Below are 72,089 nucleotides of genomic sequence, written 5' to 3'. Positions count from 1 at the left end.
CACTCCTACTATGAGTAGCGTTGCCACAATTAATACAAATGTCTGTTTGTTGAAAAAAAAACTCTTTTTTCCTGCCTCGAGTATCTGAAACCAAATGTACTGGATTAACTGCTTCCACTACTTTTCCATCAAATTCTTTTATAGATTTTTGTGCAGTTTCTATACTTTTGGAAACTCATACATTATTCCAGAAAAGGGGTTCCTTAAAGACAACAACTTCTGCGGTTTGGTTCTGTAGGAACAATGGCTAATGAATTGAGTATGCACCAATTGGTAACTAAACTTTTGAAAATCACACTTTGCCATTAACTTCCTTAACGCAGTTATGTAGGGGTCCACGTCTTCTTCAACCCTCTGGACTCTTTTTGACGTAACACAATCAGGCTAGGTTGGATGTCAGACCTTCTTGCAATTTTGTTTATGATTTCCTGGTATTCATCCAACTCTCCCCATCGCCCAATACAAGATCTGGTGGATTTTTAAATGTTGCCCTTTCTTCAAGCCCAAGTGAATGCAGTAAAAGGTACTTTTTCCTTTCCAGTCTAAATCTATGAGCACCAATTACCCCAAGGTATGTTTCAAAAGTGTATAGCCACTGACGCCAGAAAATTGAGGGTACTCCTGGTGAATCCAAGAATGGCATTTCTGCCTGCATTGCCATATGAGTAAAATTTCATAATGCTAAAAAGTGGAACCAGTTGTATGTATCTATGCACAACAAACACATTTTTTTTTGACCATACAAAAAGTATAAACACTCCAATATCAATATAAGGAAAATACATGATCTTTTTTATTTCAAGTTATGCTTCTAGGTGTGCGCATCACCACGTTGTCAATGTTTATCAATAAAGGTTACAACTTAGCTGTCTGCAGTCCATAAGAAATGCAGTGTCAATTGGTGTACACGTGATTATAGAAATCCTTGTAAAAGAATTACAAAGTTATGTTCTTTTTGGTGTGCGCATCACCATGCTGTCACTGTTTGTGATGTAGGGTTACCCCTGAGTTGTCTACAGACCACAAGAAAAGTCAATGGGAGTGTGCGTCACCGTGCATGTTTAAATAAAGTATAATGATGACAGTACTCACAAAACCTTTCGCAACATCAAATCGTTGAAAAGCTTTTCAAAGGGCCGCAAGCAACTGACTGAGCCTGGGCGGAGTTACCTCATTGACAGACACCTGTAGCAAGTTTGTTGGAGTTTGAACTCAGCCAGGATATTTCTGTCTGAACAGCCCACAACATGCACTACGCAGCCGAGGCAAAACTCTATCAGAAACCAAATGCCAGCAGGAAACAACCGCCCACAAGGTGCATTGTGCAGCTGTGATCCAGGTGCTTCCAGTAGCAAAACACCAGCATGAGACGTTTGTCACGCTTCAACCGCATCCGCTGAACTCCGACCACATCGGCTACTTCTTGACTGACGGAGACTTGGGCAAATATGATGATCTTCACTACAGGATACCTTCTGCTTCGGATATCCCTCCAGACCTTCCACATGATTTCCGTATGGGATGATGACGCCATGTTTTTTATGTAGACATCACATGAAACAGTGTCCATCTTCATACATGGTTCATTGAGTCATCATGTAAAAGCATCATCCTACAGACTTTAAGCCAAAGTCACCAAGCCACTGTGCCACTGACTCACGACCGTCAAGGGTCTCCCCCATGGTCCATGGCACAAGCCATGGCATCACACGATGCCCACGCGGGGGTTGCCCATGTGGGCAAGGTACTACACAGTACTTTCATGATGACCTCACTCATAGAATGTAGTCTATACTAGGGTACCAGGCTCTATGGACTATAGCCATCAAGGCAATGGGCCTGGATGTAAAGGAGTCAGTACAAAACTAAAATAGTTGGTCAGCCTTCGATAGGCCACATTGTTTTCTCTGCTGTCTGTCATGATGTTAGTGGGCTGCCATAGTCAGTGTGGGACATGATCAGATATGAGGATAGTCAGACTATTGATACAAAGGTGTGTATCCATGTACTACTGTTGCTCAACATGTAAAAACTATGGAAGTTGTGTGTTAACCTTTGAGTAATGAGTGTGCTAGATGTTTCTGCAATGCATCACATCACAACTGATATACGAAAAGTTCAATTTACATTCTTGTTTTTCCTCTCCTATATCCATACAGGTCAACGCCCATCAGAAGCGGCACATATGGAAGGGCATCGCCAGGAAGATGTGGAGCCTGAGAGTCTACAAGTGGTGTAGCATCCTTCCAATGCAGGTGGGGCATGTGCTGCACCCTGACCCCGCTAGTGGCCCACATACTGGTGGTGGCCTATCCTGAGTTGGATGGAACAGCAGCTACAAAGGGTTAAGTCCTGACTTGAAATCTACATGTTACATTGTCATCCTCTTTGGTAACAGGAAGCAATTTCCCCATCAATATTGAGGGTGGTTGATGTACAACACACTAGATGAGTTGTTGAATGTGTATGTCTGGTAGTAGGTGCATGATGATGTGCTTCGCCGATTGTCCTTATAACCTAGAACACAGCAGAGTCAAGTCCACTACTAATTTACTGTCTTGAGCAGACGTATGGCAGGGTAAAGTAATGAATCACCTCATGTTCTATGATGTTCTGGGTGACAGTTGTACCAGGCCACTTGTCTATATCACATTTGGACAGGTAGTGTACGCTATGTTACTCACTAAAGAGATGTTTTCTCGCTTTTTCAAGAAGGTTAATTAGTCTTTTCCCTTCCATTATAGCGGCATTTTCAAATGCGTAGATCCTGTCTTCTCATCAGTCACTTCTAAATAATACAGTTTTTCTGGACAAGGAGCCGTTGGGCTCTTACTTATGCCTACCATTTGTGGACCAGTAACTGAGTCCAGCTAATGCACCACTTGAGGACAGTGGATGGGTATATATTTTGTCCTTTACAGCTAGAGAGAGAGGTGGTATTCTTTTAAATGTGTTTTAAGTTGTATATGCACTTTGTCATTTTTTCAGGTTGCCCTCCCTTTTCTCTGTTTTTTCGTACTGCCAAAGACCCACATGAAAAGTCTTAATCTACCCAACATTGTACTTGGGCTGAAATGTCAACATACCTTTACAGGCCTGGATTGAATACCAAGATCATTACAAAGGTGTGCGCTGATTTAACAGTCATTTTGTAATGTATGGAGATTCCTTGAACGCCTTTTGAAGTATTTCTGACAGGCTTACTACAGCAGCTTGATTCTGCTGCTTTGTTAATCTTGGTATTGATTATTCTTTTTTCTCTATCAGCACTTTACTCTCGAGCACCTCTACGAGCACCTTTTCATGCTCCTTACGGAGCAACCATGTTACATTTTATTGAATGTATGCACCATTGATAAAAATATAAACTGAATTGATTTAATATTTCTTTGAGTAGTGGATTGTTTTTTTCTTTCTCTTTCTCATTAGTCAATTCATGTTGATTTAAATATGGGTTGTGATATCGTATTTTGGTTAATTTTGTCTTTTCCAATAGGACCATTTATGACAGCACCTTGGCACAAGAAGCCAAAACAAACAAAGCTGTGGAATGATGGCATAATGCCTTAGATGCACATTTGACAGAACTCAACCTACGTTATACAAATTTATCAAAACATTGCAATAAGAACAAAGTTACAAAAACTAATAATATAACAACCGGTTACCCAAATTGACCCTTAATTAAGAAAACAACCTAAAAGAATGTTGAACTTGCTACAATTTAAATCCAAACTCTACCTAAATAACAAAGGACTATATTACTTAGAAATTATAGTCAAAAGCATATTACAAATTGAAAATAAACCTACTAAAAACCTCAAAAGCTACAACAAGCTATAATCCAACAAATACAATAATTGTTTTATTTTTTCAAATATTAACAAAAATATGTTATTACATCAGTGAAGCAATTATATACAATCACTGAGATATTGAACAGTGATGTAATAATATATATAATAAGATTTTTTTAAATATAACAAAAATCCACCAACCAACATAAACAAATTTAATACATATATCAAATAAATACAACATGTATTCAAAACAATTGCACTTAATATTAACGTATGTAGAGCATAAGCAATATAATTTCACATTTCCCATGCACACAAAAAAGTAAGGCATAAAAGTTCCTGTTTTGTAGCTGCAGATCTTTCTCCATCCTCACATATTAAAGAATAGGAATCCACAAACAAGATCCAAATCCAAAAGTTAAAAGCCACCAAAAAATGGAAACAAAAACAATCCAATTAAAATCCCTCAAAACAATCCAAAATCTCTAGGTTTTGTAAAAAAAAAACATTATAAAAAAACAACTGATCCAGGAAACCTGATAAAAGGAAATCTATGTAAAAACCATTGGTTTATAATAAACCAAAACACATTTCCTAAAAAAAAAAACATTAACTCCAAACTCCTATAGAAATGGTTTCTGTATAACAAACATTAATGCCACACCCTCATAATAGATTATAGTCCCAAATATACACACACTTAATCACCAAGTATAAATAAGATCACCTAATTTAACATCAAATATTCATACATTTATATTGCATTTAAAAAAAATCAAAATTACAAAACAGTAAAAAACACTAATTATACAATAAAAACTCAAACAATACTATATCCACCTTTTAAACATGCATCATAAATCCCCCCTACCCTTAAAACCCTTCAAAATAATTGAAAAAGATGTACCTGTTCCATCGAACAGCAGCACCTAATTGAGATTTGGTTCCTGGAAAAATTAGCCAAAATAACACAAATAGTTTACAAAATAGAGGGTAGCAGAAGCAAATAGCTGCCAAATGAAACTAAAAAAATAGAAATCAATAGGAAATATAGTAACTAATAATACTCAATAATTTGTAAAATGGTCAAACAATGTTGTCAAAATTTAAAAGAAAATTGTGAAGTATAAACTAACAGTAATAGTATACAATATATGCAATTATTTAACATATCCTATTCATATATGTATTATAAAGTAATACATTTTTTAAAATGTTAAACTTGTCAAACAATGTTAAACAAATTGTAAAGTATATATTAAATAAGAGATGAACATACATAAAATCTGCTAATACATACTAATAAAGCAAATGTTACTATAATGAGATAGAAAACAAATTAAAAAAGTTACGAAATACATAGAAATTGTGAGTAATGAAAAATAACTGAAAATGTACATGATGCAAATATATTAAATATGATGCACTTCTGTTTATTTACAGTTAAAATGAACAAGAAGTATTTTCTTACGTCCCTTTGTAATTACTTTTATTTTTAATTACAATTATATATTTGTTAAAATGTAAAACTGCACAATAAACTGAAAATTATAAGGAATAAAAACTGTAAAATATGTGTGACATTTTTGACAAAACTAAATTTAAGAAAAAACTAAATTCTAAACTAACGGGGTAACATTTCCTAATCCCACTCCAATCTAAACCAATTTTGGGAAAGCTTTGGACAATAAAGGAGTGATATTTACTATTCCCAATCCACACTAAACCAATTGGGGACAGTGTTCAACACAAAAGGGTTAACATCTACTATTCCCTAGGTGTTGGACAATAAAGGAGTGACATTTACTATTCCCACCCCAATCTAAACCAACTTGGGAGAAGTGGTGGGCATGACAGCGGTGACATTTACTATTCCCATTACAATCTAAAACAATTTAGGGAATGTATTGGACACTAAAGGGGTGCCATTTACAATTCCCACTCCAATGTAAAACAATTTGGGGACAGTGCTGGACCCTAAAGGGTTAACATCTATTATTCCCACACAAATCTTAACTAACTGAAAAAGTGTTGAACACTAAAGGGGTGACATTCATTATTGCCCCTCCAATCTAAACCATCTTATGAAAACTGTTGAACACTAAAGGGGTGAAATGTACTCTTTCTAACAACAAAGAATAGCGGTGGGTCAAAAAAACTGAAAATGACTAACTAAGCAATTGACAACATGTACTACTGTGCAGTATTTAGTGACATAACTTCACTAAAATCTATAGGGTACTTCATTCGTATGAGAAGAAAATACCCATCAGTAGTCGACCTGTACCGCCCTTTTCATCATCTGGGTTCCTTCATACCACGAAGGAAAGTAGTTTCCACCAATACTTAGAGTATTAGACTAAAAAGGAGCCCAGTGACATATCAACAATTTGTATAGGCGGTAGGAGACAACTGTTAAGCAGTGCATGAGCGATGAGTGATGAATGAAAAAGTGAACAAGTGTTATTTGAGGCTAAAATTAGATAGACAGGAGGAAAAGTATTTTAATCAAGACCTCTCTGCTTCTAAGTCAATAAAAAAGTAGTGCGAATCTAGTAGTTTTAACTAATAGCTACTCTTGAATTCTAAACTGGTCGACATGTTTCTGCAGATTTGGAGGACCCCAGTGGTATCCACTGCTTTCTTCAGGACCGGTGACGCTACTGCTTAAAAACAAAGTGAAAAAGTGTAGAAATTATAATGAAAATTTATCACCTGGGTATTGTGAACGAATCATTCTCCCAGCTGGTTTTCCACATTCCAGACGAATAGGACACACATAAACAGTTGCAAAGAAAGACAAACACATAGTTAGCACAGACTTGGTGTTCAGTATATCACATTATTTGATACATCAAGTCCACATTAGGAAAACGATATGCCATTCGTTTCACCTGTATTCTATCAATATCAATTTAACAGAGATACCTCATTCTGGTATCTACACTCTCACTTACCAAATTGAGCAGGAGAGTAAAGCCCCACCTCACCTGGCTACGGCGCAGGTAGTTGAAGCACCGCTCTAGTGGGGAGAAAGTAGGAAAGTACTCTTCCTACTCCAACAGCGGTGTCATTTACTATTCCCACTACAATCTAAAGCAATTTAGGGAATGTATTGGACACTAAAGGGGTGCCATTTACCATTCCCACTCCAATCTAAAACAACTTGGGGACAGTCCTGGACACTAAAGGGTTAACATCTACTATTCCCACTAAAATCTTAACTAACTTGAAAAAGTGTTGGACACTAAAGGGGTGACATTCATTATTACCCTCCAATCTAAACCATTTTATAGAAGCTGTTGAACACTTGAGGGGTGAAATGTACTCGTCCTACTCCAATTTAAACAAACTCAATGAAAGTGATTGGCGCAAAAGGGGTGACATTTTCTATTCCAAATCCAATCTAAACCACTTCGAGGAATGTGTTGGACACTAAACGGGTGACATGTACTATTCCCACTACAATTTTAACAAACTCAAGTAGAATGTTGGACACTAAAGGGGTAACATTTACTATTCCCACTCCACACTAAAGACACTAAAGGAGTAGCATTTACTCTTTCCACTATATCAATATGGGAAAAGACATTGGACACTAAAATCTTCAAATATTATAAATCCAATTCACATTAAACCTTATGTAAAGAAAATATTCTATATTTAAATTTAAAAATACCAAATAGCTTCTAGATATTCTAACATTTCAGTAAATCAAAAACAACAACATTTTAAAACACACAATAATAAACTACTTACCTTGATATATAAAAAATGTTTACTTAAAAATGTAATCTATATATTATACATTTGATGTCAAATCTCAGTGCTTTGGTTACACTTTAGAAAAATATAATTTCATGAATTTCAAAAAACGAAATTATCAATACAGTTAGTATGTATAAACATAATTTTTCTATATATTAAAATATTTGTATAAATACAGAGAGCGATCACAAAGAATGGGCCTGGGTACATCTCAGGAAGGAGATGGAGTTGACGAGGGATTCATCAAGAGTAGGACTGAGGCCCTCGGCCAACCTTTTGATGCACATATCACTATAGGTAAGGTGTGAACTTCCGTGGCCTGTGTTGTGGGGCTATCATCTTTATGGTTTAAATCTTTTAGTGATTTTCATAATAATCAGACAAACAAAACCGATGAGCGGAGCCTGTCCGTGGGAGACAAATAATAAAGGGGAAAAAATCAAAACGAACAACTTGAGTCCAATATTACCTCCCCCCACCTCCACCTCCCCCTCTTCCACCAGAGAAAGGTAAAAGGGATAATCTAGGAATCAAAGTGATCTCGTGTGCTGCCGTGAAGGATCACCATGTGGTAGCTGTGTTTCAGAGAAGTAAAGGAGTCTAAGGTATTGGGGACACGTAAGTTCTCGAAACACAGAGTCAGGCGGTGCCACCAGAGCTCTGGGAAGTCAGACCCCTTGCCAGCTAACGTGAGAGTCAGTTTCTCCATACCCAACACCAGCGAAAGTCGTTGTAGCCATCCGGAAAATAGTGGGGGCTGAGCCGTGCGCCAGTGCATCAGGATGTTCTGTGTGGCCGCGCCTAATGCAATGGCAATCAGTTGGCCCCGCCGGGACTTGAACGGGTATATTATGGGATTGGGGATACCCAGGAGAATGTATGCAGGAAATCTCGGGAGCTGTGTTTCGAAGTGGGTATCTATTTCGTTGAGCACCTGAGACCAGTATGATTGGATACGGTCACAGCCCCAAAGGAGATGTACTAGAGTACCCACCTCCCGCAACCCCTCCAACAAAGGGCGCTTTGTCGTGAATCAAATCGGTGCAAGAGTTCCGGCGTGTATACCAGTATGTGGCTATTTTAGTCAGTGTCCCAGTGAGACCCATGTGATATGCTGAGTGCTGAGCCCTGTGGTATATGCCTTTCAATCCTTGTGGCTAAGCGTCCTTCCTTGGTCCAGCTCCCAACGTGCTCGACTGGCGTTGTATGTGTGCTTAGTGGATGTCAATAGGATTTTATATAGGTCAGAGATGATTTTTTTATCGGACGTGCGGGTGATGTGCCACTTTTTGTAAGGGGTCAGAAGGTGTTGAGCTTTGGGTTTTATGTGTGGGTGAAGTGCCCAGTGTCGGAGCTGTAGGTAGGGCAGGCATTCTGTTTATGGAAGGCCTTAATCCGCTTCAAGTTGTGGGAATGGAATAATTTAATTTAATTGTGGGTTTGTATAGCGCTAGGAATCGACTCCCGGAGGAGTATCTCCACGCTTCGACCGCTGGGGAACCCGTCCTGGCTCACCCTGAGAGATGGTCCCTGATGGGTATCTCTAAGGTGCGACCAAGCATCCCCGGCGGTCTGGGGGGGCCGTTGTGAAGATGAGGCAAGCTGATGCCCAGAGTTGCCGAGTGTGGTTTCTGTCTAGAGTAGGCACCGAGGCGAGAATTATCGAGTCCGCTGACCCTGGTCCACGACCCTGCCGCGTCGGGAATTGAACCCTGGACCCGGGCCGTTCTCTGCTTACGGGTCTGCCGCCTCTAACCAGTGAGCCACACTTCTCCAAATAAAAGAGGGGGCCCAGGGACTGGCATGGGGTGCTGTGCCAGGCGGGAAAGGCCTTGGTACCCATACCAGGCCGGAACTCCGGATTATCGAACAATGGTGTGAGGGGGAAGGGTAGGTAGTCAGGTTATGAGCCGTGTTAGTGTGATCCCACGCCTCCATGATTGTGCTTGTAATGTATGATGCGTAGAGATTGGGTGGTCTATGCGATTTATGGATGAAGGGAATGCCCTGCAGCGGCAGGGCCGCCACTGCCTGGTCCTGGATCAACCAGTGCTTCTCCGATTATAGGCGGTGCCATTCAACTAAATATATAGAAATAAAGTTGGAGATCAGGAACTCCCACACCTCCCTTCTCTGGTGGAAGAATTGCTATTGCATGTTTAAACCAAGGCTTGCGGCCCTGCCATATAAAGTGTGCCAGGTCTGCTTGAGTCTGTTGAATCCAGCCTGTGGGGGGGCAGAGGGGTAGGGTCTGGAAGAGGTCCAATATCTGGGGGAGGATGGTCATCTTAGTAGCTGATGTCCTACCTAGCCATGGTAGAAAATAGTATTTACACTGGCCTAGTTCCTTATGTATGTGCGAGCAAAGCATTGAATAGTTGGTGTCAGCTGTTACCTGAATGGAGGGAGCTAGTTGGATTCCCAGGTACAGAATCGAGGAATCTGACCATTGTATGGGGTGTTCTTCCTGTAAGTGAACTAGAGTATAGAGAGAGATATTGTGTTCGATCACTTACCCATGTTAATTTTAAACCCCGAAGCCTCAGCAAAGCAATGCAGAGGGATCGCAGCGCTGGGATCAGACTTGAGAGGGAGAGCAGGATGTCATCCGCGTACAAACATATAGTGTCTACATCTCCTCCAAACTTGATCCCAGAGACGAGGTGATGGTGTCTAATCCGCGAAGAGAAGGATTGCCTCTAGAGTGCGAATAAAAGGGATGAAAGAGGGCACCCGTGCCTGGTGCCTCTTCCAATGGGGAAGCGGGAGGACATATGGCCATTGACCCGAACTGTTGTCTTGGGGGAGCGGTAGCAGTTGAGCATCCGGGTACACAGTTTCTCACCGAGGCCGACGTGTGTCAGGACTTGCTCCAGGTAGGGCCAATGTACCCTCTTGGAGGGTACATTGCTGAACACAATTGTCACTTGCGTCGCCACCTTTGTGTCACCTGCACATGCTTAACACCAAGTGCAATTTGGGTTGTATTGTTATTTATTTACTTACAGTGCTGCTCCAACTGTACCTCTTTATTTTTGTTCTTGTACTTTAATTATATGATGCCATGAGCACGCCTGAAAAAAATCATTGAGTCTCCTTGTTTTCCGTTTCTGTAATGCTTTATGCATACATGCTTAATTGTCTTTTTATAAGTCCAGTTTGGATATTGTTTGTTTATTCTGGCTGCCAGAGAGTCGGCGCTAAGGTGAGCGTCAAGCTGCTAGTTGCTTCCGTTCTATGCACAATTGGCGCCAGGCCCGGGAATGTCAGTCCGCTGGTGCATATGTTCCAGCTCTGCAACTCGCTGGGAGAGCTCAGCCTGTTTGTGACTTCGTTCAAGGTTGTTAGCTGTGGATATAGTAATAAATTCCCATCGTATAACTGCCTTTAGAGCCGCCCACTGTGTCGCTAAGGAGGTGTCTGAGTTGGCATTAAGGGTAAGATAGTTTGTGATGGCTTTCTGGATCTGTTCTACTACTGATGTTTGATGAAGCAGAGTGTCGCGCAAGCGCCAATGTCAGATGGGCTGTCGCGTTGGCGGGAGCTTAAAGGTGGCAATAACTGGGGAGTGGTCTGATAGGCCGTTAGGATCTCGGTGTCAGTCGCAAGCGCATGTAATGAGGAAGAACTAAAGAAAGGAGATAGCCCAGCCTAGCATATGTTTTGTGCGCTGCTGATTAAAAGGTGTAGGTTTGACTACGGGGTGGTAGTGGCCCCAAAGATCTATGAGCCCCAGGTCCTGGAGACAGGTCCTCTCAGCCGGGGAGAGAGAGCAAGTCTGGCCCGACCTCTGGCTGGAACTTTCGCTAATGTTGTAAAAAACAAGATTCTGGCCCCCACCCAACAGTGGGCATCTTTCCATAGTAACAGTCTCCTCAGTGAGTGCGTTGTGAAAGAACTTTTCTTGCCCCTCATTGGGTGCATATATAGACCCCACTGTAAGAGTCACCCCTTCCACCAGGAACTGATACGTGAGCAGTCGGCCTCTGATCTCCACTTCCTTCTGTAGCACTCTATCCTGAAAGGATCAGGAAACTAATATGGCAACTCCAACAGATTTGGCGGATTTAGAGGAGAACTTCTGTCTAGGGAAGAAGTGGGATTTCAGCCTATGGTGATCTTTGGGGAGGAGGTGGGTCTCCTGTAGGAGGCCTATATCGGCTTTGGAGTGCTCCAAATAGTGAAGGATGGCTCTATGCTTAATCTGATTATGCAAACCTCGCACATTGAGGGTAAGAATTTGAGAGAGGTGTGCCACATCTAAGTTTGCGAGATGATAAATGCTATTACGTGGACAACACTACCCGGTGGGTGGGGAGGTGTAGAGAGAGGAGGGCCATAGTCCGAATTGGCACAAGCTCCATGGTGCAGCGAGGGGGGTGGACGAGGGGTCCCAAACCCCAAAAAATTGAAAAACCTCTAAAAACAAAAATCCTATATGAAACTAGAACAATAACGTGTAGAACAAATAGAGTCAGAAAAAAAGTCCGTCATCTTGGGATGACCAGCAGAGCAACAAAATGGGGTCCATAGTGTGACCGAGCAGGCGGTTGCATCCCCGCTTGCCACCTGCTGCCTGCCCAGCATCAAAGGGAGAACATGCAAAGAACTTAATAACCCCTGTCTCTTCACTTGTTGCCAGGGCATCCGACAAGGAGGTGAGGGCCGCTTTTTGGCTCCTGGCTATTTTAGTCTTGTTTGGTTTCTGGATGCCCCTCCGCTGGCCCTCTCGCTGCCACCCCAATGGGGAGATCTCGGGCCCCGAACTGGTGCTACGTTCGTCTTCATTACATGGTACTGCGAGGCCAAGGAGCCGGCAAGAATCCACGAGTGAGCGGAGTTGGTGGAGTTTGCCATTGTGACGAAATATAAGTCGAAAGGGATGGCCCCAGGAGTATGGAATTCCTTGCTGTCGAAGGTGCTCTGTCACAGGGCGGAATTGCCGGCGGCACTGAAGCATGACCAGGGCCAGATCTTGGAAGAGCACCAGAGAGTGACCCTGGAAGGAGATGGGGTGAAGGTGATCTCGCCCTGGTGAGGATGGCCTCTTTGGTTCTAAAGTCTTGAACGCACACAAGGATGTCAGCTGGGGGAGCATTTTTCATCCGGGGTGGTCCGACCCTGTGCACTCGGTCGAGTATAATGTCAACTTCGTGGGAGTCGCATAGTATATGGTGGAAAAGGCTATTGGCAAATACAAACAAGTCTCTGGTGTCTTCTGTCGCCTTTACTCCCCCGATCCAGATGTGTCTGCAAGACCTATTTTCTAAATCTTCCAGGTGAGTTTGGATGTCAATATGTTGATCTTGTAGTCGAACCACCTCCAGCTGGAGCATAGTTGCCTCTGTAACTGCGGTGTGTCTCTTCTCCTCCTTCATGGCAGCCACCCGATCTCCAACGTCAATCACATCCCTGCGGATCTCTTTGATCTTGGCAGTGAGATTGTTTTTTACTGTTTGCAGGTCTGTTCTGAGAGCTAGGAAGAGCTACTCCAGGAATGCCTTCATGATGGGCTCATCGCTTGCGCAATCTGACTGTGCCCGAACTGAGGCGTCGGGGGCAGCCGCCATGTTGGGGATAGATTGCGAGCATCCATAAATATCTTTCAAGGGCTTCACCTTCTTAGTCCTGGAAGAGGACATGCTCAGTTGGCACCCCTAGGTGAGTCGTTAGGTGGGTTATGGGCACTGAGGAAATCGCGGCAAGCTGGGGGGTGCGCTGGGTCACTGCTGGAACCAGGTGAATCGCATGCGCCATCGTACCACTGCTGGGACCAGTATGGAGCTCCACTGCTAATCGCCGCTGTGGCTTCGTTAGGACAAAGGCAGGAGGGCGCAGCCGATCCTGTGTTGGGGTATTCCAGGTAACACCGCTGTTCCCAGTCGCAGCGTGGGGTCTGTCACTTGCATGTGCTGCAGCTGCTGGTAGTGTGAGGTTAGAGTCCAGGATCTCTACCGCCAGGCTGGAACTCCAGACAATGTCTCCTTAGGCCAGGGTCTCCAACATGGGCCACTGTGCACCTGTGTCCCTCCCGGCGCTTGAAGGCTGCAACCCCCAGCCACAGCGTGTTCAGTGATCTCCAGGTGGCAGGTGTAGTCCTATCACCGGTAGCGTTGGCTCCTCCCCAGCACAGCTTCAGGAAGTGTACTCTTACCGGACATCCACAGGTTTATGGGTCTCTCAAGTGTAGGCCTGCCTCCGCATGTGCCGTGAGGCCTAGGCATTGATGGAGCTCGATCCGGTCTGGTGAATTGTTCAGTAGTGGGGGCAGGGCCACTGGCAGCCCCCACCCCTGGGCACAAAGACAGAGTGCTGGTCAGTCCCCTTAGTGGCGGGAGATCCGAGGGCCCATCCGCTCCTCCACCCCCGACTCCGTGCACCAGGCAGGCGACCTCAAAATCGAGGCTGGGGATCCTCACAGCCATAGGTGTTGCTAGGCCTCTCTGTCGTGCAGCCATCCAGGTTCCCAGGCATGAGGATAACCGGCGTAGATCCCAGTGTTTACTCCGGCAGAGGCGAAAGGCAGTAAAGTGTGTCCCAGTGAACCCCGGTCTCTTGCACCAGCAACCCAAAAATCCAGGTCTGGGATGCGCTCAGGCCCTCGGCCCAAGGCGATTCAGGGCCGGCAATCTCGGGCAGGTGGGTACGGAGCTGGGCAATCCATGGGGACTTGGGCTGTCTGGCAGGTGGACAAACTCGAAACTGCTGGCCTCGAACGTCCGGATGCCAGACCACTGCGTTGTTGCGGCCGCCTCGTGCCCCGGCGAGGGAGAAATTTGATTGTCTCCCTCACGGTCCCCATGAGGGACCTGCGTATGGCGTCTGTGCTAGAGTCTCAGGGCAGCAGTGGGCAGACACCCCCTAGGGAGGCTTTCTGATGTGGCCCAGTGCTATGCCTGTGCCCCGCGGGGACCAATATACACCAAATGGGGCAGACGGCGGGCAGGAGCTCCGAGTAATGTGCCCTACCATGCCGCCATCTTGGCCACGCCCCCGGTCTATCATCTTTAGAGTCATTCATGCTGTGACAGACTGCTTTCATGAGGATGAGAGGGCAGAGGAGGGGCCACTTCAAAACTAAGCAGACCCCAACATAGACTTCAAATACAGTTGTGAATTGTCAAGCAGCCAGTCGGGCTGCACAAGGAGGAGAAGCTTTGCAAGACTTCTGCCTATGACCCAAAGACTGCTAGTCTCCCTGCTGGGTGAGGGGGCATCACCCAGGGAATCCAAGACCACCTGCCCTGAAACCTAGAGTACCAGACCCTGCATGCTTGCCAAGACCAGTGTGCCCTATGAGGAAGAGGAGAGAATTGATTGGAGAGATTGAGGTTGGTTGGGGAACCCTGTCGAATGGATTCCCTGTGCAAGGTATGAGGAATGGATGGTGAACTGTTCTGGTCATTGAACATTTACAGGCTGAAGTCAGCCACAATCTGATGCCAGGAAAGGGCCGCTGTCAAATGAGCCATGGTTATCGCTTTGCCCATCAGGCCAGATCATGTGTTCAATGAGGGTTAGTTACCCACATGTCATGAGTGGGATGTAGCCCTAGAGCAGTGAGGAACCAGTAACCCCTTAAGCCTGGAGGGCCTCTGCACAGGCACCTGCTTTACCAAATGGGCCATGCCCATGTATAGCAGAGGTGTGGTGACCCTGTATTCCAGAGGAGGGTCAACTGAATTTGTAAGAAGTGCGACCTGACCAAGAGCATCGCTGGAGGAGTGAGGCCATAGTGAGGTCCCCATGCACCTACATCATGATGCAGGACAAAATGACAGGAATCATACATCTCCTTCTATCCATCAAGAGAAGGACGGAAAGACTTACCCTGTCTGGAGGAACCATGCAGGACCCTCCAGACACTGCAGGAGAGCAACTGCATGTGAGGAAATCAGGGATGACTGATAGCAGCCTATCAAGGCCATGTGCAGTGAACTTACCTGAAGCAGCTAGTGCAGCTCTGGCACGAGCAAAGGAGGTGCACTCAGGGACTCAAGACGATTCAATCCTGCAGGTGTGGCTAAGACTGGATGTGGGCCAAGTCAGCCCCAGGGGAATCTGCTTTCTATTTAGTGATTTTGGAATGGAATACTTTTGACTTTACTATAGAGGTGGAGTAGACTCCTGAGACTGGGACAAATAGTGGGGCTTACACTGAATGTTACCAACATGAATGGGTGGAGGTTGTTAGAAATAGGGATTCTGGCTGGCTAAAGTGTATGCTCAAGCCAGGCAGAACCCACCACTCTAGTCAGGGTAAGCTAGTTATACACCTCGGATAACCTGTGCTCACCTTCTCGTAGCTTGGTGCAAAGTAGGCATGTTTATCAAAAGAGTCAATGTGTAAAGTATTTTTGCAGGAAACACACACAGTTAACCGATGAATACATCACAAGAGACTCCACACAGGTTTGAAGAAACAAGCTTACTATATGCTGAACAAAATAAGATCAAAACAATAAAAATCCAATAAGTGCATTAAATGCATTGATTCTTGCAGTAAATGCACAATTTAATCACAGTGATTCATTTGTACTTGAGATCATAAGGTTAATTGCTGTTATGGTATCGGTATCGGTTGAAGGAATCTCGATAGCTGTTCCTGTGTCGTGTTGGGACATAAACAGACTCCACAAAGCACTCAGGGAACATTTTGTGCTGGTCCTGGGAATCAGTTTGCAAAAAGAATCCCAGTCACTTAGGAGCATGCAGGGTTTCTACGGGGACCCTCCAGTCTGGATTTCATACCACAGTATTTCCTCTTTGAAACACCAGACTGCTCGGCGATCCACCTCCTGGAGATTCAAAGTGGCGCCAGTGACCTCCTGATGTTGGCGTGCCATGTGGCCTCGTTTACAAGGGCAATGCCTCATGCGTTCCCACTGGAAGATTGTTGTTGCTATGGCAACAGAGGGGCTGCACTGAAAGGTATTCCCTCGACATTTTGGTGTCCTTTCTCATGGCCGACTAAACACAGCTTCTAAAACAATATGGCAAGGCGGCAGATCTCTCTACAGGGCAAAGGCACGATATAGCACCAACGGGTAGTCAGACCCCAAATGAAGTGCAGGAAGGCATCCGGTCTCTCTCCTGCTCAAGTTCTTGATAGTGTACAGCACAAGCTGGTGAGCAGGCACAATCAGCTAGGGACAACTGGGAGATGTCGGACACCTAGTGGCAGAGTCCCAAGACAGTGTAGAGAAAGTTTTCCTCGATGTCCCTGAGACCTCAAAAACAGGAGCTAAGTAAACAAGTCAAACACAGCCAAAAGTAGCAGGAGGCAGGCAGGTAGCAAAGTGTCAGTCCCTCCTGCAGCTTCAACGAGCAGTAGGCCAACACAGCAGAGCAGTTAGCAGAGTAGCAGTTCTTACTGGCAGCACAGCAGCTCTTTCTGGCAATGTACAGAAGTATATCCATTGATTTCTGGCCACATGTCCAAAAAGTGTCTAATTTTGTGGGGCCAGAATCCCAGTCCTTATACCCAAAAGTGCCATTGATGTAGGGGTAACTTCAAAAGTACTCTCTGAAGTGCACAAGGTTCCATTCCAGCCCTTTCCTGTCTGCCAGGCTAACCAAGTGGGTAAATCAGTGCTTTGCATGGGGACAGAACGCAACCTATCCTGATGTAAAGGTGAGACATCTCTCTCCCTTTCTGCCCAGGAAGGCTATCAGAATGCAGATGAATGAAGGCGAGTGTTCAAAATGCAGATGAGCCTCACCTTCCTGTGTTTGTGTCTGGCTACAGGGAATGCAGAAAGTGTAGCTGTCACCCAGCCCAGACGTGTATTGGTGACAGGCTGTCAGGTAGGAAGAGCAGTAAGTACAAAGAAATGTCTACTTTCTAAAAGTATGATGAAAATGCAATTGTCAGTGCTGATTATCATTTTACACATTTTATTTAAATCTTCATGATCACGGAAATGAATTCCTGCGATCACTATTTATTTTCTTTATATTCAAGATACATTAAATAATGTTATCTTAACACAATCATAGACAGTTTACCAACAACCATGGAAATCATTACATGAAATTCTTCAACGTTGGCGACCCACAAACAGACTCATGGCCTGGCTCTGAATTTGATCACCCACTGTGAGCTAAAGAAATTTTATAACACCATTTAGCTAGCTCCTGCCTGTAGGGGTTGACCCAGAGGTGCTAGCAGAACTCACTATTGACAGGAATGTGTATTTTACGCCGTTCTTTATCCTTATTCCTTGTGTGCCAGGTATGTCCCTAAAATATAATCTCTGATGTTTAAACCCTGTCGACGTGTTTCAAACCCAATGTGGTTTGAGCATTCTCAGACCGGCTGGATACTATAAAAGAAAAAAAAGGGCATGTTTTAGGCTTTGTGAATATATTTATATATGAGGGTTGGAAATCAATTAACCTTCAACCTTCACGTGTTTTTCTAGATGTGAACTCTTGACTGTATCACCGGTTCTTGCAATTGTCCTCTGTGCGTATAAATTCTGAGAGAATCTAGAGAAACAAATGTAGACCCCAATTACTAAATGTCTGTAATGGGTCAGCTCCCAAAACTGAGGCAACCTTTTTTTGTATTATTGTATGAAAAAAGGTAGTATGAACTTACTCATTCCACTCCAAACAGCTACCTTTCTGTATTGAATAGTCTTTTTCCGTAAACCAGGAAGGTAACGATGTGTGAATAGTTGAGAATTTGCGAGTATATGGACAAATTTATAATGCTTTTGTGTGAACTGTAGTGAACACATTTCTGTCACAATATTTGGGCAGGATACTTTCATGACAACGGTCTTCTACCACGTACATGTGGACTGTGAAGAGCATGGTTTGTCGCAATTCAAAATGTAGGCAACAGTGTCATCACAGCTCACAATCTTCCAGGCTGACATTGATTATGTGAAGCAATTGGCAACATAGTTTTCCCTCCCTTCCTGCTCAGTAAGAGCCATAAAAATGCAGATGAGTGCTCAGACACACCTAACCTTCCTGTGTTTGTGGCAGTCAGGAGAAAGTGCACAAAGTGTACCTGTTCCCACCCAGGGCTTGCATTGGAGGCAAGCTGCACGCAGTAAGAACAGAGAAATGTCCTCTTTCTAAAAGTGGCATTTTTAAAACATTAATGTTAAATCCAACTTCACCAGTTAGGAGGATTTATCATTAATATTACAAACATACCAAATATGAAAAACCTACTCCTCTCTGATCAGGAATTGCTGCTTAGAAGTATATTAAGGAATTTCTAATGCTGTCCTTTGAGAGGGGTAGACCTCAGAGTAGTAAAAAGTTAAATAAGTTGTTTGGCACTACCAAGACATGTAAAATATAAAGGTACATGTCCTACCTTGTGCTTACATAGCACCCAGCCTTTAGGGTTACTTAGGGCCTACTTTAGGGATGACTTGTATGTAATAAAAGGGGAATTTACAGCTTGGCAAGTATTTTAAATGCAAGGTCAAAGTAGCAGCAAACTGCACACACAGGCACTGCAGTGGCAGCCTGAGACAGGGTTGGAAGGCTACTTATGTTAGTGACACAATGAGTGCTGACAGTAGCATATGAAGTGCAGGTTCTGGTATATGATATACCACTTTACAAGGGACTTGCCAACATAACAAATGTGCCAATCAGGTATAAACCAATGTTGTCGATTTTAGGAGAGAAGTAAGCATGGGCTGAAAATTCGTTCAGCTCGCGGAATTTGCAGATTTTTGGCAATTTCACGGTCCGCGAATCGCACGAAATTGGCAAACAATCCGCAATTCGCAAGTTCGCAATTTTTTTTGCTTGTTCCTGCTTCAAAAATACAATCTCGCGTGCGCAGCGTTGACTTACCTTGATTCTGAGTTTGCCGAGTTGTTTTCCTCCCGCGAACAAGATGGTCGCGCTCATATAAGACCGCATGGGTAAGTTCACGGTAGTCGCGGTGAAAAAAATCCCGCGAACTCGCAAAAAATGTAAAAAATCCCGCAATCTCGCAAAAGTTCGCGGATTTTGCAGACCGCGAGTACGATTTCGCACAAATTTGCGTACCGCGAATTCGCAAAATTCGCCCATCCTTAGAGAGAAGCACATGCACTTTAGCACTGGTTAAAAGTGATCAGAGTCCTAAGGCCATCAAAAAGAATCAGCAAAAAAGGAGAGGCAAGAGGTAAAAGGTCTGGGGAAACACCACCCTAAGGATGACAGGTGTAACAGAGTGGGACTCAGGGAACTGCATATGAAACACTAGGGTCTTGACTTCAGGCTGAATGTTGTCTTTACCTATGTATTAGTAGCGCTAAAAATGAAATATTTCACTTTTTCATGAATGTGAGTTTTTGAGTGGACAGTAATTTATTGCTGCTGCTCCTGTGCGTAATTTCAGGTGTGAGCCTGTGTTGAGTCCATATATCCTCCCCCCACAAAGCCTTGGACTGCTCAGACCATACCACTGCTGAAAGGGTACTTTGCCTAGTTGTTTGAAATGCATAGTAGGACCAGTCCAGGGTAAACGGGCTCACTTCCTACAGTTGGGCGCAATAAACCCTGCTTGCCCTATGGCCCTCTAAAAGGGGCTCTGACATACTCAAAGGTTCTATTGTCTAAAACCACAAAGGGCCTGATCATGAATCTGGCAGTCCACGGATCATGAGACTCACTGTAGCTTGGCAGTGCCGGACTGGCCACAGTCGCATTGGTGGTCCAACAGCCTTATTACAACAATTGCAATAGCAGTGTTGCCTACAAAGCTACCTGCTAGTAAGCTTTAGAACTGGTCAAAGACATGTTCCATTATCATGCTTATAAGGTAGTCTTCTAAGCCACTTTAACACAATTGAAAGAGGAGCAGGGCTACTAAAAAGTTTAACCAAGAAGATAGGACTCACTAGAGCATGGACCTTACTGCCCTTTGTGTGACTTTGGAAGAAACATTCCAGAACTGGATTCTATGTCCTGCATTTAGTTTGAGTTGTACTAATAGTGGTGGACTGTCTCAGGGATTAAAAGAAAAAGTTAATTTGGTTTACAGACAAGATGGGGGCATTTGCGCTCACAGCCCAGGTCATTATTCTAAGGTCTCCTGAGAAGCCCACTCAAGAAATCTTAAAACAAGCAGCAGTCTGTTATATTTCCAATTGTTATTTTCCAACCGTTATTTCTAATCTCAAAAACTAATGCCTGTTTGTGATAGTAGGTGGATTATTGGTAACAAATCAGGGACTCTACAAGTGCAACAATTAAGGGAATCGATGTCTCCCCTCACATGTTCGCAACAAAGTGGAAGCTCGAAGAAGAACAACATTAGGGTACCCTAAGTTGAATTTATTGCATGTCAGATTGGAGCAGGATGCCACGTAGAAGCACCTGGTACACACTCTTCCCAAACCATTTCTTCATGGAGAGTGACTACTGTACTACAAGTCTAACCAGAACTCAAAGGATGGCTTCTAGGGTTTCTGTTGCATCACAAGTTTAGATTTTGTTTGAATACCTTTTAAGAAGGAACCTCAGCGGCAGTCTGTGCTGGTAAGCGCAGTGGGGCAGGGAGAACGGGAGAGGGGGAAGTGGAAGACGATGGAATAGGGAAAATTAAATAAATAAATTGTATTCTGTCATCTGTTGACATCCCCCGCCCCGCCCCACCACGCTTACCTGCACGGACTGCTCCTGCATTGTTTATTTCCATGGTCTGTTTCCAGACTGACAGGTGATGCAAGCCTTTAATGTGCATTCGCAGAACACAAATAATCTATTGACTATTTTCAGTGATAAATACACCGTTTTAAAATGTGGGGAAAAACCTCATTTTTCCCTTCTAGTCTCTGAGCATCAGTTATAAACAGTATATTGTGGTGATCAAAGATGGTACTTTTTGGTAACTAGTTGCTTCTTCCTCCCACTTTATCATTTAGATAGAAACATGTGTCGATATAATATATTTGAGAAATTCCGATTTATTTTTTATTCAGCAATTTAATAAAGTTTCAAGTTGATGGGCAACCCCAACTGGTTAGAAAACTCAAAAACTGCTGCAAGATTTTGCATATCTGGGAGGATATAAGCGCTTGATCACCAAAGGAGCAGACTGGCCGTATCTAGGAAGAATACGTTTTTACCTGACACAGAAAACCTAGAGTCACACTACAGAGGTATGATTATATATACATACTTTTTAAAGACCTTTCATGCACCCTGTTTTTGGAGACCTCTGCTGCAAAATACGACCCCTTGCCTCGTCATGAAGCAATGGCAACAAGGTTGAGACTATCAAAATATCAAATGTGATCACCAACAAGAACTTTCCCTGTGCTTTGCCTTCATGCCAGCCACAAGCATCTCAGCTTAATCTTCTCCCTTCTACAGAGCTAAGGAGAGTATGTAAAGTTCTTTTATCTGATATCAATAGGCTTTTAAACTGCATACAAAGTAAGCAGCTGAAGTGAACAGGTTAAGGCAAACATATAACCTTTTGATTAAAGTCTCGGCCTTTAATTCCAGTTTATCCTTAAATGATAACCCTTTGGTCATAGAGAAATGAACAGCCAAACATACCTGCACCGGATCCTGCGTGAAGGAATGAAGGAGATTGAAATTGCCTTTTTACAAAGAATACTATTGAAAGTAAGTGAAAGTCTACACTTTTAGGATTTTTTCAATGTCTGAATATCAGCTTTATTATTCATTATTTTCTGGTAACCTTAGTGTAGTTAGGAAATTACACTTATGGCACCCCCCCATACCGGGTACAGGGTAAGGAATGCAAAACATAAGAAAGTTCTGATCGCCTGAGGAAGTGTCCTTGCTTCAGGATCCAGCACCAGTTCACGTTCCTTGTCATATTGTTGGAAAGGACATGAAGAATAGGAGAAGAATTTCTTCTTTGCCCTTGCTTTTGAATGTATTGTGAATATCCTTCCTGTTAGAAATGGGATCTCTGGTTGGCTAAGGCTTGAGCCAAAGCCAGTCAGAGACCACCACTCTAGTCAGAGCAAGGGAGTTACACGCCAAAGATAACCCCTGCTCACCCACTTGGTAGCTTGGCACGAACAGTCATGCTTATCCCGGTGGCGATGTGGAAAGTATTTGCGCAACACACACAGCAACAACATACTCCATAAAAATAACCTTTGTATTATCATAAACACATTAGATGGTAATCACACAATATACACTGTGCCAATTGGCATTGGGCAATATTTACAGGGGATTATTTACACATGACAGGGCCACGTGGGCCACTGTCAGAATCACCACTTGGTAAAAATAGTAAAAGTAAGAACATATCATAAACGTAGACCACAACCAGTAATAACTGGCAAACACTATACTCTGCATCATCCTGTAACATAAATCATATCATGTACAGTATCATATCAGGTGAGAAATACATTCTGCGCCAACCTCATAAACCTAAACATAGTAGATCATAACCTCCTAAACATAACTCGCATTAGGAAATAAACGTACTAACATAAACCGCAGTGGTAATAACTCACACCTAAACTACAGTAGATAATAAACTAAAACATAACACAGGTTGTAAAACCTCATAATCATAAAACACATTTAGAGGCATAACTCAAGGTGCGTAAATCATACTACATACATTACATTTCCTAGCACCCTATAAATCACATCAGGGCCTGGAGCTCTACAAATCTTATAGTCCCCCTGGCCAAGTGGCCACCTCTAAGGGGCTCAAATTCCCTATGTCCTAAAATTCAGGGTGCGCTGCCAATGCAGCAGGAGTCATGGGTGCGCAATTGCGCAGACCTAAACGTTGCAGCTGGCACTAAGTGCCTCGCAGCTGTGAAAGTATGGGGCAAAAGAGTGCATGTGACGTCTAAATTTAAAAGGTATGTCCCCAAATAAGGAATGGCCTAAACGGTGCAGCTGTAAAAAATAAATGAAGGCCTGGGCTCTCAAGGTGCCCTTTCGATCAATGCACAAATGTTGCAGCTGCCCGCGCTGGTGCGGTGCAGCTGAGGATCGTGTGAAGGGGCCCTGGCACGGCTGTGCCCTCAGGGCCCCACTGGGGCTCTCTAAAAATCATGCCCCCAAAGCGTGGCTGCTGCCCTCTAGTAAGTGGGCAGCTGTAACTGGGAATAGGGCCTGGCACTACGGTGCCCTCTGGCCCCCATGGGCTGGTAAATAAACTTGCCCCACATTGGAGCCGCACAGGCTCTGTAAACAAAATATGCCCATCATGCTGGAACCACACGGGGCTCTAAACACAATGATGCACCCCCTCGTTGGAGCGGCCCGCTGCAAGACGGGGCCGCTCAAAATGTGGAAATGGCACTGAGCCTCGAAGGGCACCAACAACATGGAGCCCCCACTCATCGGGCTCACTGGGACTCCTCTGGTCTCCCGTGATGCTCCTGGGTGCTCTGCTCCTCTTCACCAGGGCCCCCTCCTGGGACCTGGGACCTGGGACTCTTCAGTGGTTGGTACAGGTAATTTGCAGGCTCTCTCCTCACTATGAGAGCCCCGCACACTGGCAACACAGGGGACCCGGTCCTGCAGGAAAGAGCCCGCGAGGCTCTGCACAACTTCTCCCCGGCCGGGGGAAGTGTAAGTGAAGCCTGCGAGGCTGCGGCTTGCTTCGCTGGCTCGCCCACAACCAGGCTGATGGCTGGACATCTGCTTCCGGCGCTCCTCTTCCCGGAGCGTGGCGGTGATTCCTTCGGTGAAAGCAAGGTGGGAACACGCTCTCTCTACAAAGCACCATAATGCAGGGTGGGCACTCGAAATAAAATAAAAGTAGAAGCGGGGTAGGCACCCGCCATTTTCAAGAAACATAAAGTGGGGTGGGCTCCTGCTCCAAAACACGCAAATGTGGGGTGGGCACCCTCTCGGACTGGCATCCCGGGGAATCCCTCATGCCGGGATGCCCTCTCCAAGGGCTGCAGCTGTCACGCTGCGCAGCCCACGTTCTCCCCTTTTCTGGGGAATAATTAGAATATAGCGCTCACAAGGCGCTAGCAGCACATAGCCCTGAAGGTCCAGGAGACTTAAAAGAAAAAGCAAAAGGGGTTCCAAGAAGTCCTTGAGGCATAAAGAAATGGAGCAAAAAGCGCCCAGCAAAGAGGTCTTCAGGAATGAAGGGGCAGTGCAGGACCCAGGGAGGCAAGAACTCATGGCAGCCCCCCCCGGGCCTCAGCAGCAGCACGCACCAGCAGGTATCTGGATCGGAACTGAACATTTTCATGGGGTAACAGCCCCTACATTTATACCACAAAATCCCTTTGTGTCATAGTGCAGGGCATGGGAGAACCAGATGCAACTGGTTCAGGGGAGCTTTGGAGCACTTTGTTTTGCTCAGCTCCTCTCTCCTTTGTCAGGTGATGTTAGGTGCTCAGGTGCACCACAGGGGGCGGAGCTAGCATTGTGGCGGGAAGGCACAGCCCTATTCAGGTCCAAGGTGCAAATCCTCCCTCCCATCTGCATGCAGATCTCAATATTCACCACTGAGCAGACTCCCCCTGGCTCCTGGAGCCACCCACACCTCTCAGCTCCTGTCACTCACAAGCCAGACATGCAATTCACATCATGCAGGCAGACACACAGCACACAGGCATGCCAAATTCTAAAAGTGGCATTTCCAAAATAACCGCAATAAATCTGTGCACACTATTGCGCAGCATTTATTCACACAATTTCAGATATGCCAGAGTTGACCACACAACTCCTCTCATAACAGGAACTACCACTGACACACACTGATCAGGGAATCCCCATGCATTCCTATGGGAGGACAGGCCAACCTTCCAAATGTACCACAGAGAGCGCACGCACTTTACAATGGGCCACAGTGCTAAAGTGCGCAGAGGCCTAAACTCACTACCACCATGTCAGAGCTTAAGGCAAAACGTTTAGGGGTGAACCTGTCAAAAAGGGCCAAGTCCAACACTTCCACTCCTAGAATCACAGAACAACTTTTCTTTTACTTTCATTTCTCATTTAGTACTCAATGGAATGGACGTACAATTTATTTCCCATGATTTTACTGAACAACCAACATGGCAACCTTGTCACTTCTCCCACCCTCAACCTGCCTATGCTTGTTTTTTCTTATTCTTCAATACCGAGCACTGTTGAGCATTGAGCAGGTTTAATGTCCCACACTCCCTCCTCCTCTCCCTCAAATCCCCTTCCTTGCCTCTCTCTTCCCGCCCCACTACTTTTCTTTCACAGCTCTTCAAGCAGGCCATGGCTACATGCTTTGCTGATGCTGAATGCTTTTAAAATGGCTCCAGAATTGGTAAATCCAATAGTGACAGCTAGCCATCTTGAAAGTTGTATTTTCTATTCTTTGAAAATGACTGCTACATTGCATTGAAAACGCCTCTACACTTCTTTTTGCCTTATAAGTAAATGCCAACACAATTTTAAAACTATTGCAAAAGCCAATACTAGAGACTAAAAAGCATTGTCAAAAATTGAGAGATTGGCTTCATAAATGCTTGTTGCTACACTATTGACACTCATGTCCACCAGTAGTAATTCGAAATTAGTGGTGGTATAAATTTCAATTTGTAAACTACTCGACTTCAGCTGCAATTAGCTAAATGTCGGGCAGCCTATTCTTTCACTTACATTGTATCACCTCAAACTGTAAAATAAACAATCTAATACTCATATGCGAGTCGTCGAAATGTACTTTCTAAAGATCCGTGAGCACAAGCAATACTTAAAAAAATCGTTATTTTACTTATGAATGCTAAGTTTGCTGGCTGCTCATATTTCAACAGCTTTAATCATGAAATACAAAGGCCTCAAAAGGAAACATTTACCAATGCGCCTTTACTTTTTTCTCGCTAATTACTAAACTCCATGCTGTGAAAAACCTGTGATAATGTTCTTATAACACAAATCAATACATTCACACTGAGGGTCACAGTAATTGATGCCAGAAGACCGTAAACTGTATTCTGCATTGATCAGTTAGAAATCTTCTAGCAAAATTGCTGGAAAATAAAGCCAATTACAAAAATGTGCTGCTGACAATGATATGATTGAAATAGGCTAATTATGTGTTCTAGAATATTTACTCGGTTTTGATCTAAGTGTTACTGGTGAGGAAAGGGCAGTCAATTTCTATTAAGTAGAAACGTGACTTTCCTCTAATTAAAATTGAGACATGCGTTATTCTTTTGATTCATTGCTGTGATCCCCAAAAAAAGAAAATAAATGTGTTTTTCAAAGGCATATGTATAATTTAATAATGTGTTTATCAAGTACACGAAGCAGAAATATTGTGAAATTAGTTTATTTATGTTTTGGCCTCCTGCATAACTTTGGTTTGGAGAAAAATCAGTTTGCTTCATTCCCTAGTAATCAAGGAGAGAAAAAATACTGCTAACGGAGTTTCTTTTTTTGTAATTGTGGATAGGTTAAACTGAGCATCATAAGGTGGTACTCAATGGCCAGGTGTCCAATAATGGATAAAGGTAGTTGGCTGTGCATGCACTACCTGTAACAGTTCGGTTTGGCAGATTTATCAGCCCGTAACCGATGTTCAGAATGGTCTAGTACTCATATTCGGGTTAAAATAGTTATGCACAAGCAATAGTTAAAACACATCCATTGATCAATATGTTTTCCACTGCAATCAAAGCACAACCCGTAGTAGCGAATATGGATGTACTCTCGAAATGTAACTGACAACAATGTCATAATTTGAGTTACTGCCACAATAAGTATAAATGTCTGATCGAAATACACGTGTCTTCCAACGATATTCAATTCAAAAACAGCTTTTTGTTTCTGTTAGTGATGGGAAACAGCTTTTAAAAATCAGGCAGAGCCATGCGTGCAGTTTCCCCTCAAGCGTAACCATACTTGCCTTACCCACGCTGTAGCCTGGGTGTGTAGTTAAAAACTGCTTTTTTGACGAGGCAAAATAAACCTTTTGTCGGATCTAAACTTTCCTGTTCAATATTTAAAAGTCATCCCTAAGGCAGGCCTTAAAAGCTCATAGGGCAGTGTGCATGGAACTTTAAAAGTAGGACATGTATATTTGATATTTTGCATTTTCCCTGGAAATAAAATACATCCAAGGTCATATTTCACAGTGAGAAGGCATGCTCTCCTTAAGGTTAACTTTTGTTTACACTATTGCATTTAATTAGTGCTAAATTGACTTGGAAGTTGCTAGGTACTTATTCAAGGCCTAAAATTCAACTCAATGGTCTAGTCAGATATGTATTACTCTTTTTTATATTACACCTTAAGAAGTTGGAAGTTAGAATCTTTCTGCTCGTTTCTACACATTCTGAGATACTGCAGCTTTTATTTTTAACTGACTTTTATTGAATTGCAACAAATATCAAGCAGATTTCCATGTGTTTAATTTAGCACTAGAGGTTTTATTTATGTTCTTCATGTTGGAAACATGCTTGTTCTTTCATGTGAAAGAGCTACGCACCAAGGTTTTAAGTGGTTTGGGGGAATGGTGATGGTGTGACATTATATTACATGGCAAAAGTTAGCCCGTGGTGTAGATGATAAGGATATTGCAAGTCATCTTGGATTTCCATAACCCTATAAAGGAACTCTGCCTTCCGCCTCGTTCCTCTATGTGGTTATGGAACTCCTAGGTGACTTGCAAAATCCCTATAATTTACGGTAAGGGGTACTTAATTCTTTATTTTTTTAACTGCCAGATGCATGTCTAGGACAGTTTCATTTGAGGACATTTGTGCTCTCAAATCCTCTTCTAAAGGCATTTCAACATGTATTGAAAGTAACTCCATAGACAAAAATGTGTGCCACGTATCCTAGAATTAAACATTACTCATCGAGTTTCCAACTTTCTGCTTTCTGCATGAAATAGTTATTAAGGGGCATAGGTAGGAAGCCGTTTGCGAATCGCAAACGGCGTTTTGGTATGTATGGGCCACATAGTAAAATAAGGAATCGCAAAAATTGCAATTCCTTATTTTGCTCAAGCATTTAAGGAATCGCAATTTTGCGATCCCTTAAATGCTTTGTAGGGGTGCCTTTCAAATTGAGATTTTGGCTTGAGGAATCGCAAAATACCACCTACTACAAGTAGATGGTATTTTGTGATTTCCTGTCAAAATGCATTTAAAAAAAAAAATCAAAGTGCCATGTAAGTGCGCCACATGTACTTACAGGCACATTCCAGGGGTGCAACATGTGTCCTTTGGACACCCTGGCACACTTGGAATAGCGATTCTCAAATTGCGATTTTCTCAAAGAAAATCACAATTTGAGAATGCATCCCCATTCATTCCTATGGGCCTCTTGGCCCATAGGAATGAATGGGACACTCATTCCTTAATTGCTATTCGCAATTTGCAATCGCAATTAAGGAATTTTAGAGATTTGCAATAAAATTGCGAATTATTACATACATACCATTTTGCAATTCTCAAATAGCGATTCTTTAAAAATCGCTATTTGAGAATCGCAAAATGTAAATTACCTATATATGCCCCATAGTCATTTATTAAAATAGGGGTGCACTGAAGAGAATGGAAATAGTTATGTATCAAAATATAGACAAAAGTCTGTAGTTTAGCATCATAATGTTCAAACCAAGATTATTGAGTACATTATGAAACAGGGGCACATCCCAAGATGTTTGTAATTCATCCTGGTATCACACGTTTTCCCATTAATGAGGGCAGTGTTAGCAATTAGGGGAATATCACAGGTTTAACCAGTGATTCTTTTGGATCCCCTGAAAAATGGGCAAATACCAGGGGAACTGGGAATACAGTAGCTAGTTAACATGGTTATTCCTGATTTCTCATCAGTCTACCTGAGATATTTTGGCTACTTTCAACAGGCAATGTGTCAGGGTGAAAAACACCAGACCTGAGGGGTTCATGAGGCTCTCATCATCAGAATGAATGTATCTAGTAACTTCCTTTACTAGACACAACAGGATTATAGGGGCCCTTGTATAGACACCCTTTGAGGACCAACAGTCATGTTTAAGGTGTAGCAGATGGAGTGCTCTTCCATCTGGGTGGCAGCTTTTACCACCTTGATGGATGCACACCCACCATATTTAAAGATATCTGCTTGCCTGGTGGAGATCTGCATACCTTCAGCAGAGGATCTGACACTGAATGCACTCTAGCTTTGCTGAGTTGCCGCCATGTTTTATCTGACCGCTCAGCATATGTGTTTCAAAAATGAATCCTATTGTGGGAGTTTGTTTAAACAAAAAAAGAAACTCAAGTCCCTGACACCATAGCAGTTTTCTTACAGCATGTGGTGGTCAGTATTTTTTTCTCAATGACGTTTTCAGGATGAACCAAAAAAGTCATTAAATTATTGGGCGCTTAACTGTCTAATAGGTTGGCAAAAAAACAGTCAGGCTTAATTTAGAGGCAAAGTATGTAATAAAGGGATAACATAATGCAAGAAAAATCCCAAACCAATTTAGAACAATAGAGTTAATGTTAGTGAATAAAATTACATCAAAATTACAAAGAAACAATTGGTGGAACCGGAGGTATGAGTTGTAAAGTTTTAGGTGAAAATAGCTCCAAGAAACACAAAGCTCCACTCGAGGTTATCTGGTTGCACTGTACTCAGGTGAAGTAACAAGTTCAGGCAGACAGATGGAGTGTGGGTCAGGTTACTGCAGGCGAAGAGTTACCCTCTCAAGTCAGGCATGAAGGGTACTGTTTTCGTTGATGAGGGCTGAGCTGAGGTGGTTGTTGATGCAAAGAGTAGTAAAAGTGTTGTAGACGCTCATTGCTGGGGCGTAACAAGCTGGTCATAGCTGGAGCTTCATGGTGATGATCATCGCAGGCTGTCACTTTCAGTGCAGGTCTTGAGTTATTGATTGTTCTGATGGTCACTGTTGGCACAAAGATCAGGTGAGAGGATGTAGTCAGACGGCTAGACTGCTGACTTTGTAGCTGGGAAACCAAGGTTCAAGCCTCGGGGTCACGTCCACATCCTCTGATTCTGGGCAAATCACTTAATCTCCCCTTGCCCACCCCAAAAAATGAATGTGTCCTTGTGGAACATAGCTGGTGTTCATGTAAAGCACTCCCATACCTTCGGGTCGGGTTTGTGCTATATACATCTACAAAACACGCTAAAAAAAGGATTCTGCTGGAGCTTCGCGTAGCCAATTGTCACAAACGGTTGATCTTCGTCACAAAGAGGTAACTTTGCTGTTGTAAGGAGCTCAATAATTCTGAACCTTCACTTTTTCTTCAGGAGGAGTTCACACAAGTGTCAGCCAAGGGTCTCCAGTCCTTTGTTTCTGTGACAGCACAGGGAGCAGCTCCAGGTCAGAAGTGGCCTCACCAGAGTCAGTCTTGTATTGTATTGTATTGTATTGTATGAAGCATTTATATAGCGCAAAACTGCCACCCTGCGGGTATCCTGGCACTTAGACTACAGACTAGTCAGCATGAAGATCAGCCTGAGCTGGTAGGGAAGATCTACTTTTCCGCCCTTGGAAATAACCAAGTTTTCAGACTCTTTCTGAAACATAACAGTGAGTCGGCCTGTCTAATGGGCTGGGGGAGGTCATTCCAAAGACGTGTGGCTGCCAAGCCGAAGGCTCTGCCCCCCATCCTGGTTTTCTTGAATCTTGTCGTTCTTATTAGGCTCGCATGGGAAGAGCGGAGCTGTCTTTTTGGGTTATGCCAAGTAAATCTTTCCTGTAGTGGGACGGGACCCAGGCCTTGTGCTGCTCTATACACAATACAGAGAGATTTGAAACACACTCTCTCTTTCACCGGCAGCCAGTATAAATCTCTCAGGGCACCAGTCGTGGAGGCCCTGAGGTGCCTGTTCAGTGTCATTTTTGCTGCCAAAGACTGGACTCTCTGCAATCTCTGTAGAATGTACTGCTGTGCACCCAAATACAGGGCATTACAGTAGTTCAATCTACTAAGCATTACGCTCCTTACCACAAGCGAGCAGGAATCTTTAGGCAGAAACTGAAGGATCTGGCGTAGCATCCGTAACAGAGAGAAACAAACCTTGGCAGTTTTATTTGCTTGGGACTCCATTTGGATACCACCGTCCACTAATACCCCCAAATTACGCACCATTTTGGCTGGGGCCAGAGGATTTTCCTCTGGGATGAGTTTAAACTCCTGCCTAGGATGCTGCTGCAGGCTGGTAGGCGGGCAAAATATAACCTCTGTTTTTCCGCTGTTAAATTGTAGAGTTTTGCTTAAGCCAGCCTACTGTCTGGAGCATACACTCTTGAACTTTGTCCATGGACACTGCCTGTTTTCCTTGGAGAGAGAACACCAGTTGGGTGTCATCCGCGTAATTGATCAGGTCGATTCCATAGGACTTGATTAACAAGAGTAGAGGGCGCAAGTAAATATTGAAGAGGATGAGACTAATTGCAGACCCTTGTGGAATTCCGTGAAGTACAGGAACCCGACTGGCCTCATACAATGGCATAGTAACCGTCTGTTGCCTCCCTGAGAGATAGGATTGTACCCATTGCAAAGCACGACCTTTTATTCCCAGATGAGTTAGTCTATCCAACAGTACTGTATGGCTCACCATATCAAAGGCGTCCGACATGTCTAGTAACACTAACACAGAAAGATCCCCTCTATCGGCAGGCATCCGTAGGTTATCCATTACGGTGACCAGCGTGGTCTAAGTACTGTGGCCCGGGCGGAAACCAAATTGATCACAATCTAGTAACTTGTTATCCTCTAGATAACCTGACAGCATTTTGCTGACCAATTTCTCCAGGATTTTCACCGGGTAAGGCAGCAAGGATATGGTTCAAAGTTAGTCTTGATCAGGGGATCTAGGAAAGGCTTCTTAAGCAAAGGGGTGACTACTGCCTGTTTCCAGGCCTCCGGGACCACTTCATCTTCCAAAGATTGGTTGCAAATTAATCGCAGCCAGGGAAGAATTTCTTTTCCAGAGGCTTTCCAGAGTCTATGTGGGAGTGGATCCTGGGGAGAGCCCGAGGTAATGCTTTGGGCAAGTTTGTCAAAAAGGAACTCTTTGAGGACTTGAAAGTTTTCCAAGCAAGGCGTTGCTCTAAACCCTTCTCCTGGTCTCTCTAGTTGGTCAGTCTGGTTGTCAGTATTATTGGGACGGAGTTCACCCACTATTCTGGTGATCTTTTTTTCAAAGTGTACAGCGATTGCATCACAGAGTTTCTGTGAAGCAGTCACCCTGCTGCCGGTGCAGGCTGGATGGGCTAGCTCCCTAACCATGTTGAATAGTGCTTTGGTACTATTTGAGGCTGTCAAGATGGAGTTGGCATAGAAATATGCTTTGGCCCTAGCTATGGACTCTTTATATCTGGCCTGTATTAATTTCAGTTCCTTTCTATCCAGTATGCCCTTCTCTATTTTCTCTCCGCCTGCTTACAACTCAGTCCTAACGATTTCAGTTCCTCACTGAACCATGGAGCTGAGGCTCTTTTTCTGTTTTTAAGTCTCTTTATAGGGATTATGTTGTCCAGAGAGCTGGTTATTGAGCTACAAAATACTTGATAGTTTTCATCGACGGAATTTGTGGGGATAAACAGATTTTGATTCGGGATTGTCAGGTGTATCTTATTTTTTTCTAGCTTGGCCCATTCTCTTCCAAGTTGGTAAGTCGTCCGACAGGTATTATTAACTTCCTGCTGCGGTATCAATATGTGAAAGTGAACTACAAAGTGGTCCGACCAGCATAGAGGTAGTAAATATACTATCTTAGTGTTCGACTGACCGGCAAATATGAGATCTAAAACATATCCTCCTTGGTGCGTCGGATTCTGGACCAATTGAAGTAGATTGCAGTTCTCGCACGTTTGCTTTAAGTCTCTTAAATGATTGCCAAGAGTCCCATTCTCCCACAGATTGAAGTCACCAAGTATGATGATTCTAGAGTGGGTAAGGGCCAGATCAGAAATGGCATCAAGTAGTGTTTGATAATAAGTATCTGATCCTGGGGACCTGTAACAGACCATCCCTGTAATTAACCTCCCTCTGACCTCCTGTAAAGAGAAACCCACTATCTCTATTCCTAGAATCATCTCATCTCTAGGGGAGCAAAGTCCCACTTCTCCTTATATAACACCCTGACCCCTCCTCCTCTCCCCACAGCCCTTGGTTTATGGGAAATTTTATAGCCTTTCGTGCATGCCAGGCCTAATTCCACCAAGGAGTCTGCGTGTGTCCATGTCTTTGTTAGGAATAGAACATCTAAGTCGATATCCTCTGCCATGTTGGCGATCTCCAAGTGATGTTTTGTCAGAGACCTGCAGTTTACCAACCCACAGTTGAGGAAACTGTTTTTACCTCCCATGGCTATAGTTTGTTGAGACGTCCTCTCCTCTCTCCGCTTACCGATATCAACTAAACTCTCCTTGGAATATTTTATCCTGCCTTGATCTGCACTCTGTCGGGCAGTGTGGCTAGTGCTAGGTGCGGCCATTGCGTGGATGGGCGCAGAAGGGCTTGCCTCTGGCGCGCCATCGGCACGCGCGCTGCGCGCTTGCATCCCTTGCCTTAAGTAGGCGTGCAGAAGCAATTTCCTAAAACACTACCATGCAACCCAAGATGGCATCTTGGGAGCGTGCAAGAAGCCCTTGGTCCCTCACACAATATGGCGACCGGGAGAGAGGGGGCCAAGGATTATCGCTAAAGCAGCGAGATATACAATAAATGTTTTAAATGCGGGAACGTGGACCTGAACAGGTAGGACAAATTTATTAAAACGTCTTAAAAAATGATTTTACAGTAAGCATCATAAGCACAAACTAAATATTAAAAACAATTCGGCGAAGATAGTAAATATCGTGAAGGGACCATCCCCTCCAAGCGCGGTGATCAGCGTGTAACAGTCCTCAGTCTAGGGTCTTGGGGTGCTCTTTTGTCAGAACTGGTAACACCTGATTCACTGGCCCTACCACTGTGGTCTGTTCATATTCTCCTTGTGGAAGAAGCACCCTAGAAACCTGAACCTTCAGTCCAGTTCTTCCAACACCGGTGCTACATCATTTCGCAAAATGCAGTTAATGGGCATCTGGGGATGGACTATGACCCTCCTCTGGGCCACTTTCCCAACTCATACTAGGGACACCATGGCCAATTGGATTCAAGCTAGCCTGACTGATGAAGGGTAATACTATGAAACAGGTCCCAGGATGCTTGTTTCTGATCCAGTGAGGACCTGGCTTGGCAGTTCAGGCTGGACTGTTCCCACAAGGAACATGGTCAAGACTGATTTGCATATAGCTGGGTCCAAACTGGGGTGGTGTAGAGAGTAAAAGATGATGGATTTAACCCAGATCCTAGTGACTGGGGGGTGAATGTTTTCATTGTCCAGCATTCCGTCCATCAAGTGTTTCTTTTGCATATGTCGCCCTAAGTGGGAAGGGTATGCCCAGATGTGGGTCTCGTGCTCACTACACCTCTGGATTCAAGCTAGTCTGGCTGATGAAGGGTGATGCCCTCAAACCAATCCCAGGATGCTTGTTTCTGGTTCAGGGAGGACCTGGCTTGGCAGTTCAGACTGGACTGTTCCCACAAGAAACAGGGTCAAGACTGATTTGCATATGACTGGGTCCAAACTGGGGTGGTGCAGTGAGCAAAAGAATGATGGATTAAACCCCGATCCTTGTGAATAGTGGTGAATGTTTGCATTGTCCATCATTCCATCCATCAATTGTTTCTTTTGCATAGACCGGATTTATCATAAACTCCTGTCTAGTGTATTGTTCTGGTTAAACCAGCCTTTCCACTACTATGGTCTGGCTGACACCGATATCCCCTAGAGCAGTGACAGAGACCCCAATAACTGTGATCTAATGGAAGTGATGACTCCCACACTCACAGATCACAAGTATTCTCTCTGAGTCCATCTCCTAAATAAGAAACACCAGGGCATGTTCTACCACCAAATCCTGAGATATAGCGCACCCTAGGCCATTGTAGCCTCCCCAGTGAAATTCCCACTAGTGGATGGGTTCTTCAGACAGATTCCTCCCCCTTGTATCCCAAATGGGAGCAACCAACGCACTGGGATTGGAAATGGGGTGAACTGGGCCACCACCAACCAGAAACTCAAACGTTTCTCAGAAGATGGAAATAAACCTTTTCCGCCCACCTTATTCTGCAATCTGTCACTTAAGACCCACCCCTCACTCTACAGGGGGGCCACCCTTCTTTGGTTAACTCCTAGGTAACTTTTGGTAGATCCTAGCGATGAGACAGAGGTCCTCTTCCTTTGAAAGCTCAATGTATCTAATGTATTTGGAAACAATAAAGTGTTGGTTCAGTTCTACAAAACAATGACTGAACATGAGCTACCTGAGAAATATTATACATCCCATCATATTCACTAACACTGCTGCCTTTCACCCAATGATCTAGTAACTTCTTGAGTAATCCATAAAGTCCACTGTGGCAGGCTAGACACCTTCTAGGGCTCCCTAAACTTGAACTGTACTTGTTTATAAGAGCTTCTTTTATGAGTGGATATTTCACCCTGCCACCGATCCTGGGTATAAGTCTCCTGATACTGGCTCACCAATACTTATCAATGACCCTTTGCACCTGTAGAACTACCTCAAATGACTCATACGATTTGTCAGTGTCTCCCCTACCTCAATATTAGGCACCAGGTCCTTGGTTACGGACTCTTCTGTCCCCATTTGAAACAAAAAAATCACTGCCACTATTGCCACTGTACTTTGTAAGGTTCTTTATTTTCAAGTCCCATTCTTTGAGACTCACTTTATGACCTTATAGTATTTTTTTTTACTTCTAAGAGCAAGTCATCAACTATCTTCTCAGCTTCCAAATCCAGTGTCTTTTCAACGAAGTCTATTTCCTGTGCTAGGGTTCTTTTTCTTCTCTGTGCCCAGTTTCAACTGGACCAGCTGCCGTTTTAACTCCCTGTCAACCCCCCAGGGCACAGGTTGAGGGAGGACACCCTGTTATCTGCTCCTGTGGGTCCCCCCTCCTCTAGTTCTAGGGCAAAGGGTAGGAGGTTCTCCTATCCTTCTGGCTCTAGGGCTGCTGCCCAGTTATCCTCCTCTTCCATTTCATCCTCATCATCATCCTCCTCATTTAATTCTCCTCAAAGACAGGGAGAGCTACCTGGTACTCTATTTTGGGATGCATTCAACTTGCTTCAGCCCCATCTCCCTGCACAACGTCTTCAGCTCTGCCATACTGTACGTGTCAAGGTTGTTGAGATCCAACTCCCTGCTTGCAGAGCCTCACATGTGCACAAATATGATGCGGGGATACACTTAGAAAAAGGAAACAATGGGGATTCAAGGATACATTTTATAAAGTTGAATATTATTTTTAGGGATTTTCAGTTATGGAAAGATCACTGTGTGGTACTGCACAAGCAGAAGTGTAAAGTATGTATGCAGATCTCAAACAGTATAAACCTGAAAACATAACAGAAGCAAAATCCCAAACTAATTTAGAAGACTAGAGTTAATTTTTATAAATACATTTGACCTTAGAACCGGAGATAAGAGGTTTTTCAGTTTTAAGTGAAAATAGCGACAAACACAAAGCCGCCTTGTGTTTATCTAGTTATGCTGTACCCGGAGAAAGTCACAAGTTTTGGATGACTACAATGGAACACTGGTCACACACAGGGTCCTGTTTAGTCCAGCTGAAGAGTTACATTCTCAAGTCTAATGCAATGGGTGCCGTTCATGTTAGTGTTGGCTGCAAGGAGGTGGTTGCCAGTGTGAGGACCATGTCAAGCAACGCAGACCGTCATTATAATAGCGCAAACAGCTGGTTGTTGGCGAAGCTTCATGGTGGTGATCATCACAGGCTATTGGTGTTGGCATGAAGAGGTCACTTGGTTGTGGTGAGCTCTAAATGTCTGTATCTTCACCTTTTCTTAGGGAGGAGTTCACACTGATGCCAGGCATGGGCTCAAGATGTAGGGGCACCTTTTGGGGTTCAGGTATCACTCCAGCAGTGGCCAGCAACATTACCCAGGCAGATCTGGCTTGTGTTGATCAGCTGGGCAGGTACAAGGAAGCCTTTAGAAGATTTTTGTGTCCCTGTAGGTCAGACAGATCAGTCAACTGACCCTTGGTATCACATCTCTTGAAAAATATATTCTGAAAATCCATCTCTCCTATGTCACCTAGGTCTTTTCCTACAGTGGATTTATCGATCCTTCCTTGATGGCTACTTGCCACCACTCTCTACTTAGTAGAGTAGTTAGTGCTTAGCTGCATATACATGTCAGTGGGATAATGTAGATCTAGTTGAAGTTAGTCACAAGTTCAAATAAAAGTGTGGCAATTTACATTTATGAGTGCCATTGTGCTGTGTAAAAGGAGATCTGATTATTTGCAATACACAACTGGGACAGCACAAAATATTTTATTATGGGCCTGATTATGAGTGCCTCGGAGGTTTATATTAACTTTATGGTACTTGGTAACATGCTATACAACTGCGTTTGGAATACATTGGGTGCAATCTTGTCTGTTGATTCTAATTTTTACTTGGTAATGGGGAATGAAGTGTGGATTTTGAAGATTGCTGCACCAAAATCCACATGTCCCAGTGAGTACTGGACCTTCTCCCCAGGTATATTCTGGCAGGTTTGACCTGCTGAAATGTATTTGTGGTGTATTACACTCAAACATCATTGGGTGTGAAAAAATGTGCAGAACTAGAAATTCGAACCCCTGTGCAAACATGGGCTGACATTTATCAGGCCCGCTGTAATCAGGCTTTAAGTTTGCTACTGTTGATAAATAATGTAATATTTCCATTTCCATTGAAGGAAAGGCAGATGTTTTGACGGTTGATTTTCCTTTCATCAAGCATTAGAATGCTTTGAATGTATATATATCTCGTTGACAATAACAATAATACAGACAAAGGGAGAAAACACAATGCAAATGTATCTCCCCTCCTTTTTATAATGAAAACAGGCTGTAAACATTGCTACCAGTTAAAGAATAATTCTTCTGCATTTCCATCAGCAGAGCACAGAGGCATAATTGATTGAATGGAAGTTAAAAGATGGACAGCCTGACTGAATTTATGCGTGATTGATGCAGAATGAATATCTGACAGAAAAGAACTTCACAAAATCTGTTTTGGAGATTTAGCAAGCGGCATTTTATATTGTTTAAATGACAGAGTATCAGGGGTTGAGAGTTCTGTAGTGGAAATCTGCAGCCTCTTTCAAGTGGGAATTAAATATACATGCAGACAATATACATTGCAAAATACATATATTGTATGAGTCTTTCTAGCTACTCCATGGATGCATATCTTTGCAATTATATTTAGTTAATGTGTGCACTTTGCCACAGAGTATTATGCTGAGATATAAAATTGAGTTGTGTTCACGCTTCAAGACACACTGCTAAAGTATGGGGGGTAATTCACAAAAGCATTTATCAGTCCGGAAAGTAGCACTAGGGGAACACTGTTCCACTACTCTTAAAAGCCTTGATAATCGGCCATGGAAACGTCCAACTCACGCATAGTAGAATGAATCAAACCTTTGTATATATAGTAAATATATGAATAATCCCTGCAAATTTCAATGTATGCCTATTTTAGATATTTTGCGGGAAATATTCTATAGGCGTTGTACTTTAAATACTCAAGAATGCCTGTGTGCATAGGCCCCACTGAATGTTCACAGACAATGCTTATGTTCCCATCTCGTTCTCACAGATTATTCAAGAGTTTTGTTAATCATGAATGTGCAAATCTTTGGATTAAGGAAACACTTGACCAGCCAAAGCATCTATGGTCGTTATCACTGTCATTTTTAGATTCTGAAAATGGTAAACGTGGAAAGCGTGAAGGCAACGATTATGGGTTGAATTAAGAATATGTTAAAACATGCATCATCATCATAAGAGATGTACAGCACAAATATTGTTATTACCCAGTTTTTCATATGAATATAAACTATTATTATTATGTAGAAAAGTACAATGTATTGTTCATTAGAACTAAAAAAAAATAGGCTAGTACTTATTAGACACATTAAGAAAAAGACCATGTGCATTAGGAAAGTGTAGTGCTCTTATTTCCTTTGTACGATATATTGAAAATTGAAGATATCCTTCTGGAGGGATGAGGTACAGGATCATTCAATGTAAGAAACAAACGGAGTGGACCCCTCACACCATAGATGCAGCCACTATTTTAAGAAGGTTACATATGGTTCTGTACCTCTCAATGCCAACACTTGTTAGTACTCTACTTCGTTTTTTTCGATGAATAACCTCTCACTAGTGTACCACACTCGCTTACATATAAGCATCAAAATTCCAATTAGCATTGAATGTAGAAATTCGGACTAAAAAGGTCAGAAGACAATAAAACAGTACACTCCGAAATACAGAAGAAAATGTGTTCTCTGTGGACTTGTTCGTCCCCTAAACTATATTAATACAGAAGTGCAAGACTAGAGTTTACAAATGTTGTAACTTAAGACCACAAAATCAAACAAAAAAACTCACATAAATCACATAACTTGTCAGTACATACATTAATATTTGTTTTTAGATTATTCAACAAAAACAACAGACATAAGTGCCCAACATATAAAGTACTTTTTTATCTGAATAATCAAACTAGAAACATATAGTTAGGGTATCCCATATATATTGGAATTTACTGTCTCACTGATGAGTTTGTATCCCAAGGAGTATATATTAACCCTGGGCATAGTTCGCAGTGTAGCCCTATGTGAAGCTATGCAAAGTGCACTTCGCACTGCAGGAGCACTACACGAACTGCGTAGTACATTGTTTGCGATGATTGCACAGTGCCGGATGCTTGTCAGCACTGTACAATCATTGAAAACGGCCTCTTGCACAGTGCGAGATGTCTTTTACTGCCGCTCGAGTAGATTTTTACTCGAGCGGCAGCTTTCTCTAAACGGACTGGTAGTTTCTCATCGTGAGTGGTCGCGAGCATACTCGACCACTCGCAATGAGAGACCTGACCTCCCCGTGCTGAGAACCTCGCCGGGAGGTTTATTTTCCACGCTCGCGATCGGCAACTTGATGTTGCTGATCGCGAACGAGGAAAAAGTCTCGCCGGAATGTCATTTTGCTTGCTCGCGGTCGCCAACTTGACGTTGAGGACCGCGAGCAAGCAAAAAATGACTGCTGCACTACGCTACGCGTGGTTGCATTGTGCTACGCGAAGTTGTTCTCTGTTTTGCTATGAGTGAAGCATATTTAATCACACCATAATGATTTATCAGTTTTGTTAATTCATATGTGCAAATAATGTATAAAAACTGTTGATTTTGGGTTTGAGCAGAACTTCCTTGTATTTTTCCTATGCTGCGAGGGACGGTGTCCATTTATGCCTTATTTGCTATGAGCCTTCATGGAACTGACTCTGTACTGCCTTCCTTTTACATTTTGTAGTAAACCCTTTAACTATTCCACAGTTCTAGAACATAGCGATTAAAAGGGCCTCTTATTTAATTGACTGCATTTTCAGATTTGGATATGTTAGGAAATGCCTTAACTCAGGGAAAAATTGCGTCATGAAATTGAGGTATAACACCATGCATTGGCATTCATTGAATTGGGAGTATCCTGTTTTTTTTTCTTTTAATTTTTATTTGAAATCAGACATATTACAATAGAATATTTGTTAAAGGAAAAAGGAGAAACAAAACACAAAGGCATCAAACAAAAATTCATACCTTTTTTCATAGTTTTTAACCCTTTACACTTATAAAGGGCAATTTCCTGCCGCCCAATTAATATTAGCCTATACAGCCACTGATGAAATGTAGGCGGTTCCTTATCCTTCCATACTGTGGCAAGCATAAGACGTGCTATTGATATAATTAAAAACATAAAATCCCTCTGTACCGCGTCAAGCTGCAGCCTAAAATGATAACCCAATAACATCAGTGTGGAGGAGATCTTTATATTTCTCCCCAATGTCTATAGCATAAAAGATTCAATCGCTTTGTTTAGCCTATCTAGCTTTGCACATGAATAAAACATGTGTACCATATCAGCTGGTACAGTTTGGCATCTAGGGCAATCATCGGATTCCCTTTTTCCCCACTTAAAATGTTTCGATGGTGTGTAGTAAAGACTGTACACCGTTTTATATTGTTGAGCCTTTAAGTTAGATGACATAAAGAAATTTTTTCCCACCTCCAACACCTTGTCTATATCAACCTCCCCATCATTTAATTTTCTCGTCCAGTTTAATTCTATTTTTTTAATATCGTCAGGCATGGATTTTAGCAACTCTTGATAGAAATCTTTGATTCTATTCCTAGATTTACCCATAAACTGCAGGATTGGTATCGGCCCCGAATTAATGCTGTCTTTAGAAATTCCTCTTATGTAATTGCGAATTTGTAAATATTTAAAGCATCAGTCCCCCTGTAGGCCGAACCTTTGTGCTGATTAAATAAGCGCCACCAATTCCTGATTCGAATAAACATCTGCCAAAGTAACAATCCCCATTTGTTCCCATTTTCTGGCCATACCGTCATATATAATTTGGGCATAAAAGATCAGAGTGCTAAAGTGATGAATATTTAGTAAACCTACTTATTTTACAGATGTTCTCTTCTCTTTTCCAAATTTTCCCAGCATATTCTTTACATTTATAGCCTTTCTTTTGACACGTTTTCATATTGTCTTGACGTTGAAATATTCCTCCTGCAGCTTCCCCTAACGCAAATTGATAGATACTTGGCATTTTGGGCATATCAGTTTGCACATTTTCGTAGTAAAAGAGAGTACCTAATTGTTGAAGAGCCGTAGCACAATAATACAACTGAATATTGAGAGCATTCAAGCCCCCCCCGGCTGACTGGATGAGTCAAATATTTATAAGCGTGACAAATTTTATGATAGCTCCAAATAAAATTAGAAAACCTCCCCTCCATTTTTCGTATTTTGCTTACTGCTAGCTCTAGTGGGATGGCCCGGATTAAACATAAAATCTTAGCAAAAATTTTCATTTTGATTACATTAATCCTTCCAATTATTGTAAGGTGTAGATGATCTAACTGTTTCAGCTCCCTATTAATTGAGACAATCACTGGGTCTATTTTTAGTGCCCATAGGTTTGTGTGACCCCTAAATATGTTGCTGACTCCGTTACTCGAGAATCTTGTAGTAAGCAATGAGAAGAACAAATAATTTGTGTCTTTGAGCTGTTTAGAAGATATCCTGGCTTCCTTCCAAATTTTTCTGCCAGCTTTTCTATTTTCGTAATTGCCTCCTGTGGAGCTGATGTTGGCAAGGCAATATCATCAGCATATGCCAACATTTTTGTCTCATATCTATGAGAATCTACTGGTTTCATTAATGGGTTATTCAGAATTAGGGAGATAAGTGGGTCTAAATAGAACGCAAACGGGATTGGGGAGCAAGGGCAGCCTTGACGGGTACCCCTTTCTATCTTCAACCTCCTGGATGTATACCCCAATATTTGAATCTTTGCATGGGGTTTGTAATACATAGCCTGTATTGCCCGAATAAATCCTGGCCCAAAACCTCTCTCAGCCAATTTATCCCACAAATAACATCAGGCCACCCGATCAAAGGCTTTTTTCTGCGTCCAGGAGGAACACAGCCACCGCTCTTTTCTCTACCTCTGTGATGTCCAATTTTGATATTACTGGCCGCCTGTGGTCTGTGGTCTCCTGGCTAGGAACAAAGCCATGTGGAGCCACGGCTAGGGCGACTGACTCCGGAATCTGGGGATCGCGGTTTGATCCCCGGCACCGGTGGCAGATTAACCCATAACCATGTGACTCTGGGCAATAGCTTGCTTAATCTTCCCGACGGCCCCCAGTGCCTAGAGACCCTTACGGGTGATTGTCCGCTTTCCAAATGGGGATTATTATTATGGTGAAATAATTGCAACTATGTTCTTTTGTAATCGGATCGCCATCATTTTGAAGTATAATTTTGCATCCGCATTCATAAGAGAAATCGGACGATATGACGAGGGAAGTTCTGGATGTTTACCTTACCTTTCTTTAGGAAGACTATGACGTCTGTATCCTGCCATGACACTGGGGGTGTTCCACTGTATTGAATATCCAGAAATAAGTCTTGCATAAGGGGTACTATTTGTGATGCAAGCATTTTATACACCTCAATGGGGATTTTATCTGGCCTGGCCGCCTTGCCTGATGAGAGAGACGTCAGTGCCTCTTGCACCTCTTCTACCATAATTTCCTGCTCTAATTCTTGAGAATTTTCATCATTTACCCTAGGAAGTGGTATAGCACTATTATCAAGATCTGCCATATCCTCTTGATCCTCTTGGTCCCCTGTCAGACTCCAAATGCAGATTGAAATCGCCACAAATAATCAGGGAGCGTGACCAGTGAGCTAACTCAAGCGCCAGCTCTTCCCAGATATAAGGATCATCCAAGTTTGACCCATATATATTTACCACGGTAAAACCCAGGGATAGCTCCATTATGGCCCATCGGCCCCATCTATCTGACTTTGTTCGAAGGGCAGTACCACTACGATGCTTGATATATATAGCCATTTCTCTTGTTGTTATTGTTTGGGAGGAGCATACAGCTAAATTATACCCTCTGACCTCAAGAAATGCTTTATTACCCCATGCAATGTGCGTCTCCTGTAAGCACAAGATGTCCAGATTCAACAGAATAATTATCTCGAAAACCTTGGCCTGTTTTGCATTATCATTCAAACCTCCAATGTTTGATGAGCAGATCGTATATTTACCCATACTTTCCTAGTAGAGATATCTCAGATAGCCATTGCCAATACTTTTGAGGTCTCTTCATAGTACAATATATTCCATTACATATCCCAATGCATGCATCTGATTTCTGTTTTTTGTTTTTGCGGACCACCCACCCCCACCCCGGCTTCTCCTATTACCCTCCCTCACTTCCCACCCTTCCGTGATCCCAAATCTCGCTACCCCTCCACCCCCTCCACCTCCTGTGACTCACCCCCCCTTCTTCCACCCACCCTCCACCCTACATCTAAGGAAAAAGGGATTATCACCCTAGCAATGGGGAGAGACTTCAATCCAGTCTCCACTCTGTTAGTGTGCCAACACTTAAATCCTTAACTGCCTCTTTTAGTTGTCAACATATTAGTGCTCCAACTTCCGCATTATTTTACCTGAGCTAGACCTATACACAGCCCTATTCTATCAAAACAAAGGTGCACAGGCCTTTCTGCTGAACCCAGCAACTCTGAAAATTCTACATAAGGGACAAACACACTTTTTTATATCGGAGCTACAAGCTCAGGAATACTTCAACACTCTTTGAAAATGCTGGGGAACATTGCGGAAATTCTATTTATTTAAACATTAATGTTAAAAATATGAGATCAGGGCGAGTATCCTGTTTAAGGCAAATTTCGGGATGTCAAGATTGCAGGGTTCCACCACACCCACTCTAGCAATGAGCCTATGTAACTAATTTTCATTAGTAATCCTCTTTCAGATTAGTGCCATTGTAGCATGAACACGTGAAAAATGTTATTCCCCAAATGGCTTACCCGGCATGCTACTTCTCAAAGTCTGAGGAAGCTTCAATAGTATTTTCCTTGTTCTTATGTTACAATGTTTGAGGAAGAGAAGTAATTATGTGCACATAACTAATGTAGATTGTATTAGTGGTATATCATGGTTTTAATGTCATCTGTGGATTGTATAAGGAAGTGTAATTTCCAGTGCACTTTCTAAGATACAGTCTTTGGGATCAGATGGATATCCATTCTCCAGTGAAGAGCGTCTTTTGAATAACATTTGCACACTTCAACGCATGCCATTGCCCGCTGGCTCACCTTCTTTGTCATTTTGCGTATCTGTCACCTGTTAACCATGCACATTTGGGGATTCAGACCACACACCATTTTCTTTATAGCCACAAGTGTACAATAAGGCACATTCTCCTCAGCCTTGTTGTAGAGCATGGTTTCCCACAAAGCTCCACGGTTGATCATATTATCACTTATAGACCTAAATTATGCAAAATAAAGCGGTCTGCAAGTATTTCAAAAAATTTCAATAGACTGATTACAGCTTTTTTATTATCTTCATGGACAGATTGAAGTTGTGAATTCACTTCAATGTACAACTCAACATAGAAAATCAGCTAAATGTTCTATTCAAATGTTTCTTCAGTACTAAACTAAGAGACTATGGTGCCCACTTTCTTTATTTAAATGTATTAATTAGTAACACACTTCAAACTTTCTTTTAGAAAAACTTATTACAGACTATATGAACGCACATGTCCCAGTTATCAGAACAACAGTGACTACATTTTCCATTTTCCATTTATTATGATTTGCTCTATATTGTATTACTTTCTTCTTAATTTAATATGATGTTGAATACCATGTCTTCTCCACCTAATTTTTTATGTTTATTAGTTGAACCAGTGATTCAGTAGGATAAAGGAGTTGATGCATTTAAAATATATATGTTGGCCATTAGGAAGTGAAAAGCATTCCGATGAAACGAAACAGGCAAAATTACTACATTCATTGCTAAATGAAGGATTAGGAATATGTAATATTCTTCCTGATCTACAAAAGCAGTGCGAGGATGTCATCATAACGTTGTATACCAAACAATAAAACAGTTGGAGCTATACTTTGGGAAAAAGAGCAATGTAATAATAGACCTTTATAAATTATTTTCAAGAGTCCAAGCATAAAGTGAATCCATTGATACTTTTTTCTAAGTCTTAGGATATTACTAGTGATTTGTGCATTTAGGGGTAAACAAGATCAATAGATTTGTGATCAGATGATGAATGCACCATTCAAATATGTTGATTCAAGAGACAACGTCAACATGTTGTAAGATAATGCATGAAAGTAAACAAAGTATTATTAGAACTTTGGGATTGATTAGAGAAAGAGAGTATAAACATGAACTGGTTAATTTGGTTAAGAATAAGTCTAAAACAGTGCCCGTAAAAATTACTGTTTATGATGTGTGAACACAAGTCACAGGGCTAATGATAAATCTTGCCCAGCAAGAAATGTAACGTATGAATGCAAGAAATGAGGGGTCACCATACACTGATGTGCAGGAAATCTGTGATGATTACATCTTCTTAGTCTAGTTAATGAAAAAATTCATGAATACAATTAAAAATTAAAACATAAACATTTATAAAAACAGTAACATATTATTGCATAAAGAAAAGATGATTGAAAATATAAGATCCCAAATACTGGATTGATATTGATGGCAAAGGATTCCAGATGCTAGTAGAATCTGGATCTCAGTACACCATTATATCGTTGGGAAATTTTAAATCTAAACATTTGAATGAACCAGATACATGGTTGAAAGTATTTGGAGGGGATTATGTTGATCAGCATGTTTTTTTCATTGCTAGTACTGCACATTAAGACAGGAAGAGTAGTGATAAAGTGTATGTCGCAAAGAATGTTGCACTTCTTTTAGGCATAACTCACCAACCTGTTGTGGGTAGGCAGATGCAACTAGGGGCTGTACAATAGATTATTTTAGTAAAATAAAATGTTGAATTGGAAAATCTGGTCCCGAGTTTCCAGACAGACTTATCATCAGCACACCGTCAAATTGAGCTACAACTTGCTTTGCACCCTCTGATGTCATTCATAATGCCTTTTGAAGCATATCGGTACATACGCATGCATTTGAATTACCATCTGTGTTATCTGTGCTTCAGAAACTTATGCAGAAATTATGTGAGGTTGTTAATGGAGTGTGCTATTTTTAAGGTGAAATATTAAATTTAGCTAGAGAAGAAAACGAACATGATGACAGGTTTAGGAATGCATTGGAGAATTTGCATATTCATGAATTAACTGTTAGACCGGAAAAGTGTAAACGTAAAGTGTAGGACTTGGCCCTTTATATAAGGTCCATTACAAAACAATCGGGGATCTCAGAATAGAAAACAAAGGACCTGGGTATGAAACAGTACAGAAACAAATGGCCCTAATAGGATTATTTTAACATTGATAGTACCCAAAACATAGAAAACAGACACTCACAAAGTGAGAAACTGTTGGATTTTATCATAAATTTGATTATAAATAAAGTTCTTAATTTTATAATTTTATGATAAAGGTGCTCAGAAGTGGGCATGAACGTGATTGAAAAGAGTGCTCGTGCTAAGGATCAAGTGAAAGATAAAGGTTATACATAAAATCAACATATATAAATTCATACAGAGGAGGACTGACCAGAATTTCCTTGTACTACTGATTCACACCATCCTCCTTAACACCCTATGTCTTGGAACAAAGAAAAGACAAGAATGATGTCTACGGTACAGGTGATTGGTATATGTCGACGGTTTGACCCCAAGTGGAAGGTAGGCCAATTAACTCCTTAAGAGGGGGTTTTCATCAGGACAGCTTAAAAATCAAGCTAAAAGACACCAGTCAAAGACTAGTGGGAGGCCTCGCATTCAGGGCCAGCGGGTCCTGCGGGCTGATAACTCAGTATTACCAAAAGTCCACAAGAATACAACAACTGGACATGGTATAAGTGATTGAATCTGCAGTACGGGCTACCTGTAGGTATCCAAATTACAAGTAGGATGTTTTAACTGCAAAAGGGGAGAATTTGTAGGTCGACATCAGATCCTGTGTCAGGAGTGTAGCCCTGCATTAAAGATGAGGGTAGAGACTAAATCCACTGACTTGTAACGTACTAGTATCAATGCTGAATGGATCAGTTCATGTGTGGTTGTTCCATCCAACGAGCAGTGTCCAGACGTTTTGCCTTTCTCCTATTTCTTTTGCTGAATTCGTTTTTGTTGGTCTTTGGACTCTGTGCACTTTACCACTGCTAGCCAGTAGTAACGCATGTATGTTCTCTCCTTACAAAATGGCAACATTGGTTTATAACCAATTGGCATAATTAATTTCATTCGAAGTCCCTATAGTTCATTCGAAGTCCATAATACATGTGCCCAGGGCCGGTATATTAAATGCTACTAGTGACTCCAGTTCACCACGCACATTCAGAGCACCTTCACCATTCGATGTCTGCACCTCTTGGAGGTTGCCGGTGCCCCTTTTAAAGAACACACACATCCTCACATTTCACCACCACCCCAACTGTATCATCCTTCTACATTTGGGACAGAATTTTGATTATCACTGCTCACACACAACTATCATGGTTGATTTTACAAAATTGGAAGCAACTCCCCTTCCGACCATCTTCGACCATTGAGGTCCCCTTGAGACACAGAATGCCAATTCTTGGCATTATCAGCTTTACATTCTAGAGCTGAAAAGGTCTTCTGTGTGTCTTGTTTAATAAAAGTCCTGGTGCAAGTTAAGCCTTTTGTATCATGTGCAAACACAACATCATTCATGTGAAGTGTTCTCTAGTGTGTCACTAATACCACATCACTTTGAAAACACTTGTAATCACTTTGCAGGAAAACAATAGTAGATACTGGTGCCGATGCCTAGGTGAAATATGAAGAATCAAAGTGAATAATTTGCTCAATGTAAGTATTTAATACAGTAATTACACTTGTGGCTTAGGTGAGGAAATTCACATATTCCTAGAAATATTAGATTGCAGTAACAATCTAAACTGTTTCCAATTTAAAAGAATGTAAGTGTCCGTATTTTTGGATCTTAAAGAAATATATACTAAAATGTTTTCAAACTTCAAATCTACAATGCAAATGCATGTCAACTATTCCTTTTGCTCATAGTATTGTCACACAGGCTATTATTTTCATTCGGCGTGCCTTAGTTAATGTTTTGTAGCACATACAATCAGTACTGCCACCCTTAGCACATATTAGGGGTCATTCTATGGTTAAAACTTGTTTGGGTGCAAAATACACCTGTCACAAGCATTTGTAATAGTTTATCAGACTAAAGAAAGGTGTTTGCAACAGCGCAACTATTAAATATATTCAATATCATCAGGGAGGGAGGAGGAAGGTAAAGTCCATTCAGCTTCCTTGCTCAATATTAGAAAATGAAAGTGGGGGAGAATGGACCACTTGTAACTACGTAACCAGGGGTTATTTTCTTTCGTATTAAAAAACCCTCATACACGCACGTAGTTCAAGGGCGGTATATCTTGATTCCCCGCCAGTTACAATGCACTAATGCATCATCATCGGGTCTTTGTTTGTTGTATGCTTACCTCTAGCCAGAGGTAACCACTGGATACGTAATAGTGTCCAGATACAGTGTCTACCAGTGCTCAATAGGAGGTGTGAGTTAAAAATTCTTGCTCATCTCAAGGTAAATTTGTTTATTCTAAAAAAGATGATTCAAGATTGATCAAAATACTGATGTGTAGATATGGATCGGGTAAGTGGATTCTCTATACGTCTAATTAAATATCAGGCCTACATGTTTCAGCCCCATTGTGCCCAGCCTGAGTGACCTAAGTAAACAGATGGCAGCAGGCCTGCCATTGCAGACTACATGAGCAGTGCACACTGATTCAACATGACTTTGCCTTCATCCAGTGCAAACTGATTCAACATGACTTTGCCTTCATCATGAGTGCAAGGTCACAGAACTATTGTGTAATATATGTCAGTGACTCCTAAGGTAGGCATCCTGAGCTCAGAAGACAGGGTGCATTATATTAGATGTGTGTTCAAATAAGTGCAAGCTCATGTGTCCCTATAGTATTCCTCTTTCATTTGGGGCTACTATAAGTGATCAAGGGGCCATAGCATAACATGGGATTGCCCCTGGGCACAACCCGATCGCCAGCTCTGTTATGGACTCACTCAAAAGTGTCATGGTTGGTATCAAACAACTTGTCTTATCAAACCAAGGTCGAATTTGATGTGCAATGCTCTTAGGTGGATGCCCTGGAGGTTGCTCACCTGGTTGGCCCAGTATTCCTGTGCAGCTGCAGCCACCAGGAAAGGAATCTGCCCCCCCTGTATGGAGGTGGAAACACTCCCAGGTGTCAGAAACAAAGGCCTGCCTGGGAGGGAGGTGTTACTTCCCCCTGACAGGATGGCTAGTGATGAGGAACATCACAGTTGTGAGCTTCAAAGTCATTCTCCACCTCTGATTTGTAAGTAGGCTTCCTCTCAGAAACGGGAAAGTCAACCCCCAGCCTCAGGCACATTTGCAACCCTGGCAGGCGGGAAAATTAGATAGTCAGGAGGAGTACACACCCAGAAGCTAGCCACACCCTTAAGGTGGGAACCTGATCTGTACAGCCAAGGAAGGTTTCTGTCATTTTTAACATTGGCAGAATAGAGACTTCTGGGTAAAAAAGGGGCCACACTCCACATGAATTGGTCACTTCAGGGGTGAATTTGCTATTGGGGCCCCTGGGTCGCCAAAGCCCACACCCCCAAACACCCCTAAATTTAGGATTTAAAGTCCTCCCCTGGCACCAGAGCCTCAGATCTGAATGGCTTGTGACCAAGTACAAATAAGAAACGTGAGTCTGAGATTTCAGGACCTCCACAAAGGAAAGGCGTAATACCCTACACCTGTGATAACCACCCTGCAACTGCATGACTGTGACTCATCCTGGACCAAGGACTGGTTCCAAAGGAAAGAGGAGCCCCTCTGAGAGCCAAAGGAAAATCAAGAATTGCCTTGGACTAGACGTACTAGTCCACTGGAGCCTACAGGTAAAGCATGCGCCCAGAGCCAAAGAATCAATGGCCATCGGGCCCGCCAAAGGATTGCCCAAAAGCAAATGGTATAGTGCATTGTGAGAAACGTAGTCCTTACCTCCAACAAGTCTCCAGGACGTTGAAGTAACCCAAGGATGAGCTTGCCACTGCCAAGGCTTGTAGGTGGCCAGTCCAGCTACCACTACATTTGTTCGATGCTGTGCCTCAAGAGAACCCCGCAGCACCTTCAGCTTGATACCACAGTGACCCCATTGTCGACATTTTGTACCTGTTTACTCACCAGCACCATCTAATTGATAAAACCAGCAAAACAATAAAACCAGCAAAACAGCCGGCTCCTGCTTCAACACCAGGAACAGCAAGTACAACTCTGTACCTCGGCCCTACGAGCCAGCTAAAATTGAACTGACTTTGGTGGCCTGGACCTGGGACTCCCATCACTTTATTACCCAGTGGTTTCCACTGTACAAGCTCTGCAAGTGACCAATTGTCATTAGTGTTTTTCCCCATTGACCACAACTAAAGTTTTGCAATAGTGAAATACACTGATTTATCTTTGCTTCAAAAATCCATGAATCCAGTTATACTCCTTAGATTGTCTTTGTTACGGTATCTAAATCTATATAAGAAGCAGGCCTAGTTGGAGTTTGCGGCAGACTGTGTTAGGCCACGCCGTTTGCGCTGAATTTAGCACTGGGTGTTTGTCCCGCACTGTAAACTCAGTGCGAATTGTACCATTCCTAGCGCCAGAGGGCGCTGCTTCTTTCTGCAGCTCGAGTAGATGTTCTACTCGAGTGACAGCTTCCTCACCGTGACTGGAAGGTTTCTCAAGTGAGTGGTACATTGAGAATTCCCACCGGGAGGTGGTCTGGAGTAAGATTTTCCTCACTTGCCTTCACCAACTTAATGTTGGCAAGTGAGAAAAAAACTCTGCACAACTATGCATAGCGCAAAGTGGGATACACTCTGCAAAGTCCGCAAGTGGATCAGAATTTTAAGAGAGCATGCCTAAAAGAAGCTGCTTTATTTTTATAGGATGGTGTGAGATTTCTTTTGAGTAATGTTGATTGCTTATTATCCAAGTTGATACTCTGAAGTGCTTAACATTTGTTCCTCAAATGAAGCATAGCTGATCTGTGCCACACTACCAGGACTGAGCTAGGAATTTATTAGAGTGAATCCAAAGGACCACTTTGGTGTATTGTGAGAGTATTGCTTAATGAAGCCTAACCAGCCTCACTACATAATACTCCAATTTCCTCCATCATGTTACAGGGCGGCATATCTATTTATTTGTAAATGAATTTTTGTTTGCTGGTAGAGAGAATCAGGTCTTCCAACCAGAGCAAGACCTGTTTGCTGACTTACACTTGATAAAACTGTTGTATGGTGGTGAGGTGACAGAGGACTTTGCTCATGCTGTGGAATTAGTATTTTTACGCTGTATCCGAGCACTCCTGAGAATAGGGCAGGCAAACAAAGTCATGAAGGAAACCCTCTCTGCATTCCAGGAATGAGATGTGTTTGGTATCAAGTCCTACTTGGACCTGAGATCCGAAAATAGCTCCAAAACTACAATTTCGTAAATACAGCTGCATCATGTGCCTGGAATCCTATCTAAACTCTACATAATCAGTCCCACAATTCAGCTCCCTGCAGGCCAAACTAAATGTGAGTAATATTGGGCATGTCCGAGTCTGCAAAACACGGATCCCTAATGCCTCAGATGTTCTTAGCCCACTTAAGGAAAAATAGGAACCAGATGGTGCTCCCTTGACATATGGCGACCGGACTGAAGCGAAAATGGAAACTGAAGGGGCTATTTCGGAGCGACTCCAAATGACACAGTTTAAGCATCTTCCCAGACATCTGTTGAAGATGCGCTGTGACGTTTCACAGCATTGAAAATGCTGTCTAGACACCATAGGTCGACGTCTTCCATATGGGAAGGACATGCTAGATCATTCAGAAATATTAGAAAGATGCGACTTGTACCCTTATAAAGATTGCTGGCTGTCCCCTGCTACTGGGCCCCAAATTAGCCCACTAAGCTTAGTTTGTGACTTCGATATCTCTAAGGGTTCTAAAACTTAACAATGCTTGGGTTTCCTATAAGGTAAACATGACGTAGCTAGGCACTGAGTCACCGCTTCAGATCACTGGTTACAAGTACAGAATGGATGATTGCTCCCTCGTTGAAACACCGAACTACCAGACGTGGGGATGCTCACACAACCACCAGAAGGCATGAGGCTACTGGTGGGGCAATTTTGATATGCCCCCACCCCTACATGAACAGAAACACCCCCACTGAAGGCATCACTATCCATTGTCTAATTCTGCAGTCACTTTATAATTTTCAGATATGTGACCCCAGAATGCAATGTGTACCACAATACTATATATACACTCTCCAAGATACAGCCATAAGCACTGTCCTATTCTGATTATCTCCCCACAGTACTTGATGTTGTTGATTATTTACATTCTGACTTATAAACGAATACATTATAATGGGAAATAATTTATCAGGAGCATAAACAGGGCAACATCGCTTTACTCTGCTATTTTAATTTTTTTTTTTTATAGTCTAGTGTTTCTCTGGTAAAATATCTATCAACATATATGTGACGTCACCCCAGTGCAATGATCAATACCGACAAGGGTGTGTTCCATATGTTTAGCAACAGTTTCAAAATCACTTTTTAATTTTTCAGCACCCCCGAAAAGCGTTCTGTAATTTCGCCTAGCGCAAACATTGTTGTCGCCATTCCATTTTAGAGAAGCAGCACCATTTTACAAAATGGTCTTACTGTGTATTTGCACCAGTGCATATCTTTTGCTAAAAGGGCGGGCCAAAGATGCACGCACATATCGGGCCTTGAAAGATTAAAAAAAGTCAAATGTCTGCTTCAAACAAAGGCAAGTGATTTCCTAAGAATCGTCGTTGTTCTCTACAAGGAGAACACATTTAAATGCGTAGTACGAATTCCAATTAAAATATTTCACATTTTTGTACAAAACTAAATATTTTATTCCATTACGCTTACACTTTTGATTACATTATAAGAGTGAGGAAAATGACTGCATCTTGATGTATGTATTTATGCACTGCAAATCGTCAGAAATAGTGCATGTTTTGCATATCTGTCAAGATGTATACATAGCTTACACAAGAAATATCTTGTTCGATTTGCATGACTAAACTGGCTGTTTATTTAAACGTGGCTGTTTAAATGCAGGGCTGCAGATTTATCTCAGTGGATAAATTAGTCAAATGCCACTTGGTAACTTCTTTTAGGTACGTAATTTTAATACATTCCTTAAATGTCATTTGTATGTCTATTTTACATTTAAAGCAAAAACATTTGGAATTGACACATTTTCTACAGGATTAACACAGCATCTATCCTTTCTTTGCACAAACATGTTTAATAAAAGGAGAAGCTGCGTCAAATACTGGTAATCATAATTTGGATGTAGTATTTCTTTGCGTCCCCTGTAATCTAAAGTAGCTGCATATCAAGATGGCATTAATCTCGCTTTCAGTGAATATGAAGCTTGGTACCAACCTAGAACATTCACTCGCTTCCAAATAATTGTAACCCGTGAAGTGTCCGCCCCTGCCTGATAGCCTGTAAAATGAACATGCCACACAGGAAGCTCGCAACTGATATTTTATTCACCAGCTCACAACATTCAACTGAATATCTCATTATCTCCTAACCGTAAATGAGCACACCTTAACACCTCCGCAATTAGGTACGTAATTCTCTCAATGAGTCCTTCCAGAACTGTGGGGTCTTGGTGCTCAGTCTCAAGACAAGACATCTCCCCCATTTGTAAGTAAAATAAGATAAATAAACAGCAGCATTTCATTTTTCTTTGATAAGTCATCTAGGTGCTTGCACTGTTTGGCCAGATTGCGCTGTCTGAGGTAGTTGATATGCACCCTGAGTGTGCTCTGATGTTTGATCTGGGACATGGTGTAGAGACAGATTATTGAGTAAAAAATACAGAACTGAACAAATTTCGTGTCCCCAAAAATATTGTGGGTCAGGAACAAATTCTCAAGGTCAAGATTATCAATTTTAGGTAAGTAATATTGATTTTAAAAATATTGAAGTGTTTAATATCGTTTGCAAAAACAGTTGTTAAAAGTATCGCTTTGTAATTAATGTTATGTATTTTAGTATATATTTTATATGTGTGTGTTGTATTTTTTTGTATAAGAATTATTTGTATGTTTATTATATGTGTTAAAATGTTAGTAGTTATTCATTTTTTTTATTTGAATTTTACGTTTTTAGTTCCGTAGTAGGTTGTGAGTTTATAGGAGAATCAGGTGGGAAGTAATTTAATTATATTACATTTATCGAATAATTTTAATTTATTACTATTTGTTTGATTAAGATGTTATAGTGTTAAATGTGTAAATTAATTTGTTATTAATTATTTAAGAATTTGTTGTTAATTAATTATAATTAATTAATAGACAAATCTTTATGGTAATTGGGTAATTAATTTTTTGTGTGTGTTGTGCTAATGGATGGGAAGGGTAGGAGTAATTTTTTTTAATTGATGAATTAATAGTTAGTTGTTAATTGGTTTTAATTAATTAATTAGTAATTAATTATGGTAATTGTGCAATACATTTTGGGTGTTTGTTGTGGTGTTTATATGTGTAAATGGTGGAAGGGTGGGAAGTGATTTATTTTTTATTGATGGATTAATAATTAATTGTTAGTGAATTTTAATTAATGAATTAGTAATTAATTATGTTAATTGTGTAATTATTTTTAGGTGTGTGTTGTTAATTCATTATTAATTATGTTAACTATGGAAATACATTTAAATTCAATTTTTTAAAGTTTTTTTATTGGTTTGTTGTTATAGGCATAGTAGATTTAATTCTTCTGCTATCCCACATTTACCCTAATTTTGCACTCACTCGAGTGGGAATAGGACATTTTACCGCTCCGCTATCCAACACTTTACCTACTGTTATATTTACTGGAGTTGGAATAGTAAATGTGATTATTCCACTATCTAACATTTTCCTTACTTCTGTATTCATTGTATTGCAAAACGTAAGTTTTCATTTTTTAAATAGTTTAATGTTTTAATGAATTATAGATTTTTTTTATTTTTAATTATTGATATATGTATGTTTTATTTTTATAGAATTAAAAAGTTTAAAAATTAAAAAAAGAAAAAGTTAATATATTCTTTTACATTAAATATATGTATTTATTTATTTATTTATTTATTTATAGGCTTGTATAGCGCTAGACTCGACTCCCGAAGGAGTATCTCCGATCAATTCACCCTACAGGCAGAACAACCGTCCTCTCGAGATCTAAAGAGAGGGAGATGCTAGGTTTGAAACAGGAAAGTCTTCAGCAATTTCCTGAAGGCTAGATGATTGGTGCAAAGCCTGAGGGCAGCAGGCAGTTTGTTCCAGAGACTGGGACCCAAAAATGAGAGAGCCCTTCCGCCCAGTCTCACCCTTCTGATAGAGGGAATTTGTAGAAGACATTGGTTGCTAGAGCGAAGGGTACATGCAGGATTGTAGGGGACACATTTCTCCGCGAGATAGAGGGGGCCTGGGCCAAAAATGCTCTTGTGGATGATACAACAGGTTTTAAATTTAACCCGTTGTCGGATTGGTAGGCAATGGAGCTTTTCTAAAAGGGGACGAGAGGGGGTTTTGGGCGGGGCATTTAGAACCAGTCTTGCGGCAGTATTCTGAGCCACCTGGAGTCTACCTAGCAAGTTGTCATTTGCTGATATTAGTAGCCCATTACAGTAGTCCAGGCGGCTAAGCACTAGGGCCCGAACAAGGGTCTTTCTAGATGAACCTGGCAGTAATGGAAATACTCTACTAAGGAGTCCAATTACCTGAACACAGGACCCTGCTGTTTGATTGACATGCACTTTTAAAGCCAGTCTTTGGTCCACCCGAACACCCACATTTTTCACTACCTGCTTAGGACTGGGAACGGGGCCCAGATCTAATGACCACCAGTCTAGCGACCACAGTAATGGGGCCTCCCCAAACAGCATAACCTCGGTTTTCCCTTCATTACACTGCAGGAAATTCGAGGCCATCCATCGAGACACAGCCCTCATACCTTCAGAAAAGGAGTGTTTTACTGCAGCAGTCATGGTCTGGAAGGGAAAAAGCAGCTGAGTATCATCAGTGTACAACAAAGGAATGAATCCATAAGATCTCATAAGGTCAGCCAGGGGGGCCAGATACACGTTAAAAAGCGTGGTACTTAAACACGAGCCCTGTGGCACCCCTTTGGTGAGCTCCACAGGTGCCGAACGGAAAGAACCCAAATCGACACTCTGTGAGCGACCAGATAGAAAGCTCTTCAACAAGGACAGGCCCATACCCCCGACCCCTACCTCCTCCAAGTGACTGAGCAAGATTTTGTGCGATATTGTGTCGAAAGCTGCAGACAGGTATATGTATAAATTATTATGTTTGTGTATATATTTCTTAAATTAAGTTTCTTTTTTATAATAAGTTAATATGTACATTAAATATAATTCATTTTGTTAAAGAAAATATTAATATTTTATATATTTAATATATATATTTTTTTTTTTATATTTTTAATCGATATTTTTTACATCTATATTTTTAACTTTGAGATTTTTGATTTGATATTTTTTTACTTACCTGTTTAATTATAGGGAGTCAATATTTTTGCATTCTATACTTTTTCATCGATATTTTTATCATCTATATTTTTGCGATAATTATTTTGTCAGTGAACCCTAGGACATCAGGCGGGGCAGCCCCATCTGAGATTGCAGGGGCTGATAACTGTTGTGATAGATGCTTGAAATGTGATGAATCGCTTGTGATGGATTTCCGGGACATTGCACTATTATTTTATGTCCTTTGTGCTTCACAACTCTCAGAGGCTCAGCAACAAATGGAGAATGTGCTTTTTGCTTCTGTTTCACGAGAACTCAACCACCTTTGTCAAAGACGAGTACCTAAGCTCTCGAAAAAACCTGATTTGATGGAAAGCGGGCCTAAACCTGAAGTCAGGGAGGCACTTTTACCAAATGAAGGACCTGTGATTATGGATATTAAAAACCAACTGCTATCACAATTCATTCACTGAGAGAGGCTGTGCGTTCACAAACCGGAACAGTTGATTGCAATTAATGATGTTCGTTGTATTTGTCTTTGTCTTCTGTGTCTTTTTTCAATTACAGGCATGTATGGCCTTCCCTTGATTATTAGTGGAACACAAAATCTACTGAGAGTTGCTTCACAAATTGTGTAAGTACTTACCTTTGGTCCTGATGAAAGCCCCATAGACCCGGCTGAGCACAATGGGGCTGAAACATGTCGGCTTGATATTTAATTAGACGTATAGAGGATCCACTTACCCGATCTATATCTACACACCAGTATTTTATCATTCTTGAATCATCTTTTTTAGAATAAACAAATTTACCTTGAGATGAGCAAGAATTTTTAACTCACACATCCTTTTGAGCACTTGTAGGCGCTATATCAGGACACTACTACGTATCCAGTGGTTACCTCTGGCTAGAGGTAGGCATACACCAAACTAAGACCCGATGATGATGCATTAGTGCATTGTAACTGGCGGAGAATAAAGATATACCGCCCTCGAACGACGTGCGTGTATGAGGGTTTTTTAATACGAAAGAAAATAACCCCTGGAAAGTAGTTACAAGTGGTCCATTCTCCCCCACTTTGAGTTTCCAACTAATAAATATAACATAATTCACAATGTGTTCTCCAATATTCAACTTTGACCAATGGGACTATGTTTGAGGACAAATTATTTTGTTATCTGTTTAATAGATTAGTAGCATTACCCACTTGAGCTGCCAGCTCACTTCTTTTCCCAGCTCTATTGTATGCTGCACTCTTACTTTTGAAAAGGTTGGGTAGCTTGAGTTATTCTTGATAAGTGCAATAAATGCACATATGAAGGGGGACTACGAGTGGCTGACCTCTAATCATGTGTAGGAAGGTGACCTTTTTTATGGCCATTTCCACAGGTTTTTCTCCATTCCAGATGGTTATGACTCTGGAAGTGCATTGGGGCCTGCTAGCCATGCCCCAAAGCCAGTGCTCTCTCCCTGAATCTGATGCATGGGAATCAGTAACCCCAATAGGCAAGGACTTTAACCGCCCTATAATTCCCTGGTAAGTGGTATCAGTGGTACCCAACACATGGGAGATAAAAGCGGTCCCCAGGGCCTGTATCACTGATGGTTCCACCCTGAGTGACCTAAGTAAACAGATGGCAGCAGGCCTGCCATTGCAGACTACATGAGCAGTACAAACTGATTCAACTTGACTTTGCCTTCATCATGAGTGCAAGGTCACAGCACTATTTTGTAATGTATGTCAGTGACTCCTAAGGTAGGCACCCTGAGCTCAGAAGACAGGGTGCATTATATTAGAAGTGTGTTCAAATAAGTGCAAGCTCATACGTCCCTATAGTATTCCTCTTTCATTTGGGGCTACTACAAGTGATCAAGGGGCCATAGGATAACATGGGATTGCCCCTGGGCACAACCCGATCACCAGCTCTGTTATGGACTCACTCAAAAGTGTCATGGTTGGTATCAAACAACTTGTCTTATCAAACCAATGTTGAATTTGATGTGCAATGCACTTAGGTGGCTGCCCTGTTGGTTGCTCACCTGGTTGGCCCAGTATTCCTGTGTCATGGCTGACAGCCTGCAGCCTCAGCCACCAAGAAAGGAATCTGCCCCTCTGCCTGGAGGTGGAAACCTTCCCAGGTGTCAGAAACAAAGGCCTGCCTGGAAGGGAGGTGTTACTTCCCTCTGACAGTATGGCTAGTGATGAGGAACATCAAAGTTGTGAGCTTCAAAGTCATTCTCCACCTCTGATATATAAGTGGGCTTCTTCTCAGAAAAGGGAAAGTCAACCCCCAGCCTCAGGCACATTTGCAACCCTAGCAGGTGGGAAAATTAGATAGTCAGGAGAAGTACACACCCAGAAGCTAGCCACACCCTTAAGGTGGGAACCTGATCTGTACAGCCAAGGAAGGTTTCTGTCATTTTTAAAAGTGGCAGAATAGAGACTTCTGGGTAAAAAAGGGGCCACACTCCACATGAATTGGTCACTTCGGGGGTGTATTTGCTATTGGGGCCCCTGGGTCGCCAAAGCCCACACCCCCAAACACCCCTAAATCTAGGATTTAAAGTCCTCCCCTAGCACCAGAGCCTTAGATCTGAATGGCTTGTTACCAAGTACAAATAAGAGACGTGAGTCTGAGATTTCAGGACCTCCACAAAGCAAAGGCGCAATACCCTAATAAATATATGTATATGTATAAATTAATATGTTTGTGTATATATTTCTTATATTAAGTTTCCTTTTTATAATAAGTTAATATGTATATTAAATATAATTAATTTTGTTAAAGAAAATACATATTTTTTATATTTAATATATATTTTATTTTATTTATATTTTTTAATCAATATTTTTTACATCTATATTTTTAACTTCGAGATTTTTGATTTGATATTTTTTTACTTACCTGTTTAAGTCTAGGGAGTCAATATTTTTGCATTCTATACTTTTTCATCGATATATTGTTTGACAAGAACTCAAAGATGAGTACCTAAGCTCTCGAAAAACCTGATTTGAAGGAAAGCGCGCGTAAACCTGAAGTGAGGGAGGCACTTTTACCTAATGAAGGACCTGTGATTATGAAGATTAAAAAACCAACTGCTTTCACAGTCCGATCACTGAGAGGGGCTGTGCGTTCACAATCCGGACCAAATTCTGTGTTTCATGGAGAGTTGACCATTCATGTGAATGTTCATTGCAATTTGCAAAAACCTGGAAAATATATTCTTCGGTGGTGATCTCTTCTTTACACATACGTTTTCCCTTGAAAAATGCAATCCGAGGAAGACGTGAGAAAATATATTTTTCCATCTACACATGAGTACTGAAAGGAACTTTTTATATAACAAACAGCTGTTCTATGAGTGCAACATTACTAGGAGGTGTGAATATTTTCGCCAGCGGCATTTTAAGGAACATTTCTAACGCTAAGCTAAAATTAAAAATGGTAAAATTTGATAATACTGAGGGACCCGCTCTTCAACCTGCAGTTTAGAGGGAAAAGCTATTGTTTCTTGACTTTGGTAATAATGGTATTCTCCACATGATTAAATGCATCCAAGCGGAATGTCTGTTAGGAAATGCAAGACAGGTGCTTCAACAAAGGAAGGCATTTAGGCAATTCACGTGTTTGTCTTAAGTGTGGCAGTAATGATATTCTACATTCAAGGCATCTGAGCAGAAAGGTGCTGAGTAGATACTCTGCAGAGCAAATTATATTGGCAGATGAGCAAGTCCATGAAAGGGGAGTCACACGTAGCAATCACCTGAAAAACTGCAATCAAGCAGACAGCAGCCCGTTAGTCACAATTAAAGGCCGAAGGCAGGAACTAAACAAAGATTAGGAAAAAACCTGGGAAACAAATATATAACTGCATCCTGAGCAGAAATGACTGTCAGACTCCTCTGGTACATTTGCATTGACTAAGGTAAAACCGGCTAGTGGCCACTTAAAATGTCACAAATTATTCCGCCTTACAAATGACAGCACGCACTTTTAAGAAGACAACATGGAAGCTATTAACTTGAAATAAAAAGTATTCTTAAGGAAAGATGACCGTTAAAAACTACTGTTTAGCAAGTTACACAAAGATTTTAAGTCTGTCACTTCTTGTTTCAATTGAAAGGAATGGTTTGCATTCAACTCAAATTGTTGCACTGTCAAGACAGTAAACATTTTAGATATAACAATTAAGTAATTCTAAACTCTAAATGTAACTCATTCTTGGTCTTTATTAAAGTGATATCTCTTAAGTGCATTCTAGCATGAGATCCGTTCTTTGTCTTCATTTTAATCAAGGATTGCCTTGGAAGTTAAAGATGCATTGGGAAATGATCTGAGCCACTAGTCCTAGTCAAAATACTAGTCTTTAATGTTTAGATTGACCCAACAACTTTCATTTTCAGTGAGTATTATAGATGCCTATGCCTTTCGCTTTCTCTTGCTGCCTCTATCGCTGGGATTTTCTCAGAGTGTTGCTGTCACATTATGATAAGAAAACTGACCTTATCAACATGTATACGATTGCTCTGTGTTTTGGTTTGGCATTGTATCTGAAAATACTCTGCAATTTAAAATTGAATATATAGCATGTATCCACACTACACTGGCTACAGCTTTGGAACAAGCTTCCGGATAGTTCACTCAGGCGTTTGGATAAGCCCATCTAGACACGCCAGCAGGCATGCCAGGTTCCAGGTTTAGGGTCTTGTTTTAGCACTTAGAGACCTTTTGGTGATTTGGTGCTATATAAATAGAAATTAACATAACATAACCATTTACTTGTAACGACCAGTCCCACCTCAAATGAAATGGAAAATGTGTGCTTATTATTCTTTTCAGGGGTCGACATGTTTCTGCGCTTTCTGTAACTTCAAATGTATATTTTTGGGCCAGCTTTGGGCTATTAGAAGGAGATCTTTAACTATTTCCCCGACTGGCATGGACAAAACAAACTTAAATCATAATGATCAGTCCAGATGGGTGTGTTTTTACACTTGTACACCAGCCTTGTAAATAATTGGTTTTATGTCATTATTTTAAGCTTTTGATCCCTTCCATTGGTCACTCCGGGCATGGGTTTTTAAAATGGCTGATGCTGCTTAATCGGGCCGTATACAGCAGCTATCGAGATATAAACAATATTTATTAATGCATTAGCACTTTAGCTTGCGTCTTGATAGGTAGAATCATTTAATAATGAGATCTGTCTAGGTTTGATCCTTTTATGTTCTTTTACAGTTGTATTAACAATTTGTTAATTTTTATTTTTATTTTTTATTTTTAAGAGTTTATATATGGAGCATTTCATTTTACCCTTTACCCTGAATATTATTACCAAAGATTCATGTGTTTGCTTCTTTCATGGTACTGTAATACCGAAAGAAAGTCTTAATGATGATGATGAACTTAATGCATTTTCTTTGGAAAAGCGTATACAATGCCACTTGCTAACAGAAAATATGTAATTTATCAGCAAAATGAAATAGGTACTACATAAAGCACATAGGTATCCACAGACTTTATAACAGGCCCCTTTGGTTACTGTCTGAAGAAAGCCAAAAGAAGATTATGTAAGAAATTTAACCTATAAGACAGTGTGATATTATTGATTTATTCCCACAAATGGCTTGCATGTTCATGGACAATTTGTCCTCTACTTTTTGATTATGAAATAGCCAGAAGAACTTAATTACAAATGTACAGTCTCACAAGTGGTTTGCGAGAGCCAGACAGGAAGTACAGTCCCCTTGTAGTCCATGCAGTGGATTGTGTGTTTGACTCCCCCGATCACACATACTGTGCTGACTTTATTATTGAAGATTAGCATTCAGTAATAAGTGATGATCTCTGTACAGTAGATTAGAATGAAATGTATAACTCTACGATATAATGGGACTCCTGCTAGACACCCCCTTGTCCCCTCAAGAGTTTTCACATATCATTAACACGGCTGTACATAGTGAAAACACACAGTTTACATGTTAGGAAAAACTGATCAGTGTGTTTTTGAAATATAAATATGAAGTTTATGTAAAGATGCATACAAAGAGTATAAAAACTCTGCTGGGAATATTTCTGTATATGTGAGTTACAAAAACTAAGAAGTTGAACATTCTCAGTGCAAACACTGTTGGAGTAGGTAGTTTCTATGTATTTTCAAATATAATTTTATTTGGAAAACACTTCACATTCTTTGAACAAACTAAAGGGTAAAGTAACTTTATTGTTAGGTGCAATAAAAACATATGTTTTAAACTTAAGAAAACACAGAAATTCATCAGTTATAGTTAGCAGCACTAACTATATCGTGCGCCCCCACAGTGCACTGCTTATCATTACATCACATATGACTTCACTCATGACATGTTCTATAACATCATTTATGACTTCACCAATGACATCTCAAATGGTATCATTGATAACAGCACTGATGACATCATCCAAGCTTCTTTTGTACACATTGCTCTTTAAACGGATATACCATTAGAGCAATAAAAGTTAGTGCAGAATCATATAAAGCGTCATTACTGATATCATACATACAATTCCCATAAGTAAAACAAGCTAATGTTATGTGCAACATTGACCCTATACTATACACTTTATGGGAAGCCAAGTTCATGTTGACCATAAACCACAGGTGAAAGGGTACCCTATCCTGCACCCAGTGTTCCATTTGTACACACCTGTTCAGGGAAAACCAGGGAACACCAAGTTGCTCCAAATACTGAAGCCGTGTTACAAAACCAATTAAAGGCGGTCTTTACCTGTATCAAACCCTCTGGCAGTCACTGAGCTTACATTGTGAAGAGAAGTAGATATAAGTAGAACAGTTGGTACTGTTAACCCTGTTTACTCTATGTAGAGAGTTTAGTCTGTACCACACTGTTTTCAGACAGAGAAATCTCACGAGAAATACACCACTGAGTATTAAAAAGTAACTACTAAGAGCAGTGTACATTCTATGCAAAACTTATCCAAAGAGCAAGTATTCACTTAAAATAATCAGGGTCTAAAGGTGATGAAGATCAAATTACCTACTGCCTTCATACTGAGGTGAGCACCTTACAGATACCCATCTTCTGAAGCAACACAAGCACATGCATATAGCTTAATACCTGGTTCACACAGTCTTCTATGTCAAGTAGAACTTATCATGCTGATACACGTTTGTCTTGTAACTAAAGGGTGATTACAATGCTTAGTATTTTGTATGTACAATATTTGCCCAGTTGCAAGCTTCTTCTACAGAGCATACAAAACTTGTATGGAACATAATGGGCACACAGGGTTATTCTTCAATTCAAACATTTATAGTGTCTTCAATACCTCAGCACACCTATGATACTTTAATAGCAGATGCATTTTGTAAAAAAGTACACCCATCAACTGGACCCTGGCCTTACAAAAATGGGTGGAAAAGTAATATGGTAGTTGCTCACCACTGTATAAACTATAACACTAGCACACTCATTGGATGATGTCATCAGTGATGTAATCAATGATGTCATTTGAGATACCTTCAGTGATATCATAAATGAAGTCACAGAGCAGGCCATGAGTGATGTAATATGTGAGGTCATAAACAGTGCACATCGGGGTGCAGGATATAGTTAGTGCTGCTAAATATAACTGGTGAATTTCAGTATTTATTTTAGTTCAAAATGATAATGTTGTCACTGCTGACCACACACGCAGCAGGAGCAGCCTGACGCGTTTCGGAAACCTCCTTCCTCATAGGCTCAGTCCCACTGTGCGTGTAGTCTGAATTCCGGGCCCTACCAGCCCTTGTGGAACTGGATGTATTTCCAGCCCCTAGCTCGCTTTGCCATTCCTATCGGTGGTGCTCCCTCCATGGCTGGGCAGCCGCGAAAATATGTTGCTACAAAGTTACCAACAGGTTGAGGAAGCACTCGGGCAGCAGGAATGCACGGCAGACCGAACACGCAGCAGGAGCAGCCTGACACGTTTTGGAAACCTCCTTCCTCATAGGCTCAGTCCCACAGATTAAAACAGAATTTGGGCCACCCTACATTTATTGCCTAAACTGTCTTCTGATAGGCTGCTTCATCAGCCACAACATGATTGGTTCTCAGGCCCCTCTGGAAGTCTGGGACATGTAGTGCGGCCATCTCACCCTGTTGGGTGCCGTGTCCTCTGGGTGCTTAATGTATAGCCCTCCAATGGGCCCCACTGTGCGCGTAGTCTGAATTCCTGTCACTGCTTGCCTCATGTGGAACTGGACGTATTTTCAGCCCCTAGCTCACTTTGCCAATCCTAGTGGTGGTGCTCCCTCCATGGCTGGGCAGCCACGAAAATATGTTGCTCCAAAGTTACCCACAGGTTGAGGAAGCACTTGAGCAGCAGCAATGCAAGGCAGACCACACACACAGCAGGAGCAGCCTGACGCGTTTCGGAAACCTCCTTCCTCATAGGCTCAGTCCGACAGATTAAAACAGCATTTGAGCCACACTTCATTTATTGCCTAAAGTGCCTTCTGATAGGCTGCTTCATAAGCCACAACATGATTGGTTCACAGGCCCCTCTGGAATTCTGGGACATGTAGTGCGGCAATCTCACCCTGCTGGGTGCCGTGTCTTCTGGGTCCTTAATGCATACCCCTCCAAGGGGCGCCATTGTTCTAGTAGTCTGAATTCCTGGTGCTTCCTGCCCCATGTGGAACCACAATTCTTCTTGGGGTAAAGTTACATGCAAATCCTACATTTTCCTGGGCTCAACTCTCTGGTAGCTTGGCACTGAACAGTCAGGCATAAGACATGTGCAAAATGTCTAATAGTAACACAGTGACACCTTACCACTAATGGAGATCACAACAGTGTTAGAAAAATAACATAGGTTTTAATAAATAAAACAAGCCATAGTGACAAAAATCCAATCAGTAGAACCAGAGAATTTCAGTTTTAAAGCTTTTTGTAAAAATAGAGCAAAAAGGTGTTAAGCGCCAACTGTGGATATCTGGCCATGCCAGGTCACGAAAAAGTCACAAGCTCAGGCTCAACATGATAGAGAGCGGACTGGCCACAGGGACCTAGTTAGGTCAGCTGAACAAAGTACCTTCAATCCTGGTATACAGAGCATTGCAAGGATCAAAGTTGCGTCTCATAGCTGAAGTGATGCATCAGTTCCGAGATGCAGCAAGTCTATGGTGAGAGGTTCTGTTGCATAATCCTTGAAGATCCCATCAACGAGGGCTTGCAGTGCGAAGTATGGTGTCAGGGATGGGCCACTTAGTTGGGGCTATGCGCTGGTTCTGAGGAGCCTTAGTGATCTACCAGAAAGCCCCAGAATGTATGTCTGACAAGTAACATCCCCATCAATCAAGGGTAACAAGGGAAAGACATTCCATTAGGCTAATACTTATTTGCTAAATGATCATGTGTCTCTCATACTGTTGAATTTCCTCTCCCTTTTTAGCCTTGACCTCCCCCAGGAATTACCCTGCCTTGACCTCAGACAGAAAGACCTGAGTGGACCCATCCAAGATAACTTACATTCTTGCAGGAATCATTAAAAACACTTGGGCTCCTAGTTGCAGAAAGGGGGTGATTATTTGGCGCAGATGCTATCTGTGCTCTACAGTTGTGTGACAGAGGTCAGGTTTGGTGAAAAACATCACACTGTTAGCCCCCTTCAGTGAGTTTGGACGGGCTTGATCATAGAAAAATTGTCTAAGAAGGAAGTTCCCAAAGAGCACTAGGAATTCCCTGGGTTTTTCTCCGAATGAGCTGCTGCCATTTCGTCGTTGTTTCAGGTTGAAGGGAAAGCAATGCGCCCATAGGCATTCTTAGTCCCAGGTCCAGTTTGATTGAGCCGGTATGGTTTCACAAAAAAGTTTCACGATGTAACGCCTTGGGTCAGCTCCCTCGACTCCTTCTGGGATGCCTAGCAGGCAGAGATTGGTCCTGCACTGTCGATTCTCCTGCTCCTCCATTTTCATCCTTATGTCATGCAGGCATGCGTCATGAGCCAAACCTTGGTCTTGTAGGGTAGTTACTACCATTTCTAAACTCTCTGGCGGCCTTCAACCCCACTGACACGGTCGGTGCATATTTTATTTAACTTTTGCAAACCCCCTTCCAGCTTTTTAGAGGCCCCCTAAGCTGCTCGGTTGTCTGAGCGGACCTCTTCTTGAAATTCTTTAATAGAAGCTAAGATTGAAGCTAAAGAGGGTTTTGCCAAGAATTCTGTTGCTGGTTTAATATTTTCCCAGATCGAGGTCTGTTCTGCCTCTTCGCAAAGGGGGTAGGACATTTACGAGTCTGAATAGTCCCATTTGAGTTGATTGCGCCTTTTAGATTGGTTTCTGATTTTCTTCTGTAGCTGCACCGTTCCGGTACCTTTAGAGGGATCCATACTGGTGTCTTTGTTTGAGCTAGTTAGGTATCCATCAGAGGTCATCAGTGAGCCGTCTCAGACAGAATAGAATTTTATACCATTGATCTCTGGGGTCCAGGGGGCTCGCAGGCTGAGATTAGGTTCTACACCAAGAATATAATCTGTGATGCCTTTTGCTAGGCGTTTTGCCTCAGTCTCGGTTTCGACTAACTGTATGGTGGAGCCCGAGGGTAAGGAGGCTGAGGAGGCAGAGTTCGGGAGTGACATTGAGCCTGAGTCTGAAATGGCTCTAACAGCGGCTTCAGTGGGAGCAGAAGTAGAAGGTAAATTGGCAGATAGATTCACAAAAGCTAGCAGTCCTTCTGTGCCACTTTGAACTTCCGGCTGCTCGCTGGGGAGATAAGTTATCTAAGTTTCCACAAGGGGGCAACTTTCTTTTAACACTGTAGGCTTTGGATCAAGGTTCAGGCTCCTTTATTTTTCAGTGAATGTATTGTCTAGTTCGAGCTCAGGGGGGTGTAGAATCAAATGCAGAGTATGGTATTAGTGGTGGTGTCTTGGGACCGGAGAACATTTTGGCAATGGTTGGCTGAAAACTTTTTTTACATCCAACACTGAACCATGCAAAAGAGCAGTGTTTATTTCACCTAAAGATAATGAAGGGCTTTTTACATAGTACAATCTTCTTACAAACTTACACATCCCTGAGTGATGTACTGCTAACATCCTGAAATGATGAGAACTACTTTGGAACACTTTTCTAGAAAGACAAGCCAAAGAATGACCCTGTAAGCCAGTATTTCTCTCACTTTACAAGGATATAGTCCTTGCAACATCTTTAATTTTCTGTTTAATACTTTTTTTACTATAGTCTCATAAGAAATGTTGTAAAATATCAAAAGATTCCTGTCATATACTACAAGTACTACAACAATCTCACCTATACACTGGAGCTTGTGAAAGGCTCCCTTGAACTTCTTCCGCTATTACTTCTTCCACATTTCTAGCAATCATCTTTTCTTTTTCAATTGGACAACTGTTCTTCACCACATAAGAAGGACCACTAATATCAACTGTGTGAGCTAATGTATTCTGTTGAGAATAGTTCTCTTCATTAAAAAAAGGTTCTGAACTAGAAGTGTGGTTCCATTCACCCAAATTTATTTAGCAAAAGTTATTTCTATTAACTAGTCTTTTCCTCTTAATTTTCTCCTTCATGAAATGAATTGTTTTATTCAATGTTTGCATTCTCTTTAAAACTAATCTAACCAATCTTCTTTTTAACCAATCTTCTTTTTAATTCCAAAGCGTTTTCAACTACACTTTCAAGGTGCTGCCTTTTCTTATGAAATTCGGATCTATTTTTATATTTTGGGCAATCTTTCAATGCATTTTGTAGTACTATTCTTTTATTTATTCATTTGCTGATGTCCTGATATTGTTTCATCCTTCTTTGAACATAGATTGTTATCCCATAACCTGATTTCCAATTAATATGTCCTTTTTCGTTGTGCTTCTGATTGTTTGTAGTACTTTTCTTTCTTTTTTCTTCATTTTAAAATTTTGTAATCTTTTTTTATACTCTATTAACACAATCTTTAGTTCTCTTACCAGAAGGCTTTTTCTTCAATGTCACATGTTGCACTTTATTTGATTTCTCCTTTTCTCTGTCCTTTAAAGAGTACTGTTTTCTTTCTTTTCTTTTCCTTTGATCTTTTCTTGCCATACTCAATCTTTATTAGTTATAATGGTGAGTATCTGAAAAGAAAGAAAAGTTGAAATACTTTCAAGTTAGGTGCAGAAAGAAGCAAGAGCATTGTAGAAAGAACCAACCAAAAGAGGCAAGTGAGGTGCAAAAAGAAGCAAGAGAGGTGCAGAAAGAAGTAACAGTGGTGCAGAAAGATGCAAAAAGGGTGCATAAAGACGTAAGAAAGATACAGAAAAAGACAAGAGATGTGCAGAAAGAGGGAAGAAGGGTGCCGAAAGAGGCAAGAGGGGTACAGAAAGAAGCAAATGAGGTGCAGAAAGAGGGAAGAAAGGTGCAGAAAGTAGAAGAGGTTTGCAGAAAGAGGCAAGAGAAGTGCGGAAAGAGAAAGACATGTGCAGAGAGAAGCAACAGAAATGCAAAAAGAGGCAAGAGGGGCGCAGAAGCAAGCAAGAGTGGCTTGAATCCCATTAGTACCAATTTAACACCCACATTTAGCAATAAGTAACAAGTGTCTATTCTAGGTTTGGAAAGGGCCTTCCACTACTATGTAACACTTGTCATTGCATTTTTGGTAATGTTTGAGCCGTTTCAGCTAGAAACAAGGCTTTTTTTAATTAAAAACAGCAAATTAGGGAGCAGATGATGAATTATATGGCTAATGTAGAAAATGTATAATCGTTCGAAAGTCGGTGCAGCCAAATAGTCACATAATTCCAGTGGCCCTGCTCATACCTCTGACTAGGTCCACAAGTGCAGAAAGAAGCAACAGAAATGCAGAGAGAAGCACGAGAGGCACAGATGGAAACAAGAATGGCTTGTACACCATTAGTTCCATTTTAACACCCACATTTAGCAATAAGTAACAGGTGACCACTCTTCCTTCCTTCTGCACCTCTCTTGCCTCTTTCTGCATTTCTGTTGCTTCTTTCTGCACATTTCTCGTTCTGCACTTCTCTTGCCTCTTTCTGCAAATCTCTTCTACTTTATGTACCTCTCTTCCCACTTTCTGCACATCTTGCCTCTTTCTCCACCCTTCCCCATGTGTGCAACTCTTTTGCTTATTTCTACATGATTAAAACTGTGCATGGGTAATACCTTGGTGATTGCATGAGTGCATATGTAGTGCCTGGATGATTGCATGAGTGTAGCAGTAATATCTGGGTGATTACAAAACTGCATATGTAGTGCCTGGAACATTAGAAGACTGCATGGATAGAACTTGGGTGTCTTTATTACTGCATAAGTGTTGGACCTAGCAAAATATAAAGCAGCAGACTATTATATCACTCAAATACAAGTCTCTCCATATTGTTAGAAGCATGTATACATATGTCTATATGGTATGATCTACCAACATCATATCTAAATGAAATTTGTATACAATATTTTATAACTCCAGAAGTACTGTCTGGGTGATTACATAAGTAGTAAGATACTACCTGAATTATTACATGAGTGCAAAGGTAGTGCCAGGCTGATTTTATAAGTATGATTAATATGACTGATAGGTAACTGTTTACCATTGAGCGCACAGCTAAGTAAAGGTGATTATATACAGTAACAACGGTGCTCCAAAATGATAACTAATCGGTTACCACGACTAGATCAATAAGCTCAACACATGTGGTGCTTTCAGCCTATAAACTTGGTGGTGAGTACACAATTCTATACAAATTACTCTTTTTAGACACAACTATAATAAATTAGTTATTTAACCCTTACGAAGATGAATGAGAATATGTCATATTTAGACATTAATTGATTTACTTTGACTATTATAATTTGTTTGGGTTGCAGCCCTGAGGAAGTCGTAGGTCAGATCAGACCAGACGAAACGTGCGTTGGCTGCTGTTCTGTTGAAAACAATACGAGGATTGTACCAATGAAGATTAAATTGTGACAAGAATCAAGAAACCAATAAATGGAACACTAATACTGGACTTTTTTGAGTGCTCGATGATTATAGTATCCTTGTTGAGCCCTTTTGAGCTGATTTTATAAGTACATGAGTACTGGCTGAGTGGTTACATAAGTAAAAGAGTAATGCCTCTGTGGCTGAAAGAAACACTGTATACATAATGCTTTGGTGATTGCATGAGTACAGGGGTAACGTCTAGGGGATTAAAGGAGTCCATAGGTAACACCTGGGTGATCGCATGACTACAGAGGTAATATATGGGGATTTACATGACTACATAGGAA

The sequence above is a fragment of the Lissotriton helveticus genome, chromosome 8 (assembly GCF_964261635.1).
Source record: "Lissotriton helveticus chromosome 8, aLisHel1.1, whole genome shotgun sequence".
NCBI classification, from domain to species: domain Eukaryota; kingdom Metazoa; phylum Chordata; class Amphibia; order Caudata; family Salamandridae; genus Lissotriton; species Lissotriton helveticus.
This window is presented reverse-complemented; position numbering follows the sequence as displayed.